We start from the raw sequence: 72,089 nt of genomic DNA on the forward strand, positions 1-72,089 counted from the left end.
CCATGTAGAATGCCATGTAGAATGCCATGTAGAATGTAGAATGCCATGTAGAATGCCATGTAGAATGTAGAATGCCATGTAGAATGCCATGTAGAATGCCATGTAGAATGCAATGTAGAATGCCATGTAGAATGCCATGTAGAATGCAATGTAGAATGCCATGTAGAATGCCATGTAGAATGCAATGTAGAATGCCATGTAGAATGCCATGTAGAATGTAGAATTCCATGTAGAATTCCATGTAGAATGCCATGTAGAATGCCATGTAGAATGTAGAATGCCATGTAGAATGCCATGTAGAATGCCATGTAGAATGCCATGTAGAATTCCATGTAGAATGCCATGTAGAATACCATGTAGAATGCAATGTAGAATGCCATGTAGAATGTAGAATGCCATGTAGAATGCCATGTAGAATGCCATGTAGAATGCCATGTAGAATGCCATGTAGAATGCAATGTAGAATGCCATGTAGAATGCAATGTAGAATACCATGTAGAATGCCATGTAGAATTCCATGTAGAATGCCATGTAGAATGCCATGTAGAATGCCATGTAGAATTCCATGTAGAATGCCATGTAGAATGCCATGTAGAATGCCATGTAGAATGCAATGTAGAATGCCATGTAGAATGCCATGTAGAATGCCATGTAGAATGCCATGTAGAATGCCATGTAGAATGCAATGTAGAATGCCATGTAGAATTCCATGTAGAATGCCATGTAGAATGCCATGTAGAATGCAATGTAGAATGCCATGTAGAATGCCATGTAGAATGCCATGTAGAATGCCATGTAGAATGTAGAATGCCATGTAGAATGCCATGTAGAATTCCATGTAGAATGCAATGTAGAATGCAATGTAGAATGCCATGTAGAATGCCATGTAGAATGCCATGTAGAATTCCATGTAGAATGCAATGTAGAATGCAATGTAGAATGCCATGTAGAATGCCATGTAGAATGCCATGTAGAATTCCATGTAGAATGCCATGTAGAATGCCATGTAGAATGCCATGTAGAATGCCATGTAGAATGTAGAATGCCATGTAGAATTCCATGTAGAATGCCATGTAGAATACCATGTAGAATGCCATGTAGAATGCCATGTAGAATGCCATGTAGAATGTAGAATGCCATGTAGAATGCCATGTAGAATTCCATGTAGAATGCCATGTAGAATGCCATGTAGAATGCCATGTAGAATGCCATGTAGAATGCAATGTAGAATGTAGAATGCCATGTAGAATGCCATGTAGAATGCCATGTAGAATTCCATGTAGAATGCCATGTAGAATGCCATGTAGAATGCCATGTAGAATGCAATGTAGAATGCCATGTAGAATTCCATGTAGAATGCCATGTAGAATGCCATGTAGAATGCAATGTAGAATGCCATGTAGAATGCCATGTAGAATTCCATGTAGAATGCCATGTAGAATGCCATGTAGAATTCCATGTAGAATGCCATGTAGAATGCCATGTAGAATGCCATGTAGAATGCAATGTAGAATGCCATGTAGAATTCCATGTAGAATGCCATGTAGAATGCCATGTAGAATTCCATGTAGAATTCCATGTAGAATGCCATGTAGAATGCAATGTAGAATTCCATGTAGAATGCCATGTAGAATGCCATGTAGAATGCCATGTAGAATGCCATGTAGAATTCCATGTAGAATGCAATGTAGAATGCCATGTAGAATGCCATGTAGAATGCCATGTAGAATGCCATGTAGAATGTAGAATGCCATGTAGAATTCCATGTAGAATGCCATGTAGAATGCCATGTAGAATTCCATGTAGAATGCCATGTAGAATGCAATGTAGAATGCCATGTAGAATGCAATGTAGAATGCCATGTAGAATGCAATGTAGAATGCCATGTAGAATGTAGAATGCCATGTAGAATGCCATGTAGAATGCCATGTAGAATGTAGAATGCCATGTAGAATGCCATGTAGAATGTAGAATGCCATGTAGAATGCCATGTAGAATGCCATGTAGAATGCAATGTAGAATGCCATGTAGAATGCCATGTAGAATGCAATGTAGAATGCCATGTAGAATGCCATGTAGAATGCCATGTAGAATGCCATGTAGAATGCCATGTAGAATTCCATGTAGAATTCCATGTAGAATGCCATGTAGAATGCCATGTAGAATGTAGAATGCCATGTAGAATGCCATGTAGAATGCCATGTAGAATGCCATGTAGAATTCCATGTAGAATGCCATGTAGAATACCATGTAGAATGCAATGTAGAATGCCATGTAGAATGTAGAATGCCATGTAGAATGCCATGTAGAATGCCATGTAGAATGCAATGTAGAATGCCATGTAGAATGCAATGTAGAATACCATGTAGAATGCCATGTAGAATTCCATGTAGAATGCCATGTAGAATGCCATGTAGAATGCCATGTAGAATTCCATGTAGAATGCCATGTAGAATGCCATGTAGAATGCCATGTAGAATTCCATGTAGAATGCAATGTAGAATGCCATGTAGAATGCCATGTAGAATGCAATGTAGAATGCCATGTAGAATGCCATGTAGAATGCCATGTAGAATTCCATGTAGAATGCCATGTAGAATGCAATGTAGAATGCCATGTAGAATGCCATGTAGAATGCCATGTAGAATGCAATGTAGAATGCCATGTAGAATGCCATGTAGAATGCAATGTAGAATGCCATGTAGAATGCCATGTAGAATGCCATGTAGAATGCCATGTAGAATGCCATGTAGAATGTAGAATGCCATGTAGAATGCCATGTAGAATGCCATGTAGAATGCAATGTAGAATGCCATGTAGAATGCCATGTAGAATGCCATGTAGAATGCAATGTAGAATGCCATGTAGAATGCCATGTAGAATGCCATGTAGAATGCCATGTAGAATGCAATGTAGAATGCCATGTAGAATTCCATGTAGAATGCCATGTAGAATGCCATGTAGAATGCCATGTAGAATGCCATGTAGAATGCCATGTAGAATGCCATGTAGAATGCCATGTAGAATTCCATGTAGAATGCCATGTAGAATGCAATGTAGAATGCCATGTAGAATGCCATGTAGAATGCCATGTAGAATTCCATGTAGAATGCCATGTAGAATGCCATGTAGAATTCCATGTAGAATGCCATGTAGAATGCCATGTAGAATTCCATGTAGAATGCCATGTAGAATGCCATGTAGAATGCCATGTAGAATGCAATGTAGAATGCCATGTAGAATTCCATGTAGAATGCCATGTAGAATGCCATGTAGAATGCAATGTAGAATGCCATGTAGAATGCCATGTAGAATTCCATGTAGAATGCCATGTAGAATGCCATGTAGAATTCCATGTAGAATGCCATGTAGAATGCCATGTAGAATGCCATGTAGAATGCAATGTAGAATGCCATGTAGAATTCCATGTAGAATGCCATGTAGAATGCCATGTAGAATTCCATGTAGAATTCCATGTAGAATGCCATGTAGAATGCAATGTAGAATTCCATGTAGAATGCCATGTAGAATGCCATGTAGAATGCCATGTAGAATGCCATGTAGAATTCCATGTAGAATGCAATGTAGAATGCCATGTAGAATGCCATGTAGAATGCCATGTAGAATGTAGAATGCCATGTAGAATTCCATGTAGAATGCCATGTAGAATGCCATGTAGAATGCCATGTAGAATGCCATGTAGAATGCAATGTAGAATGTAGAATGCCATGTAGAATGCCATGTAGAATGCCATGTAGAATTCCATGTAGAATGCCATGTAGAATGCCATGTAGAATGCCATGTAGAATGCAATGTAGAATGCCATGTAGAATTCCATGTAGAATGCCATGTAGAATGCCATGTAGAATGCAATGTAGAATGCCATGTAGAATGCCATGTAGAATTCCATGTAGAATGCCATGTAGAATGCCATGTAGAATGCCATGTAGAATGCAATGTAGAATGCCATGTAGAATTCCATGTAGAATGCCATGTAGAATGCCATGTAGAATGCCATGTAGAATTCCATGTAGAATGCCATGTAGAATGCAATGTAGAATTCCATGTAGAATGCCATGTAGAATGCCATGTAGAATGCCATGTAGAATGCCATGTAGAATTCCATGTAGAATGCAATGTAGAATGCCATGTAGAATGCCATGTAGAATGCCATGTAGAATGCCATGTAGAATGTAGAATGCCATGTAGAATTCCATGTAGAATGCCATGTAGAATGCCATGTAGAATTCCATGTAGAATGCCATGTAGAATGCAATGTAGAATGCCATGTAGAATGCAATGTAGAATGCCATGTAGAATGTAGAATGCCATGTAGAATTCCATGTAGAATGCCATGTAGAATGCCATGTAGAATGCCATGTAGAATGCCATGTAGAATGTAGAATGCCATGTAGAATTCCATGTAGAATGCCATGTAGAATTCCATGTAGAATGCCATGTAGAATGCAATGTAGAATGCCATGTAGAATGCAATGTAGAATGCCATGTAGAATGTAGAATGCCATGTAGAATGCCATGTAGAATGCCATGTAGAATGTAGAATGCCATGTAGAATGCCATGTAGAATGTAGAATGCCATGTAGAATGCCATGTAGAATGCCATGTAGAATGCAATGTAGAATGCCATGTAGAATGCCATGTAGAATGCAATGTAGAATGCCATGTAGAATGCCATGTAGAATGCAATGTAGAATGCCATGTAGAATGCCATGTAGAATGCCATGTAGAATTCCATGTAGAATTCCATGTAGAATGCCATGTAGAATGCCATGTAGAATGTAGAATGCCATGTAGAATGCCATGTAGAATGCCATGTAGAATGCCATGTAGAATTCCATGTAGAATGCCATGTAGAATACCATGTAGAATGCAATGTAGAATGCCATGTAGAATGTAGAATGCCATGTAGAATGCCATGTAGAATGCCATGTAGAATGCCATGTAGAATGCAATGTAGAATGCCATGTAGAATGCAATGTAGAATACCATGTAGAATGCCATGTAGAATTCCATGTAGAATGCCATGTAGAATGCCATGTAGAATGCCATGTAGAATTCCATGTAGAATGCCATGTAGAATGCCATGTAGAATGCCATGTAGAATGCAATGTAGAATGCCATGTAGAATGCCATGTAGAATGCAATGTAGAATGCCATGTAGAATGCCATGTAGAATGCCATGTAGAATGCCATGTAGAATGCCATGTAGAATGTAGAATGCCATGTAGAATGCCATGTAGAATGCCATGTAGAATGCCATGTAGAATGCAATGTAGAATGCCATGTAGAATGCCATGTAGAATGCCATGTAGAATGCCATGTAGAATGCCATGTAGAATGCAATGTAGAATGCCATGTAGAATTCCATGTAGAATGCCATGTAGAATTCCATGTAGAATTCCATGTAGAATGCCATGTAGAATGCCATGTAGAATTCCATGTAGAATGCCATGTAGAATGCCATGTAGAATGCCATGTAGAATGCAGGCCTCTGCAGCTGGGGGTTGGAGATGGAGACCACATCATGTTGCTGCTGACAAGTTATCTGCTGGTCCTCATGTACCATATGTATCTTATAATACTACGTATAGCAGAAAAGGTGCACCAAAGTGCTCCCATCCTATAAGAATCTATCCTATCCACTATAATGTCCGCCATACACATGAGCGATCCACCAGCCGATTAGTCAATCCCACCAGAAGCACCATGGAGTCACTGACGCCCTGAACAGCGGGGAATGATCGCCCCCTGACCATGGCGGGTTTCGCTGACTACATACTTGCCAGCTGCCGCTAATTTTTGGTAACCATTCTGGCAAATTCAGCCATGACCCTATGAAATGTGTAGGGTTTACACCAGGGGTAGGGAACGTACGGCTCTCCAGCTGTTGCAAAACTACAACTCCCAGCATGCATACTGGCTCTGCTGTTCTGGGAACTCCCATGGAAGTGAATGGAGCATGCTGGGAGTTGTAGTTTCACAGCAGCTGGAGAGCTGAAGGTTCCCTATCCCTGGTTTACACAAACCCCAACCCTAAAGTGTGGGATCTGACTATACTCATAGTTGCCAACAAAATTTCAGGAAACTTTAGCCCTTCCCCTGCTCCCCCTCCTCATAACCCAGCTGGGAATGCCCCAGGAACACCCACAACTATGGCAAGAGGGTATATCCAGCAGGTTGGGGCCAGCCTGGGGGTGCGATTTAAACATCCCCTTTTCACAGGATAGTTGGCCACTGCATACAAGTTTTATCACATTTACATTTCTACCAGTGTAAGGGTTAATAGTATAAAGGCTCTGACCATAGGGAAAATTCAGGATTGTCCTTGTGAGTCCAAGACGGACTGATAAGCAGACAACATTCATTCCACACATGGCAGTGGCCTCTGATATAGTCTCAAGACTTTCTACTGGATTCAACTTTGGTGTTTATAAGGGAGGATCAAATAAGGGAGGGGACTCTTCAAGACCAGAACATGGAAATACTCTCACTGTATTGATCTGGATGTTGGCGCACACAACGGGGTCCTCAAGATCAGTCAATTTAAGGCTCCGTTCCCACGGAGTAACGCGCTGCTCTTTTATTTTTATCAAAGGCCTCTAACAGTGCCAACGTAAACACCACAGTGCACGAAAAAAGTGGGAGTGACACTAAAAAAAACGTGCCCGGGATGCTTTCCAAAAACGTACCCTATCCCAAAAGGGAAGGGGATTCCCGACATTACTCTTCCCCACAAGGTCCAAAAGGCACCAAGCGGGGTTGAGTACCAGCGGACAAACTACCGGAGCAGAAAGTCCTAACACGTCCTTTTCCCCTTGGGTTGCCACCACCTAGGGTACTAAGGACTTACCAGTCGTCCAATTTCTCCCTGGGCTGCCACCACCTGGGATACATGGACTCAGATCAGGTACCAGCGTCTGCCCCAGTCGACCCAGGGCAGATCACCAAAGAGACAGGAGGGAAGCCCATTACAGGCCTCACCTCCAAACGACCGTTGGGGGCGTCCCAAAAGGGTACAGCATCCCTTCGTCGACACACAAAAAAAGTGACGAGTGAACAAAAAGGTGAGAAAAACATCTATATAAGTGGTAAAGTGCCATTCAAGGCACGGTTTACTGCCGGATCTATAAAAATTCTCCTGCGCTGGTAAACCAGGCATAAGGAGTGGGGTGCTCAAAAGGTGTGTAACTAGTGCCACGCAATGTGCCAAAAACCAGTGGGTTTTCCACGCCCAGTGGTCTAAGGCACCCCGGGAGCCACTCTTCCCCAGGACACTAGAGGCCTTCGAGCGCTTCCCCGGCCCCCAGGCACCGAAGCACCTGGTGGTCACGTTGCCAGCATCCGCAGTCTTCACCAGTCCCCTACAGTGGCCGGAGCCAAAACCACTGGCGGAACCGGCTACTAGCTGCTTCTCCCAGCAACATGCCCTAAGTGGTTCTCCATTCCCATCTCCACAGAGTTCAGTCTACTCCTCCCGGCAGTTTCACGTACTTTCTGCTTCTGATAAGAACAGATACGACACTTGATCTTATCCATAAGGCTGAGTAACGCGCTGCTCATTCTGAAACGTAAACACAGTGTGGCGCTTCAAAACAGATCCCATTGACTTTAATGGGTATCGGCTTACGCGTGCTACTCATTGAACTCAATGGGAGTCTTTTTTACCTATTGCTTTCAATGTGTAACGCGCATAAGACCGAACCAATTGAACTCAATGGGATTCTGTTTTACTGCGCTCACTTTGACATGTGTTTATGTGTCAGAATGAGCGATGCGCTACTCCGTGTGAATGCAGCCTAAGGTTGTGTTCACATCTGCATTGGAGTCTCTGCTTGGAGCCATCGTCGCAGGGTGCATCAAAAATGACCTGACGATTTTTCTGCTCCATACTAACAGTGTTAGGGCCCGTGCACACGGAGTTAACGCGAGCACATTTTAGCATAATACACGTGTATAGAATACATGTGTAAAAATAACACTCCCATTGGCTTCAATTAAATTTTTTACACATGTAAAAAACGCATCAAAATACGCATCAATATGCGTGCGCGTAACTCCGTGTGCATGGGCCCTTAGTCCGTCAGCATTCTGTAAGTTCTTTTAGTTTAGCAGTTTTAGTTTAACAGACACCCAATGAGTCTAATAATATAGTTCATTTGCATATTAACAAAAACTGGTATCTTGGAAATGGGGGCCACTGATTCACAGGGGAAAAACACTGATTCAGGAGACCCTAACCCATCTATTTGTAAGAGTGGACTAGGGACCCCCAGAACGGAAACCTATTCATATAAAAAAAACAATTACCTTAGGAATCCCCATAGGCAATAAGGAGGTCCGTGTGGTTTCCGCACAAAAAACGCAGAGAAAAGTGCTGCTTGCAGAAGGTTTCGCAGAGAGGGGAATGGAATGGCCTGAACGCAGTTGTGAACCGGGCCTCACTCCCTTTAAAAGTATCACCTTTGTACAGAGATGAATAGATTACATAGATTAGATTGTAAACTTTATTCATAGGTTCAGCAGTGGATCTGACCCGTGACGCCCGTCTAACACTGCAGCCCATTTTTGGGGAACTATAGGTGTCTGATGTTCCTCAATTACTGTTATATCTTAGACATATTACAGGAGAAATTTAAAGAGGACCTTTCACCGATTTGGGCACAGGCAGTTCTATATACTGCTGGAAAGGTGACAGTGCGCTGAGTTCAGTGCGCTGTCGGCTTTCCCGATCTGTGCCCCGGGTGAGGAGCTAGCGGTCCCGTTACCGTAGCTCTTTTCAGTCAGAAGGGCGTTTCTAACAGTCAGCCAGGGACGTCCTTCTGACCAGCAGCGCCTATAGTGCTGTGCTGTGCGAGCGTGGAGGAACGCCCCCCTCCCCTCCTGATAATACTGGTCTATGGATGAGCACCGTGAACAGAGGGAGGGGGGGCGTTCCTCCCCGCTCACACTATACAGTGCTATAGGCACTGCTGGGCAGAAGGACGTACCTGACAGACTGTTAGAAACGCCCTTCTGACTGTACCGGCACCGATAGCTCTTTACCCGGGGCACAGATCGGGAAAGCCGACAGTGCGCTGAATTCAGCAGTATATAGAACTGCCTGTGCCCCGGACCATGAAAGGTCCTCTTTAAGTGGAATCACCAATTAAACGTCATAACAATTGGTAATTGTAGCCAAAGGGTCACTCAATTGATACAAAAGGGAATTCCACTTTATATGTGTGTTTGCTTGTGAATAAAATAATATGTCCAAATTAAAGCTGAGGCCCCACGTTGCAGAAACGCAGCTTTTTTTTGTTGCAGATTTTGCAGCAGTTTTTTGAGCCGATGCGAGGAATGGATTGAGTAGCAGGTTGAAGTATAAAGAACTTCCTAGAAATTTCTCATATATCTTTCAAATGAAGAAAAAACTTTAAAATTTGGAATATGATCCTTGAGATGGGGATACCCCTTTAAGCGTTACTTTTGCACATCTCCTGTTCCCTAGCAACTCTGCTAGAACTGTCTGCTAACTGCAGGGAAATAAAGCATCTTATGGGTTCATTCTGAGTTCACACCTGCATTGTCAATTGCATTTTTCTGCTCTCTCATAGGAGAAAAAAACAGAATGCAAGCTGAGATGGAGAGATCCCGTTAACTTACAATAGGTTTAATTGACCAAAAACATTTCTGCAGCTATAGAATTACTATTGTACAACTCCTGCACTTTCTGGTGACAGGACTGTGTGCAGACCTGTAAAAGTGGCAAGGATGTATTATCCAACCCTGATGTATTATTCATGAAGCAGGTACACATTAGGTAGCACTGTGTCCAGATAAGCCCAGTCTACAAATCTGTAAAAGTATTTTTCCTGTACAGTAAACGCCATGGCGGGAAATAAAGATCAAAAGTGCCAAACCGCCGTTTTTTCAGTTTTGCCTCATAACAATTTAAATTAAAAAAAAGTGCTAAAAGTAAAAGCAATTCCCCAAAATGGTAGAACTAAAAAGTACACCTAGTTCTGCAAAAAAAGACGCCCTATACATTCCCGTACACGGAAGTTTAAAAAAGTTATGGATGTCAAAATATGGCGACTTTTAGAGAAAAATAAATGTGGCCCTCCCTTTTGTCAGTCATCTTTATGGGTTTGGTGGATGTGAGTAGCTACAATGTTCTCAATATATTATATTTACAATATAAATTGACTATTAACAATCACATTGCACATGCTCGATGCATTCCATGACCATCACCATGTATACCAACTATTTAAGGTCCAGCGCAGGCGCGGTGAGGCTGACTAGACGCTGTACAGTGCGAGTCTGCACCACAATAGCAATCTGTAACTCTTCTATTTATTACATCTTCACCTCATTCATGAATATAAGATATTAGTATAGACATTGTAATCTATTGTCTGTATCCAGGGCCGGCTCCAGGTTTTTATGGGCCCTTGGGCGACAGAGCCTCAGTAGGCCCCCTTGTGGAGGAGGCGGGAGTCGGGACACTGCACGCCGCTGTGGGCGGGCGAAGCGAGTGATGTCACGCAGGAGCGTGGCATCACCTACGCCATACCTCCCAACTTCTGAAGAGTAGAAAGAGGGACAATGTGCAGCGCAGCGATATAATTTACCCTCAGTTTTCACTGGATTTCTGGGGTGCTGCACTTCTTTGTATCTTGCTATTGGGTCTAGAGCCTGTACCCTGAGCCCGGCTCACACTCTGTCTATAGAGGTTCCATATCACTAATCCTACCTGTTTTATTTCTAGACTCTGCTGGATGGAGGTACAATATGAGAAGATGGTCCACCGATGTGGCTGACCATAATGATGTCTCTCACCGGAGAAGACGTGGTTGTGATCCATCCCGCCGCAGGCCACAGTCAGGAGCGGTTAGGAGTAGGTCACCATTGCGCCATTCCCCAGAGTGTCCAGAGACCCTGCCAAGACCCCCACACCAGGTCCCACCGAGCCGCTTTCTGTCCAACAGCCATCAATTCTTACTCCTTAGTCATCTGATAGACCAGAGGAACCAGCGCCTGGGCCCAGCCATCCGGTTGCCGACCCAGTGCCAGATACCCCAGCCCCAAGACGTCAGCTAGGCCACAGGGTGAGGCGTCCTGAATGTCTCCCAACGCAGATCTTCACAGGTTCTGAGGATCTCATGTCCTGTGTGATTTGTATGGAGGACTATGTGACGGGAGAAACGCTCACTGTGTTGCCCTCTTCGCACACGTATCACAGACCCTGCATCACTACCTAGATCCGGAGCAACCCTCACTGTCCGCTGCATCACCAGATGGAGACAGAGATGACGAGGGTGATGAGCGCCAAAACCATGCGACACAAAAAATAAAGCTATAATAAAAATGTGCGCAATCTTCTTTTTTACAATCTTTTATGTTTCCTTTTATACATTAGATAAGGTTTTCTCTATCGTCTCCATTATATCGAGATTATTGCTATCACGTGCTGGGATGTATAGAAGTAGCGGCGGCGAATAATGCAGCCCATGGGCACTATGGCGACTTACACTATATACATCGTGCGCCATTGTAATATGAATGTAATAGAGGTTTAATAGCGCCCGCTTGTACTGTTAGTGACCGCCACGTCTGTACAGGGGTCACAGTTTATAAGGGTGCATGGCAATTTACGATATTCACATAGTGCGCCTTACTATTAGTGAACACCACATCTGTATCATGGGTTTGGGTGGCATCTATAAGGGTACATGTCGATTTTCTCAACAACAAAAGCTCTGTTGCTCAGCCAAATACAGCATGTTTACAGCTATATGGCGGCATTATTAAAGGGAAAGCGGGTTTTCTAGAGGGACGGTCGATATTTATAGCAGATACAGCAAATGTGAACGCGACACCCGTGACCAAAGATCTGTCAATAAGCTGAGTTGTATTGTATATGTTCACTTTCATCACGCAGCGATGTAGTGACAAGGCGATATATGACCTCCTTTTTAGACTCCCTAGAGGTCTTGCTTGAATGGCAGGGGGTCTGGTCACTAATGCAATGCATTACAATGCTAATGCATTGCAAAATACCAGCATTTCTATTGCAGGCGACATAGACCAGCCTGCAATAGAAATAAAGCACAGACAGGCCTGGAAGCCCTCACAAGGCTCCCGGTCGTCATGCCAGCATTATGTTCTGAGTGTCGGCAACCACCAGCAAAATGGCGGCACCTGGTAATGGCGCTTCAGTCAACTTTGGCTCTATAAGGGAGCGTTCACACTACCGACATGTAGGTTTTTTAAGAACAGACACTTAAGGACAGGCATGGAGTGTAAAACAACGCACCCAATCTCCATTTAAATGAATGCAGTATGTCACGGACACAGCTAGTGTCCGATTTTGAACGGACATTAACAGCGGACACTACCTGTCGGACACTGACGGTAGTGCGAACACTCCCTTATTTCTTCAAATTGACTTGTACCCAGTGGCCATTTGACCCCTTATTGGACACATCTTACTCTCAGCTTCCCTGGCACTTCTGTGTAACTTGATTGTTATGGTAGAACAGACATATCATCCTCATGGAGTTTTTGAGGACACCCATTTTGACAGGAATTGGCCTCCCATAGGTCTTGTTGCCTAACTCTCCACCATTCTACTTGCAGTCAGGATCTCCGTCCCAGACCCCACTATACCTGGATACTTTCATAGTACCCTGAGACTAGCATGACTAGTTAAGTTGTTGATTATTCCGTATTTGTCATCCTAGTTATTATTAGGTCGGGATCTCTTTCTGGTCCATTTACCTTTTGTTGTCCCTCTTTATTTCACAGGCTCGATTGGATGGCGCAGTTTGTGAGCTTTAGACTCTATTTTCCTTATTGCCTGTTATTATACCCCTTTCGGATCCGTGTAGATCCAGACTTGCCTTTACGTTGTTCTCCATTATCTCCTCTACTTCTTTACTGTATTTATTATGAATATTAATAAAAAAATATATTGACAATAAAGTAATGTTCTTACATTGAAAACTGTGAGGTATGCAGAATGTTCAGTCCTTTGCACAGAGCCAGGCTGGGAGGAGACTTCACCCCACAATGGAAACCTAATACACTTAAAAACGCGGTTACCCGCGGACCTCATAGACTATAATGGGCTCCGCCGGGTTATTGCCCGTCAAAAATTGTAACAGAGAAAAGTCTTGCATGGGGGACTTATTATAGTCTATAGCATTATGGGGTCCGCTGGTGTCCGTGGGTAACTGCTGTTTTAGCTGATAGCTGTCGTTTAGATCCGCCGCTGGACCCCAACAACAAGAGCCCACCGCAGATGTGAACCTAACCCAATACTGTTGCCACCCTGTAATACTTCGTTGCCCATGTACAGAAATGTATGATTGCATGTAATGTTCATTAGCAATAGCAGCTCAGGTAGACTTCGCGATCATCAAAAGAGGATGTCTTAAGAATTTTTTTTTCATCTATAAAACCAGATAGTGGTGAAATCAATGACTTATTTTCTAATTTATTTTTTAATTTCTTCTTGCAGATTTCTTTATTATAGTTTATGTACTTGCTTATGGTGTCTACCATCTTGTCTGAGCTTCTTCTTCACTGCTAACAGTATTTAGTCATATACTTTACAACATACCGTATTTTTCGGACTATAAGACGCACTTTTTTCCCCCCAAATTTGGGGGGAAAAGAAAGGTGCGTCTTATAGTCCGAATGTGGCCGCCTGGCATCCGCTGTAATAGAGAGGCGGATGCCGGCGAGGGATGGATGCTGGCACAGGTGCCAGGGCCTGAGACATCGCTGCGCTCCTCTCCCCTGCATGAAGCCAGCAGCGGCAGGGGCGATGCTATTCCGCTCCTCTGTCCCCCCGCCGCTGGCTTCATGCAGGGGAGAGGAGCGTAGCGATGTCTCAGGCCCTGGCACCTGTGCCGGCGTCTATCCCTCGCCGGCATCCGCCTCTCTAGTATAGCGGATGCCGGGTCAGTATCGGTGGCCCCTTCTCCCCCAGGGCCGGTCCCCACTGGCCCCGTACCTGTAAAGTTGCAGGCTGGCTCCTGCGTGGCGACATCGCAGGAGCCGACCTGTTCGGGTGACAGCCGGGAGCCTAATGAGGCTCCCCGGCCTGTCACTGCTGTATTAGTATTGTGGCTGGGTCTATGACCAGCCGTAATACTAATAGACAGAATGTCCCATAGACGGCAATACAGTTGTATTGCCGTCTATGGGACTTGCAATCAAGTGACCGCAGGTTCAAGCCCCCGGGCGGAATAAAATAGTAAAAAAAAAAAAAAAAAAGCTTTAAAAATATATAATAAAAAAATGAAATAAATAAAAGTTCTAAATCACCTCCTTTCCCTAGAATATATAAAAGTAGAAAATCATATGTCAGACACATACACATGAGGTATCCCTGTGTCTGAAAATGCCCGGTCTACTAATAGTTTTCCTGTACGGTGAACGTCAAAATCACAAGTGCTAAACCGCCGGGTTTTTTTTTTCAGTACAAGGTGATCTAAGCAATAGATGGTATAAAAATGGTTAAGTTGTAAACTAAAAAGTACATCTGGCCCCGCAAAAATAACCACTCTATGCGTCCCCGTACAGCTGCAGGGTCACCTGTCAATGTGCAAAACTACAACTCCCATATATTAAATATTTTACCATTTTTTGCTTCAAAATTTTTTTCCCCTATTTTCCTCCTCTAAAACCTAGGTGAGTCTTATAGTCCAGTGCGTCTTATAGTCCGAAAAATACGGTAGTTCTGGCCAGGCTGGAGCCAGCCATAAGGTCTATGGGAGAGTATCTGAGACATGTTCTGTGCAGGGAGGGTGGAGCAGATGAGCTGTGACATCACCAATAACACTGATAGATAGAATGGGAGTTATGTAATGTTATGTATAAAAGTGATGTTGTAATCCACTCTAATAATACATTTTATTTCTATAGCGCCAACATATTCCGCAGCGCTGTACAATTTGTAGGGTTCAAATACAGACAGAAAGAGACATTACAAAGAAAGTCATTTCACACAATGGGACTGAGGGCCCTGCTCACAAGAGCTTACAATCTATGAGGTAGAGGGGGTGACACAGGAGCTTACAATCTATGAGGTAGAGGGGGTGACACAGGAGCTTACAATCTATGAGGTAGAGGGGGGGACACAAGAGCTTACAATCTATGAGGTAGAGGGGGGGACACAAGAGCTTACACTCTATGAGGTAGAGGGGGGGACACAAGAGCTTACAATCTATGAGGTAGAGGAGGTGACACAGGAGCTTACAATCTATGAGGTAGAGGGGGGGACACAAGAGCTTACAATCTATGAGGTAGAGGGGGTGACACAGGAGCTTACACTCTATGAGGTAGAGGGGGTGACACAAGAGCTTACACTCTATGAGGTAGAGGGGGTGACACAAGAGCTTACAATCTATGAGGTAGAGGGGGGGACACAAGAGCTTACAATCTATGAGGTAGAGGGGGTGACACAGGAGCTTACAGTCTATGAGGTAGAGGGGGGACACAAGAGCTTACAATCTATGAGGTAGAGGGGGGGACACAAGAGCTTACAATCTATGAGGTAGAGGGGGGACACAAGAGCTTACAATCTATGAGGTAGAGGGGGGGACACAAGAGCTTACACTCTATGAGGTAGAGGGGGGGACACAAGAGCTTACACTCTATGAGGTAGAGGGGGGGACACAAGAGCTTACAATCTATGAGGTAGAGGGGGGGACACAAGAGCTTACACTCTATGAGGTAGAGGGGGGACACAAGAGCTTACAATCTATGAGGTAGAGGGGGGGGACACAAGAGCTTACAATCTATGAGGTAGAGGGGGGGACACAAGAGCTTACAGTCTATGAGGTAGAGGGGGTGACACAGGAGCTTACAATCTATGAGGTAGAGGGGGTGACACAAGAGCTTACAATCTATGAGGTAGAGGGAGTGACACAGGAGCTTACAATCTATGAGGTAGAGGAGGTGACACAAGAGCTTACAATCTATGAGGTAGAGGGGGGGACACAAGAGCTTACAATCTATGAGGTAGAGGGGGTGACACAAGAGCTTACAATCTATGAGGTAGAGGGGGTGACACAGGAGCTTACAATCTATGAGGTAGAGGGGGTGACACAAGAGCTTACAGTCTATGAGGTAGAGGGGGGACACAAGAGCTTACAATCTATGAGGTAGAGGGGGGGACACAAGAGCTTACAATCTATGAGGTAGAGGGGGTGACACAAGAGCTTACAATCTATGAGGTAGAGGGGTGACACAAGAGCTTACAATCTATGAGGTAGAGGGGGGGACACAAGAGCTTACAATCTATGAGGTAGAGGGGGGGGACACAAGAGCTTACAATCTATGAGGTAGAGGGGGGACACAAGAGCTTACAATCTATGAGGTAGAGGGGGTGACACAAGAGCTTACAATCTATGAGGTAGAGGGGGTGACACAAGAGCTTACAGTCTATGAGGTAGAGGGGGTGACACAAGAGCTTACAGTCTATGAGGTAGAGGGGGTGACACAAGAGCTTACAATCTATGAGGTAGAGGGAGTGACACAGGAGCTTACAATCTATGAGGTAGAGGGGGTGACACAAGAGCTTACAATCTATGAGGTAGAGGGGTGACACAAGAGCTTACAATCTATGAGGTAGAGGGGGGGACACAAGAGCTTACAATCTATGAGGTAGAGGGGGGGGACACAAGAGCTTACAATCTATGAGGTAGAGGGGGTGACACAGGAGCTTACAATCTATGAGGTAGAGGGGGTGACACAGGAGCTTACACTCTATGAGGTAGAGGAGGTGACACAAGAGCTTACAATCTATGAGGTAGAGGGGGGACACAAGAGCTTACAATCTATGAGGTAGAGGGGGTGACACAAGAGCTTACAATCTATGAGGTAGAAGGGGGGGCACAAGAGCTTACAATCTATGAGGTAGAGGGGGGACACAAGAGCTTACAATCTATGAGGTAGAGGGGGGGGCACAAGAGCTTACAATCTATGAGGTAGAGGGGGGACACAAGAGCTTACAATCTATGAGGTAGAGGGGGTGACACAAGAGCTTACAATCTATGAGGTAGAGGGGGGACACAAGAGCTTACAATCTATGAGGTAGAGGGGGTGACACAAGAGCTTACAGTCTATGAGGTAGAGGGGGTGACACAGGAGCTTACAATCTATGAGGTAGAGGGGGTGACACAAGAGCTTACACTCTATGAGGTAGAGGGGGGGACACAAGAGCTTACAATCTATGAGGTAGAGGGGGGACACAAGAGCTTACAATCTATGAGGTAGAGGGGGTGACACAAGAGCTTACAATCTATGAGGTAGAGGGGGGGGACACAAGAGCTTACAATCTATGAGGTAGAGGGGGTGACACAAGAGCTTACAATCTATGAGGTAGAGGGGGTGACACAGGAGCTTACAATCTATGAGGTAGAGGGGGTGACACAAGAGCTTACAATCTATGAGGTAGAGGGGGGGGACACAAGAGCTTACAATCTATGAGGTAGAGGGGGTGACACAAGAGCTTACAATCTATGAGGTAGAGGGAGTGACACAGGAGCTTACAGTCTATGAGGTAGAGGGGGGGACACAAGAGCTTACAATCTATGAGGTAGAGGGAGTGACACAGGAGCTTACAGTCTATGAGGTAGAGGGGGGGACACAAGAGCTTACAATCTATGAGGTAGAGGGGGGGACACAAGAGCTTACAATCTATGAGGTAGAGGGGGTGACACAGGAGCTTACAATCTATGAGGTAGAGGGGGTGACACAGGAGCTTACAATCTATGAGGTAGAGGGGGGGACACAGGAGCTTACAATCTATGAGATAGAGGGGGTGACACAAGAGCTTACAATCTATGAGGTAGAGGGGGTGACACAAGAGCTTACAATCTATGAGGTAGAGGGGGGGACACAAGAGCTTACAATCTATGAGGTAGAGGGGGTGACACAAGAGCTTACAATCTATGAGGTAGAGGGGGTGACACAAGAGCTTACAGTCTATGAGGTAGAGGGGGTGACACAAGAGCTTACAGTCTATGAGGTAGAGGGGGTGACACAAGAGCTTACAATCTATGAGGTAGAGGGAGTGACACAGGAGCTTACAATCTATGAGGTAGAGGGGGTGACACAAGAGCTTACAATCTATGAGGTAGAGGGGTGACACAAGAGCTTACAATCTATGAGGTAGAGGGGGGGACACAAGAGCTTACAATCTATGAGGTAGAGGGGGGGGACACAAGAGCTTACAATCTATGAGGTAGAGGGGGTGACACAGGAGCTTACAATCTATGAGGTAGAGGGGGTGACACAGGAGCTTACACTCTATGAGGTAGAGGAGGTGACACAAGAGCTTACAATCTATGAGGTAGAGGGGGGACACAAGAGCTTACAATCTATGAGGTAGAGGGGGTGACACAAGAGCTTACAATCTATGAGGTAGAGGGGGGGGCACAAGAGCTTACAATCTATGAGGTAGAGGGGGGACACAAGAGCTTACAATCTATGAGGTAGAGGGGGGGGCACAAGAGCTTACAATCTATGAGGTAGAGGGGGGACACAAGAGCTTACAATCTATGAGGTAGAGGGGGTGACACAAGAGCTTACAATCTATGAGGTAGAGGGGGGACACAAGAGCTTACAATCTATGAGGTAGAGGGGGTGACACAAGAGCTTACAATCTATGAGGTAGAGGGGGTGACACAAGAGCTTACAGTCTATGAGGTAGAGGGGGTGACACAGGAGCTTACAATCTATGAGGTAGAGGGGGGACACAAGAGCTTACAGTCTATGAGGTAGAGGGGGGGACACAAGAGCTTACAATCTATGAGGTAGAGGGGGTGACACAAGAGCTTACAATCTATGAGGTAGAGGGGGTGACACAAGAGCTTACAATCTATGAGGTAGAGGGGGGGGCACAAGAGCTTACAATCTATGAGGTAGAGGGGGGACACAAGAGCTTACAATCTATGAGGTAGAGGGGGTGACACAAGAGCTTACAGTCTATGAGGTAGAGGGGGTGACACAGGAGCTTACAATCTATGAGGTAGAGGGGTGACACAAGAGCTTACAGTCTATGAGGTAGAGGGGGTGACACAAGAGCTTACAATCTATGAGGTAGAGGGGGGGACACAAGAGCTTACAATCTATGAGGTAGAGGGGGGACACAAGAGCTTACAATCTATGAGGTAGAGGGGGTGACACAAGAGCTTACAATCTATGAGGTAGAGGGGGGGACACAAGAGCTTACAATCTATGAGGTAGAGGGGGTGACACAAGAGCTTACAATCTATGAGGTAGAGGGGGTGACACAGGAGCTTACAATCTATGAGGTAGAGGGGGTGACACAAGAGCTTACAATCTATGAGGTAGAGGGGGTGACACAAGAGCTTACAATCTATGAGGTAGAGGGGGTGACACAAGAGCTTACAATCTATGAGGTAGAGGGGGTGACACAAGAGCTTACAGTCTATGAGGTAGAGGGGGTGACACAAGAGCTTACAATCTATGAGGTAGAGGGAGTGACACAAGAGCTTACAATCTATGAGGTAGAGGGGGGGACACAAGAGCTTACAATCTATGAGGTAGAGGGAGTGACACAGGAGCTTACAATCTATGAGGTAGAGGGGGTGACACAAGAGCTTACAATCTATGAGGTAGAGGGAGTGACACAGGAGCTTACAATCTATGAGGTAGAGGGGGTGACACAAGAGCTTACAGTCTATGAGGTAGAGGGGGTGACACAAGAGCTTACAATCTATGAGGTAGAGGGAGTGACACAGGAGCTTACAATCTATGAGGTAGAGGGGGTGACACAGGAGCTTACAATCTATGAGGTAGAGGGGGCACACAGGAGCTTACAATCTATGAGGTAGAGGGGGTGACACAAGAGCTTACAGTCTATGAGGTAGAGGGGGTGACACAAGAGCTTACAATCTATGAGGTAGAGGGAGTGACACAAGAGCTTACAATCTATGAGGTAGAGGGGGGGACACAAGAGCTTACAATCTATGAGGTAGAGGGGGTGACACAAGAGCTTACAATCTATGAGGTAGAGGGGGTGACACAAGAGCTTACAATCTATGAGGTAGAGGGAGTGACACAGGAGCTTACAATCTATGAGGTAGAGGGGGTGACACAAGAGCTTACAGTCTATGAGGTAGAGGGGGTGACACAAGAGCTTACAATCTATGAGGTAGAGGGAGTGACACAGGAGCTTACAATCTATGAGGTAGAGGGGGCACACAGGAGCTTACAATCTATGAGGTAGAGGGGGCACACAGGAGCTTACAATCTATGAGGTAGAGGGGGTGACACAGGAGGTAGCAGGGGCGGTATTGCTTATACAGGGGTCAGACACTTCTGTAATAGAGGTGACTGTCATTACACAAACATAAGACTTTATGAGCCGTCACCAGTCGTGTCCTGTAACATGTGGATGGAGCTCGGACAGATAAAGTTATCCTGAGATGACATCATATCATGTGGGGTAATGTGGGGGCGGGGACAGAGGAGGGGGAAGGGTTTACGTTAGACATTGTGATCGGCCGCTCTGATAAGATGCGTCTTTAGTTTGCGTCTGAAACTGTAGAAATTGGGAGTTCCTCTGATTGTCCGGGGTAGAGCATTCCAGAGAAGTGGTTCAGCTCGGGAGAAGTCTTGTATACGAGCGGGGGAGGTTCTGATAATAGAGGATGGAAGTGTTAGGTCATTGAGTGAGCGGAGAGCATGGGTTGGGCGGTAGACAGAGATGAGGGAGGAAATGTATGGAGGTGCGGCATTATGGAGAGCCTTGTGGGGGAGGGGGAGAACTTTATATTTTATTCTATAATGAGTAGGCAGCCAATGTAGTGACCGGCACAGACCGGAGGCCTCGCTGTAGTGACCGGCACAGACCGGAGGCCTCGCTGTAGTGACCGGCACAGACCGGAGGCCTCGCTGTAGTGACCGGCACAGACCGGAGGCCTCGCTGTAGTGACCGGCACAGACCGGAGGCATCGCTGTAGTGACCGGCACAGACCGGAGGCCTAGCTGTAGTGACCGGCACAGACCGGAGGCATCGCTGTAGTGACCGGCACAGACCGGAGGCCTCGCTGTAGTGACCGGCACAGACCGGAGGCATCGCTGTAGTGACCGGCACAGACCGGAGGCCTCGCTGTAGTGACCGGCACAGACCGGAGGCATCGCTGTAGTGACCGGCACAGACCGGAGGCCTCGCTGTAGTGACCGGCACAGACCGGAGGCCTCGCTGTAGTGACCGGCACAGACCGGAGGCCTCGCTGTAGTGACCGGCACAGACCGGAGGCCTCGCTGTAGTGACCGGCACAGACCGGAGGCCTCGCTGTAGGGACCGGCACAGACCGGAGGCCTCGCTGTAGGGACCGGCACAGGCCGGAGGCCTCGCTGTAGGGACCGGCACAGACCGGAGGCCTCGCTGTAGGGACCGGCACAGGCCGGAGGCCTCGCTGTAGTGACCGGCACAGACCGGAGGCCTCGCTGTAGTGACCGGCACAGACCGGAGGCCTCACTGTAGCGTCTAGCCTGATAGATGAGCCGCTGCATTCAGAATAGATTGTAGAGGGGAGAGTTTAGTGAGGGGAAGACGGATTAGTAAGGAGTTACAGTAGTCAAGGCGAGAATGAATCAGAGAGACAATAAGTGTCTTTAGTGTATCTCTGGTGAGGAAAGGGTGTATTCTGGAGATGTTTTTGAGGTGGAGGTGACATGAACGTGCGAGTGATTCAATATGAGGGGTGAAGGAAAGGTCTGCGTCACACATGACCCCGAGGCAGCGGGCCTACTGTCTAGGAGTTATAGTAAGGCCTGAGACTGCAATGGATATATCAGGGACAGATCTATTAGATGGTGGAAACAGCAGTAGTTCAGTCTTAGAGAGATTTAGTGTCAGATAGAGCGAGGACATGATATTAGAGACAGCAGAGAGACAGTCACTGGTGTTCTGTATGAGTGCAGGGGTGATGTCCCGGGAAGATGTGTATAATTGGGTGTCATCAGCATAAAGATGGTACCTGAAGCCAAATCTGGCGATTGTTTGTCCAATGGGTGCTGTGTAGAGTTTAGAGATGAAGGGGAGGTTAGAGATGGGTCGATAGTTAGCAGCACAGGACGGGTCCAGGGAGGGTTTTTTCAATAGCGGAGTTATAACAGCATGCTATACGTTGCTATACATTGCTCGCTATACATTGATTGCTCGCTATACATTGCCCGCTTTACATTGCTCGCTCTACATTGCTCGCTCTACATTGCTATACATTGCTCGCTCTACATTGCTATACATTGCTCGCCGTACATTGCTATACATTGCTCGCTATACATTGCTATGCATTGCTTGCTGTACATTGCTATACATTGCTCGCTATACATTGCTCTCACTACATTGCTATACATTGATTGCTCGCTACACATTGCTCTCTCTACATTGCTATACATTGATTGCTCGCCGTACATTGCTATACATTGCTCGCTATACATTGCTATACATTGCCCGCTATACATTGTTCGCTATACATTGCTCGCTCTACATTGCTCTCTATACATTGCTCGCTCTACATTGCTATACATTGATTGCTCACTTTACATTGCTATACATTGCTCGCTGTACATTGCTCGCTGTACATTGCTATACATTGCTCGCTATACATTGCTCGCTATACATTGTTCACTGTACATTGCTCGCTATACTGTACATTGCTCGCTATACATTACTCGCTATACATTGCTTTACATTGCTCGCTGTACATTGCTATACATTGCTCGCTATACTGTACATTGCTCGCTATACTATACATTGCTCGCTATACATTGTTCGCTATATATTGCTATACATTGCTCGCTATACATTGCTATACATTGTTCGCTATACATTGCTCGCTATACATTGTTTGCTATACATTGTTCACTGTACATTGCTCGCTATACATTGCTCGCTATACATTGTTCGCTCTACATTGCTCGCTGTACTTTGCTCGATATACTATACATTGCTCGCTATACATTGCCCGCTATATATTGATTTCTCGCTATACATTGCTCTCTCTACATTGCTATACATTGATTGCTCGCTATACATTGCTCTCTCTACATTGCTATACATTGATTGCTCGCTATACATTGCTATACATTTCTCGCTATACATTGCTCGCTATACATTGTTCGCTATACATTGCTCGCTCTACATTGCTATACATTGCTCGCTATACATTGCTCTCTCTACATTGCTATACATTGATTGCTCGCTATACATTGCTCTCTATACATTGCTATACATTGCGCGCTATACATTGATATACATTGCTCGCTATACATTGCTATACATTGATTGCTCGCTATACATTGCCCGCTATACATTGCTGGCTGTACATTGCTATACATTGCTCGCTATACGTTGCCCGCTCTACATTGCTCGCTCTACATTGCTATACATTGCTCGCTATACATTGCTTGCTATACTATACATTGCTCGCTATACATTGCTTTACATTGCCCGCTATACATTGATTGCTCGCTATATATTGTTCGCTATACATAGATTGCTATACATTGCTAGCTGTACATTGCTATACATTGCCCGCTATATATTGTTCGCTATACATTGCTCTCTATACATTGCTCGCTGTACATTGCTATACATTGATTGCTCACTTTACATTGCTATACATTGCCCGCTATACATTGCCCGCTATACATTGCTCTCTATACATTGCTTGTTATACATTGTTCACTGTACATTGTTCGCTATACATTGCTCTCTATACATTGCTTGCTATACATTGTTCACTGTACATTGCTCGCTCTACATTGCTCGCTATACATTGCTCTCTATACATTGCTTGCTGTACTATACATTGCTTGCTATACATTGATTGCTCGCTATACATTGTTCGCTATACATTGCCCGCTTTACATTGTTCACTGTATATTGTTCGCTGCACATTGCTATACATTGCCCGCTCTACATTGCTATACATTGCTCTCTATACATTGCTCGCTATACATTGCTTTACATTGCCCGCTATACATTGATTGCTATACATTGCTAGCTATACATTGCTATACATTGTTCGCTATACATTGCTCTCTATACATTGCTCGCTGTACATTGCTATACATTGATTGCTCACTTTACATTGCTATACATTGCTATACATTGCTTGCTATACATTGTTCGCTATACATTGCTCGCTCTACATTGCTCGCTATACATTGATATACATTGCTCGCTATACATTGCTCTCTATACATTGCTATACATTGCTTGCTTTACATTGTTCGCTATACATTGCTCGCTCTACATTGCTCGCTGTACATTGATTGCTCGCTATACATTGATATACATTGCTCGCTATACATTGCTCGCTCTACATTGCTCGCTCTACATTGATTGCTCGCTGTACATTGCTATACATTGCTCGCTATACATTGCCCGCTATACATTGATTGCTCGCTATACATTGTTCGCTATACATTGATTGCTATACATTGCTAGCTGTACATTGCCTGCTATACATTGTTCGCTATACATTGCTCTCTATACATTGCCCGCTATACATTGCTCTCTATACATTGCTCGCTGTACATTGCTATACATTGATTGCTCACTTTACATTGCTATACATTGCTCTCTATACATTGCTCGCTATACATTGTTCGCTATACATTGCTCGCTGTACATTGCTCGCTGTACATTGATTGCTCGCTATACATTGATATACATTGCTCGCTGTACATTGATTGCTCGCTATACATTGATATACATTGCTCGCTGTACATTGCTATACATTGATTGCTCACTTTACATTGCTATACATTGCTCGCTATACATTGCTCGCTATACATTGCTCGCTATACATTGCTCTCTATACATTGCTCGCTGTACATTGCTATACATTGATTGCTAACTTTACATTGCTATACATTGCTCGCTATACATTGCTCGCTATACATTGCTCGCTATACATTGCTATACATTGCTCGCTGTACATTGCTCGCTATACATTGCTCTCTATACATTGCTATACATTGCTCGCTGTACATTGATTGCTCGCTATACATTGATATACATTGCTCGCTGTACATTGCTATACATTGATTGCTCACTTTACATTGCTATACATTGCTCGCTATACATTGCTCTCTATACATTGCTCGCTGTACATTGCTATACATTGATTGCTAACTTTACATTGCTATACATTGCTCGCTATACATTGCTCTCTATACATTGCCCGCTATACATTGCTCGCTGTACATTGATTGCTCGCTATACATTAATATACATTGCTCGCTATACATTGCTCTCTATACATTGCTCGCTGTACATTGCTCGCTATACATTGTTCGCTATACATTGCTCGCTATACATTGGTCGCTATACATTGCTCTCTATACATTGCTCGCTGTACATTGATTGCTCGCTATACATTGTTCGCTATACATTGCTCGCTCTACATTGCTATACATTGCTCTCTATACATTGCTCGCTGTACATTGCTCGCTATACATTGTTCGCTATACATTGCTCGCTATACATTGCTCGCTGTACATTGATTGCTTGCTATACATTGCTATACATTGCTCGCTATACATTGTTCGCTATACATTGCTCGCTCTACATTGCTATACATTGGTCGCTATACATTGCTCGCTCTACATTGCTATACATTGATTGCTCACTTTACATTGCTATACATTGCTCTCTATACATTTCCCGCTCTACATTGAGTTTTTTATTCTTTAGTCTGATGACATCACGTGACAGGTATGGAGCACGTGATCCGTCTTCTCCGAGGAAAACCGCAAGCAGTGTGCACTTGCCGGAGACTTAGCACGCTGATGAGCTGACGTCACGCGCCTCCACCAATCAGCGGCCCGTCCGACGCAGTGACGTCATCAGCTAAGCCGCGAGCTGCCTGCCAAGTGGCTCCGCCCCCTCCCCGGTCGCCAGTGTCCCCCCCCCCCCCTGTTCTCTCCAAACTCCCCGCCGGGACCAATCAGATCGGCAGCTCGGCGAGGGAAAGGCGACGGATGAGGCCCGCACGGTCGGGCATTATGAAAGACCTCGCCGCCAGCCCTTCCGGTAGGTGAGGAGAGCGGGTTGCTGGTGGTTGTTATGTCACCGGGGGTGGGGGCCCGCCGCCGGTAGTGTCTTTTTAGGCCGCTCTACCCGAGATGCCTTGAGAGAGGAAGTGAGGCCATCTTTGGTGCCTTGTCTTCTGACAATAAACAAGCAGAAAGTGGAGTGTGGAGGCCGCCGTGTCGGTGGAGGAGCCGGGGCTCACGTGTGCCATTGCCGCAGCTCTGCTCTCCTATGTCTGCTGTGTTCATGTTCCCCTCAGGTTTGTCGTCCCCCAACCCTCCCAGCCAGGAGGTCAAGGCAGAGGGAACCAGCAAGAAGAGAAAGCTCGCCAACAACAGCAGTAGCGGCGGCGCTGACAAGGACGCGGACTACGACCCCATCTCTCCTCCAAAGAACCACATCCAGAAGAAGCTCAGGTTTGAGGACTCGCTGGACTTTCTAGGACTCGATGTGAAGATGGCCGAGGAGTCCCCTTCCTCCTCCTCCGCCGCCACCACGTCTACTACCCCCCAGCCCCTGAGGAATAAGAACGCACTCATCTCTCCCGTGGCCGCCGGCCATCACGCCAATGGACTCACCAAAGCCTCTCCTGTCTCCAGTTTTGCCAACAGCAAGCCTGGCTCGGCCAAGAAGTTAGTCATCAAGAACTTTAAAGGTAAAATATGGCGCCCGTGGCCTGGATGCCAGCCTGTTGGTTGTCACCGTAGGGCACCCTTTGGTGGTTTGACACAATTCATGGTTTTTTTTGTTGGGGAGGGTTGGTTTTTAAGGGGGTTTGCCAAGTACGTGACATCTACTGTCTATGGCAGGGATAGCGAACCTTCGGATCTCCAGCTGCTGTGCGACTACAACTCCCAGCATGCTCCATTCACTTCCATGGGAGTTCCAAGAACAGCAGAGCAAGTATGCATGCTGGGAGTTGTAGTCTTGTAACTGCTGGAGAGCCGAAGGTTCCCTCCCCCTGGTCTATCGGGTATGTGTCTATTTGGTGGGGACTATTGAACTGCTTCTGCTCCACTCACCTCTGGGACTGTGAGATATTGGCACGCACTGTTCTCAGCGTCTCTTCATCATTGGTCTTATAGAGGTGAATGGAGCAAGAACACACCTGTACAGCCGCTATGGTCATCGCACCGTGGTACATGGCGTTCCTGTCCTTAGGAAGTGATGTAGGTGTCAGCTGTCAAGTTGTAAACTTGGCACAACCCCTTGTGAGGCTTTCAGAAGAAGGCTTAAAGTAGACCTCTCAGGGCTATTTGGGACACTAAATTCTCACTACATAAGGGCCTATGGGCGGTTTAGGGTTCCAAATTGCCCCGACAGATTCCAATTATAGCTCACTTTTTTTTTTGACACTTGCAATGATGTATACCGCCAGAAAGCTGAGTGTTGAGTTCATCGCAATGTCAGCTTTGCTGTGCCCCAGTTGCAGAGTATAGTACGCGTATATTGTCAAGGGGGCGTTCCTCACAGCCCAGCGATGATGCTGAGCTGGAAGGCCGGCCCATCTGACAGTGCAGTGATATTGATGCTGAAACTTGCAGCACTGATCTCTCTGCAACTGTGGCACTTACTGGCAAAGCTGGCAATGAGCTAATGTCAGGACATGAATGGTCCTCTTTAAACTGCTCATTGCATTTTATTTCTAGATATCATTTATGGAAAACAGAATAAGACAGTTCGGAGCCTCCGGCGCAGAGTCCATCTAAAATTGTGGATGTGCAGCACGGCTCCTATTCAAGCTATAGGATCAGTACTGTAATTCCCTAGAACAAGGGTCAGCAACCTTCAACTCTCCAGCTGCTGTGAAACTACAACTCCCAACATGCTCCCTTCACTTCCATGGGAGATCCAAGAACAGCAGAGCAAGTATGCATGCTGGGAGTTGTAGTTTTACAACAGCTGGAGAGCCGAGGGTTCCCTACCCCTGCCCTAGAAGTATCTTTTATACAGGGTCTAGAGCTGCTATGACGCTCCTATTACTTTTATAGGACTGGTGCTGCACGCTCTCCCTGTCTATTAGCAGCTTCTGCTGCAACTGTGTTTTGGTTTGAGTGTCGGACCCCATAGATCACATATTGAGAACTTAGGATAGGTCATCACTATGAAAATTCAATTTAAGGCCGGAAAACCCCTTTAGGCTAAGGCCTCATGTAGCAAAGCGCAGCATTTTCTGTCCCTATTATACTTATATGGAGAACACCAGCCTTCCTGTAGGTGTAATTGACGCGCTGCGATCTTCACAAATGTGGGTGTTTTTGAAATCACAGCATTTCCACTGAATATTTTTTTGGGATAGGATTAGCCTGAATCCCGTCCACCCTGCAGACACTGTAAAATGCTGCGTTTTTACCAACATGGGCCTTCAACTTTAAGCACTTTGTGTCCTGTCACTCAGGAAAACAGCGGCATCTAAAACTCTTATCTTATGTGTTTCCCTGGAAGAATACTCAGACTTTTTAGGTTGCACACTTTAGATGCCAACAGCAACCTCCTGTCCTACCCCGGGCAATGAATTTGCCATCCCATCTAACCACAGCACAAACTGATCATTGAGTAATTGCAAACTTGTCACCATGAAAATGCAGCTATCTGCAGGCAGCAGGTTCTAGAGGAGATCCGTCATAATTCTGGAGGTGGTTACTGGGAACAGTCAAAAAATCTCATGCGTCCCCTCATAGCTAAACACAGTTCACTGTCAGTGGCTTTTTTTTTTTTTTTTTTTTGCATCATGCTACTATATAATATGTAGAGTAAAGGCTGTTCCAAGAATGCAAATTGCCAAAATAAGCTCCGAGCAGAATCCATTGAGCAAACTAGTTAGCATAGGACAGGGAAGGGGTAGCTGGGCCTGGGACATCAGGTAAGGTACCATGTGCACAATTTGGGGTCGAATTTGCAGCAGAATGCAATTGGAGTAACATCATTCCAATATGCATCCACCTCTATGGAGGCTTTGGATTAATCCTATTCCAATGAATGACTTGATCCAAAGCCCCCATATATGTGATGTCAATCCGCTGAAAACTCAGCCCCACCTTGTATGTGCACTTGGTTGTGTACATGTGGTCTAAGTAAGGGCGGGTTCACAACTGCGCCCGGTCTCCACTTTTGGGTTTCCGTCTTCTGCTCGAGAAACTGAACAGGAGACGGAAACCGGCAGTCAGTTTTCAAACCCATTCACTGGAATGGGTTTGCAAAGTGACTGCCCGTCAGCGTTTTGTGCCTTTCTGTGGCGAAACAGGTTTTGTTTTTTTATCCGGACACAACAAAACTGTTTCGGTGCGGAGACCACGAAACGCTCATGAGCGGTCACTGAATTTGTTTAAAGAGGACCTTTCATCAGATCGGGCACAGGCAGTTCTATATACTGCTGGAAAGCTGACAGTGCGCTGAATTCAGCGCACTGTCGGCTTTCCCGATCTGTGCCCGGTGTAAAGCGCTATCAGTCCCGGTACCGTAGCACTTTAGTGTCAGAAGGGCGTTTCTGACAGTTAGCCAGGGACGCCCTTCTGCCCAGCAGCGCCTATCACACTGCACAGTGTGAACGGGGAGGTACACCCCCTCCCTCTGCTCGCACAGCTCGTCCATAGACCAGTATTATCAGGAGGGGAGGGGGCGTTCCTCCCCGCTCCACAGTACAGCGCGATAGGCGGGGCAGAAGGGCGTCCCTGGCTAAGCGTCAGAAACGTCCTTCTGACACTAAAGCGCTACGGTACCGGGACTGATAGCGCTTTACACCGGGCACAGATCGGGAAAGCCAACAGTGCGCTGAATTCAGCGCACTGTCAGCTTTCCAGCAGTATATAACACTGCCTGTGCCCGATCTGATGAAAGGTCCTTAAATCTCACACGACAACTGTAAATTGTTAGGCCCTGGCCTAAATTTAGTTTGGTCAGAATTGAATGGATCCAAAGAATAACTCGGTACCTTTTTTGTTTTTTTATTCCACATAGTGAATGTCATTTTTTTTATTTGCCCCAAATAGGTGATACAAGTTTATGTGCCCGAAAATGGTGTCATTGAAAAATACTAATCATCCCTGAAACTGTCTGTGGGTAGAATAGGAAAGCTGACATGGTAGTGGGCAGGCGCTGGAGCTGCCCTATACTCTAAAGCAGGGGTAGGGAACGTACGGCTCTCCAGCTGTTGCACAACTACAACTCCCAGCATGCACACTTGCTCTTCTGTTCTTGGAACTCCCATGGAAGTGAATGGAGCATGCTGGGAGTTGTAGTTTCACAGCAGCTGGAGAGCTGAAGGTTTCCTAGACAGATAGGTGGTTGGATCTGAAGCTACAATACATGATCCTGAGGTGACCACATCCCATGGAAAGCCAATATACCGAAGATAAGGGGTTAATGTGATTAGATCATTTTTGAGGTGGGATCACTCCGATCATGGGTCAAGCCCAAAGCATATGGATGAACTGGCATCTTAGTGGATTTGTTAGCAATAAAATGTGTTATGCCGGTGCTTGAAAACCTGCTCGGTGGCCGCGCATCATGTGGGTGAGATTTGTCTAAATCTTATCTATATAGACTTACTAATGCACGTTCTACAAGCCGAATCTGCCTGCCATTGTATTCAGTGAGAGAGACAGATGGTAAAGAAATAAGCATTGTGCTTGATTCTGTGATGGATTCAGGGGCAGAACCTGCGCAGCGACGCGTTCAGATGATTAACCCCCTTCCTGCAACAGAAAACTGGAGGAATGGAAACTGGTGAGGAATCTAAGGTGGAAGGCCGGCACAATAATATAGCCACTGCTGATTTGTGACCTTTATTTAGTGAATTCTCCTCTGGTGTCTATTCTGCATTATAAACTCTCTGGGTAACTTGGGGCAACACAGTGGTTAGCACTGTAGCCTTGCAGGGCTGGAGTCCTGGGTTTGAATCCCACCAGGAACAACATCTGCAAGGTGTTTGTATGTTCTTCTCGTGTTTGCGTGGCTTTCCTCCATTCTACAAAGACATACTGATAGGGAAAAATGTACATTGTGATATATATATATATATATATGTATCCCTATATGGGGCTCACAATCTACATTAAAAGAAAAAAACTCTGGGTAACTTGAATGCTGATCTAGGGAACCACAGCTATGGAGGACGCAGGGGCTCAGTATAGATCCACTTACCTTCATTACCTAAATCTTTGTAACTGTGACAGAATTGCTTTGGTTCTGTCGTCACTGCCATTTTTATACACGTTGCCTCCTTCGTGTGAACTGTTCACTATGGAAGTGACAATCCAGTTCTATTAATGTGACCAGTTTTAAGTGTCTGATGTACCTATGGGAGAGGTGCATGGAGCTGTGGAAACTTTATCTCCACCAAGTCATGTCCAAAACCGCCTGGACGAGTCGCCTGGACTGACAATTGTACAGGTTACCTTTTGGTTCCGGGATTTGACTGCTGGTTAAACGCCCATACATTTATCCCTGCCCCTTATTATGGGGAAGCCATTGTCGCATATGACTTTATATATATATATATTTTTTTTCCTTTTAATTCTTTGTTTTTTGTTTTTTTTGTTTTTTTTTGTTGCAGAAAAACCAAAACTGCCTGAAAACTACACCGATGAAACCTGGCAGAAGCTGAAAGAAGCCGTCGATGCCATTGAAAATAGCACTTCAATAAAATACAACTTAGAAGAATTATACCAGGTAAGTAAGTAAGTTACTATAGTATAAGGGCGGGTTCACATCTGCGCCCGGTCTCTGCTTTGCAGGTTTCGTCTTCTGCCCGAGAAACTGGACAGGAGACGGAAACCCGGAGGTCAGTTTTCGAACCCATTCATTTGAAGTGTCCGCCCGTGAGCATCTTCTGCTCTCTGTGGTGAAACCGTTTTTTTAACTGGACATGCAGGACTTTGTGTCCGGTTAAAAAAAACAAACGTTTTTTCTGCGGCGACCAGAAGACTCTCACGGGCGGTCACTGACTGCCAGTTTTCAGTCTCCTGTTGGCAGAAGACAGAAACCCACAAAGCAGAGTCCGGGGCGCAGATGTGAACCCGCCCTAAGCAGGCGTTTTATACAGAAGACATTAAAGGGGTTTTCCAGGCAAATGCGTTTGCTGACCTCTCCTGAGGTTAGGTGACTAATTTCAGATGGTCGGGGGCTGACACTTGGGTTCCTTCTAGTCGGCTGCTCTCAGCAGAGCTGGAATCAGATATCTGTTTTTCATGTAGACGTCGTGTTGAGTTACTGCGGTTCCGATCCTATACAAGTGAATGGGGGCAGAGCACAAGTAACTCAGCACAACAATTACTGTCTGCTTCCAGCTGTGTTTTCTGCATTGTGGCTACTAAGATCAGCCGGTTTTTGGTGAAACCCCTCCCAATCCAATATTGATGACCTAGCGTGTAGTCTGTTTGGCCCTTGCTCTCTGTAGAGATATTTGCAGCAATTATACTTGTGTACGTATATTTGTAGGTAGTGTCCTGTAATGTATTAATTGTGTTTAATTTGCAGAATATTAATCTATGTTCTACGTCATTTTTTTAGGCTGTTGAAAACCTTTGCTCTTACAAGATTTCTGCAAACCTCTACAAACAATTGAGACAGATTTGCGAGGACCACATCAAAGCACAAATTCACCAATTCAGAGAATATCCTTTTTATTTTTCTATTCTGTGGCAACAATTTGTCATTTTTGCATGGCTGGAGCTATGAAGGAAAAGCAGATGTAGAAGGTCCCGAATATGATTCTGTTTTCTGATCTTCCCCAGTTAGGCCCAAAGTTGTATGTGGCTCCATAGGAAACAAAAGGCACAAAATCTATCCCTCCTATAGATGGTATGAGCCACGTAAACGGGCAGGAATAGGACCTGCCACCCATATTTTGTGGTTTTTCCTATGGCCCTGTTGGTCATTTTTGCCACTTTTATAACGTATTTAGATCACACTTTTGTATTTTTTTTTCCTTAATAGAATATTTACAGATTATTTGGATAGTGTTCTGTTTCTCAAGAAAATCGACAAATGCTGGCAGGATCACTGCAGACAAATGGTGAGATGATCTATTCTATCTCTGAGTGACGTTACATAGGCCAGTAATGCCTATGCATGAAACATTCCAGGGATCAAGTTCTGTGATATTTGGGTGGCTACACCGGCCTCGTATAGCCTAGTTTGGACAGTAGTCTGGACAATACATGAGCAGTTTCCAGCACTGAACTTCCATGTTAAACAGTCAATATTGCTGCCACTAATATAAACGTATCACTTTTTTTATTATATTATAATCTCCTGTAGGGGCCCAACAGATTGGCAGATCGTTTGTTGTGGGACCGCATATATCTAACGTGCTGGGAGCTGCTCTGCTGGCTCAATGTACAATGTGTAGTGATGGGTTTAGGTACAGTGTACTGTCCTATTGAAGTCTATGGTCAGTGAACAGCATGGGAGCCAGTATGCATACATTACCAGGAGCTGTGCTGATCTGCTGGGGTCCCAGCTGTCGGACCTCTTCAAATCTAAAAAATGATAAACCATCAGTATCCGAATGGGACATACCATATATACTCGAGTATAAGCTGAGTTTTTCAGCACAGTTTCTGTGCTGAAAAAGCCCCCCCCCCCCATGGCTCATACTCGAGTCAAGCAAAAAAAAAACCAGCTGCAATAGTAATGTATAGAATCTCCCATAAAATAGTGGGGGGGGGGGAGCTGTAAAAAATAAAGGTTGTAAATCCCTCCTTTCCCTAGAATACATATAGAAGTAGAGAGTGACTGTGAGACACATTATACACATGAGGTCTCCCTGTGTCTACTGAATATAGGGGATCTGCAGTGCTCCTGTGCCGTCAGGAAGGGGTTAATAGGAGCACTGCAGATCTCCTATAGTCAGCCAGTGGGGGGAAAAAAATCCCAGTCCTCAAGCTCAGTGAAGGGGCAGACAGACACCAAAACACCCCCTCCCCTTCCCCAGCATCTACTGCACCCAAAAACTCCAACCATTTTAATTTTTGAAATTTTCCAGTAGCTGCTGCATTCCCCCCCCCCCCCCTCGGCTTATACGCCAGTCAATAAGTTTTCCCAGTTTTTTGTGGTAAAATTAGGAGCCTCGGCTTATATTCAGGCCGGCTTATACTCGAGTATATACAATTAATCTCTTTCACAGCTTTAGGCTGAGGCCACACATGTCTGAGTGTCTGCTGGGACTTGTAGCTGTGTTTTCCATTGCAAAATCATTGCAGCAAAATAACTTGCTGGCTGTCGTTTGCAGCGCACCACTGATTTCAATCTTTTGTGTTGCAAAGGTGACGTAACACAGGTAAAACCTCTGATAAGTCCTGCAAGTTTAGCTCCTGTGCTCCAGGTTTATTATGGCGCACGTGGGTGGGATTTGTTTAAGTATCTTCTACTATGCTGGAAATGTACATTGGTATGGGCTAGTCACCGGCAAATTCACAGAACCGATGAGGATTACGGTGTGTCCCAGGCCTTAGCAATATATACTTTACATTACAACCACCTGGATTGTGGAGAGATGTTCATTGAAGGTTGTGGGAGAGTTTTCTAGACAAACTTTGTGACCTGAGCAGAGCTCATTGTGTTGAAGGGGACAGAATAAAATTTGACCCTCACCTAAACCGCTGCCAAAGAGTCTCCTACAGAATAGGAAGTGTCATCATAGTATTAGGCTTGGTGGTCAGAGTCGTTACATAGAAGTTATAGGATTTATTATTAATAATAATAAAATAATATAGTAATTAACATAATAATATAATAAATATGGAACAGACATGAATAAGTATTAGGAAAAAAAAATGCCAGAAATTCTCTAAAACCATGTTTAATATAACAACTTAAATGGCATTTACCGATAACTTATTCCTTAGCTGTAGTTGGGATGTGACCATTGTAGTCTATGGGGTCTGGCAGTTATCTAAGGTTACGGCTTTTATATGCAGATTAAGTTTCCATTCAGGGGTCCCCAAGCGGGACCCGAACACTCATCTACCTGTGCCATCTAGAAGTGGTCTGCTCAATGCTGTGTAAAGACTTGCTGCAGGACTGTCACTACTGATCCTACTACTGGGGGAATACCGATCCTGTGGTCACATTCACAGACTGTCTATTAGTACAAGTGGCTTGGGCGCTACATTGGCTAGTTTTACGATTTCCCCAGTATTCCCCTTTGCCCCACTGCCTGCTGTTCCTCTCCATGATGCAATGGTGACCAGAGACAGTCGAATCACTTTCTTATTGTATGTCCAAAGACATGGCGGTCAGTGAGAATTTATTTCTTTTTCCTTTTCTTCTTACAGATCATGATTAGAAGTATTTTCCTATTTCTGGATCGTACCTACGTTCTTCAGAATTCCATGCTGCCATCTATATGGTAAGACTCTCCTTTGTCGTGTTTCCTATTAACAAGTGGACTGAATACATAACCCGTCACTATAGAGTTAATCTCCTAGACGTGTGCATGTGTTCCCATGTGGGTGTCAGCTCTTACAGTCCATAACCAGGGTCCCTCCCTTCCTATTACTACTGTGATTTCTGGCCCAGTTATGGCGCAGCTCACATTGTATAGAAGTGACCCAGACATATCACTGCTCGGGGACCTGTTACCCTGGCTGTGTGCCGTATAGTGCCGAGGCTAGTGATTTATTCAGTTCCTTGCCCTGCCCTTGTATAGTTCTATAACTAGAATGGACATCTCATTGGGAGTGTATAGGTCACCTATAGTATTTTCTTCTCCACAGGGACATGGGACTAGAACTGTTTAGAACCCACATCATCAGCGATCAAAAGGTTCAGAACAAGACTATTGATGGCATCCTTCTATTAATCGAGAGAGAAAGAAATGGAGAAGCCATTGACAGGAGTCTCTTGCGGAGTCTTCTCAGTATGCTTTCTGACCTACAAGTAAGTCCGACATGTCACATGCTATTTATTGTCAGTACCTGTACTTATTCTCCTCCATGTTGTCCATTGCGCCACTCACAGCGCAGGTTTTTATTTAATGTGGCGCTCATGAGAAATGACGCCGTGCTGAGAGTGGTTGCTGTCTCATTGTCTTAAGACAGACTGTACTGAAGTGTTCCTTATCTAAATGCTTTGTAGCTTGGACTTTCACATATGTTTAAGCTTTGTTCTACTTTCCCACAGTCCCTGTACATTTATTTCTGCCATTTTTTTGTGTAGATTTACCAAGACTCATTTGAGCACAGATTCTTGGAAGAAACAAATCGACTGTACGCTGCAGAAGGCCAAAGGCTAATGCAGGAAAGAGAGGTAAGTTTTCTGACGACCACCAGTGAAATAGAAATTCCGACACTAATTTAGACACCGCACGTTTCTGTTTCCTGCACAAAACTGACCAGGAGACGAAAACCTGCCGCTATCTTTCAAACCCTTTCATTTGAATGGGTGTCCGGCCGTGAGCACCGGGGAGCGTTTTATGCTCTCCGTGGCGAAATTGGTTTTTTTAAACCGGACACAGATTCGTACATTCAGTACTCTGTGTCTGGTTTTTTTAAAAAAAAAAAAAAAAAAAAAAAAATGGCTTCGCTGTGGAGAGCATAAAACGCTCACCGGCACTCACGGCCGGACTCGGCATGACAGGTTTCAGTCTTCTGTATGCAATAAACGGAAACCTGAGAATGGAGACCAGAACGCTGGTGTGAACCCAGTGTAAGCGGGACCTTAGCCTTTAGTTAGGATTCATTTGTATAGCAGAAAAATTCCAAAGTGGAGGAGATCCTAAGAAGTGACCAGATTCCAGCCCTTCTTTCTTAGAGGCCGGGTACTGGAGCTTTCTTGTAATAGCCCTTTCAATATATTTCTTCCTGTGATACAGGTCCCAGAATATCTTCATCATGTAAACAAGCGCTTAGAAGAAGAAGCTGATCGAGTTATTACATATTTGGATCAAAGCACACAGTAAGTGCCAGCTTGCATCATTTATCCGTTCTTAGTGCAAATTTGTGTAAAGTATTAGAATTTTTGCATCCACACACAAGTCTACCTGTGGACACGCTGCATTTTGTCCATAAACTTATTTGGGGGAGAAAAAAAAATGGAAAAACTCAGTAGAAAAGCATTGCAAATGTAGCAGGTTAACTTTACCTGTCCCTTCAAACAACTGATCGGTCAGGCCCCTGACAATTAGATATTGACTGTCAATCCTTTTAGGCCATCAACATGCTGGTCATAGAAAACGCCTTCAACAATGTCGGACTTTGGGTTAACCCTTTGTGCTTCTTCTTTCTACAGGAAACCTTTGATTGCTACAGTTGAAAAGCAGCTTCTTGGTGAACATTTAACAACAACTCTCCAGAAAGGTACAGGGGGTTTTGTGTTTTATCGGCCACCTTTTTGCAGCCTGGTCCTACTTGTGTTCTTAATGTCTTTTGCACAATTTCTTAAAGGAACACTATATCTACCAAGGAAAAAATAAATAAATGGGAGATGTTACTAAGACAGCCTTGTAGAAATCCAGCAGAGAACACTGGTTAATCTGCTAACCTGCTTCAGGCTAAGTGAAGGAGTGGACCAGGATTAGAAAACATGGCTGCTTTCCTTTAGGCTGAGCTCCACTTCCTTGTCATATCGCTTACACTGCCATGCTGCAGCTCAGTCACATTTAGATGGGCACGATGAAGTCGCAGCATGGTGTGCAACTCATGAACGTGATGTCACTTCCTTTGAAGTGGAGCTCTGTCTGAAAACCAAATATCAGCCATGTTTTCTAATCCCGGATAACCCATTTAACTATCTCTTTGTCCTCCTGCAAACAGGGCACAGCAGTGAGGGCTCCTGCAGCAGCCATAGGTCTGTCAGGAGGGGCATGGCTAAACTACGGGAAGACACAGAAGATTTTTTGTATATATAATTTATGAGGTAAAATAGGATCCAAGGAAATTCGGAAGTGAAGGGAGAAAGTGCAGTGTTTTTTTTTTTTTATATTTTATACGCTTTTTATGCATTTTCTATGTGTAGTGTTCCTTTAATTGTGTATGCGTTGTTACATTAGTTATCTATATATTTCAGCCTCCCCCCACAGATATGGCTAGTTCTGTCACATAGGGTTAAAAAAAATGTACTTTTGTGTTTTTTGTTAAATAGGTTTGAATCACCTTCTGGATGAAAACCGGATCCAAGACCTCTCGTTGCTTTATCAGCTGTTCAGCCGAGTCCGAGGTGGCGTACAAGTCCTTCTGCAGCATTGGATCGAGTACATCAAGGTAGATATTTAGGTCTAAAATGGTTTCTTGCAGTTCTGTATCAGAGCGGGTGACTAAATGCTAAACATTTCTCAGGCCTTTGGAAGCACCATTGTGATTAATCCCGAAAAGGATAAGACCATGGTCCAAGAGCTGCTGGATTTTAAAGACAAAGTCGACCATGTGATTGATGTGTGCTTTATGAAGAATGAGAAGTTTGTCAATGCCATGAAAGAAGCGTTCGAAACCTTCATCAACAAGAGACCAAACAAGCCAGCGGAGCTTATAGGTACGTACCAGAAGAATATTCTTACTTCCAGATCCTCATTCCTTCGCTTTTTTTATTTTTTTGGAGCAAGTATTTAGGAAGAATGGCGGGTTCACACATGTGTCCCATCTCCGCTTTCAGGTTTCTGTCTTCTGCCGACAGGAGATGGAAACCTGGTAGACAGTGTCCGGCCGTGAGTGTTTTGTGGTCTTTGCAGTGAAACCGTTTTTTGGTGTTTTTTTTTTAAACCGGACACAAAGTCCTGCATGTCCGACTTTGTGTCTGGTTAAAAAAAAATGGTTTTGCTGCGGAGACCAGAAGACGCTCACAGGCAGACACTTTGCAAACCCATTCAAATGAACAGGTTTGAAAAGTGACTGCCGGTTTCTGTCTCCTGTCCAGTTTCTTGGGCAGAAGATGGAAACAAAGTGGAGACCGGGCGCCGGTGTGAACCGCCCTAAGGCCGGGGCCCCACAGGATGCCTGCGGCGAAAACTAGCACAACATTTTACAGTACGTGCAAAGTAGATGGGATTCTAGCGAATCACATGCCCACTTTGCGGTAAAAACAGCCATGCAGACACGCTGCAATTTCCAAAACTGGCGCGGTTTTGGAAATCACAGCATGTTAATTATACCAATGTAAATGCCGGCAGTTTTCCCATAGGTATAATTATAACAACGTTAGCAGAGGAAAACTCTGCGGGAAGAACTGCGATGCGTTTTTTCCGCATTATTTTTTTGCTGTGGGACCTTCCGTGGGAAATGCAGCTTATTTTGTTGCAGTTTTTTGAGCCATAGCCAGGAATAGATTGAGAAAAGGATAGAAGTACAAGTATTTTTTATGTATTTGCTTTTCCTTCTGTATCCATTCTTGACGTTGGCTCAAAAAATGCAGCAAAAAAAAAAAAAAGCTGCGTTTCCGCAATGATGTGGGGCCTCAGCCCTAAAGTGTTTCCAAAATCTTACTCAATACCTGATGAGCATTTACTTGCTGAATATTGTGGTGCTGTCCCTATACCATTTGTTGAGGTACAACCTAGGTCAGTGGTTCTTAACCTTGTTTGAGGTCCCGACCCCACCAGTCTCATCTGCACATTCACCGAACCCTTCTTTACTGATAAATCAAATCTGATGTTTTTCCAAATTCAAGACATTGGTGTATGTTTTTTTTTTTTTTTTTACTGGCAGACAAAATGAACCGTGCGTAGGGCCTAGGGTGCGATCGAACTCTGGTTAAGAAGCACTGACCTAGATACACAGGAGAGAAATATTCCTTGTACTGCTGGGGTAGTGTTCTGTCCTTTAGTTTCTCCTTTCTGTCCTAGGAGTTGCCAATGGACCCGATTGACTATAATAGGAGCCCTCTAGCGTTTGCTTTGTACAGTCTGTTATTTTTTTTTAAGGAATTTGCGGTAGATGTTTTTAACTGAGCCTTTGGCCTAGATGTCATCATAGCGGTAGTCTTTGGAAGAGAGGATGGAGGTCTTGTCTTTATTTTTAGAATGTGCTGTAGCATCGTTATGGTAATGCTCCGGTGAAAATCTTTATTTTATTTTAATATTTCAGCAAAATATGTGGATTCTAAACTGCGAACTGGAAACAAAGAAGCGACAGATGAAGAGCTGGAGAAAATGCTGGATAAGATTATGATCATATTTCGGTTTATTTATGGTACGTACAGGGATGCTATAATACACAAGCCATGAGGAACCCGTGACAGAATACCTACTAAACCTCCTGCTAATGATAGAGGGGAAAGAAATGTCAAATCGAGCACTCACCCTTCCCAGCCTTTGGGTCCTTAGAGCCATAGTTGCACCCAGTTACATATTGTAGGGGACCTCTGAACAGATTCTCCGTAGGTATATTTGGAACACTTAACCACCGATCCATCTGATTCTACTCACAAGTGACCGCTGCTTCGATCATAATAGCAGTGGAATTTTCCTAGAATTTATCACTTTCTGCAGAAATATTTTTTAGTTTTCCATTTAATTCTGCTTCGATGTTACAGTTGCATATATATTTATAGACAGAATAAATAAGACGTAGGAAGTAAAAGGCCTGCTCTGGTAACTCTTACAGGGAAAGATGTCTTTGAGGCCTTCTACAAGAAAGACCTAGCCAAGAGGCTCTTGGTGGGCAAAAGTGCTTCCGTGGATGCTGAAAAGTCTATGCTTTCCAAACTTAAACATGGTAAGGGTGCAACGTTCACTGTTTGTCCTTATATTTTTAACCCATTACCGACACTTGATATACATGTGCATTATTGGGGATCCACCTTCCTCCAAAATTCTGCATGGGCACCTCATACAATCCCTATCAGAGCCCAGTTGGGGAATGGCTTGATGAAAGATGGCTAAAAGTGTCCATTTCCCCAGTAGATGGCAATGTGGTTTACAGAGGATGGATAGCCTTGTCACCTTATCAGGATCCCCCAAACCACCCGCACCACCATCATCATCCCCCTGCATTACCGCCCCCTCCTTCCTTGCTGTCTTCTCCTCCTCTTCTTTGCTTCTTTCTCTCGTTGGCACAAACAAAATCTCACGCAACCCCTGTAACTCGCTTGTCTCCTCACTTGCACTCTCTGTGCGACTTCTATTGTACAGCAAGCCGCAGTTATGTTAACCATGCCATGACCTTCACTGGTGGATTTTTTTCTCTTATGTTTTTTAATAATCCCATTGTGTTTTCCCAGAATGTGGCGCTGCCTTTACTAGCAAACTTGAGGGAATGTTTAAAGACATGGAGTTGTCTAAGGATATAATGGTTCACTTTAAACAGGTAGGAATTCTATCTAGTTCTAATACTCTAAGATTTTTGCCTGTTTTTGTTTTTATTTTTTTTTGTTTACCTGTCAAAAAACAAGATCAAAAATATGCGGCGCTGTGTGTTGAGATCTCAGATGGCACCAGAATAATCCCTGCTGCAGTTATTTGACTAAAGCTCCATAGTGTTTATGGCCCGGCGCCCTGCAGTGGGTCTATGTACAGTCTGGTCAGTGCAGGTTCAAGCGAGAAATGTTTGTTTGCTTGAGCCCTGAATTCGACGGCGTGTAAACTAGAATTTTTAGGCTTATTTCAGGCTCCTGTTAATGTCTGTTGTTCTGATCCTGTGACAGATGAGTGCGACACATTAATGACAATAGAATGACATAAAGGAGGAAAGCTTCAGCCATGTCTTACATTAGCGTGACCGCATAGAAGGGCCTCCATCTGTATCAGTCTCTTTCTGTTGTTTTCACCCAATAATAAGAGCGACTGATATTTGTCACAGTAGTGTGAACTTGGCCCTGGTTTTGTCATGGTGTGGGTTGGCTAGCTTCATTGATCTCTCTTGTAATATTTCTTCTTTATATTGTGAACATTTCTCTGTTTCAGTATATGCAGAATCAGAATGTGCCGGGTAACATTGAGCTAACTGTGAATATCCTAACAATGGGTTACTGGCCAACCTATGTGCCTATGGAAGTTCACCTACCTCCTGAGGTAAGTAGTACCTTGTACGGTATGTGAAACTGTCTCCTTACTACATGGTTATAAGTAGAAATAACATACCATATTGATGCTCCAACATGTCTAGATAGTGCGTGCACCATATTGGACACTATGTGGACAAAAGCATTGGCCCGCACCTCTTCACTATTGAGATCGGGCGTTTCATTCAGTCTCATGGCCACCTGTATATAAGTCCAGCACCTAGCCAAGGCCAAAGTATTGGATGGAGTGATGGTAAACTGGTTCTGTCTCATTACACGTGTCTGTATAATACATATATGTGTAATAGGGTTTTGGTTGGACTTGATGAACAAGTATGGTGAACTGAAATTTAATAGCCATCACACCAGAACTAGAATATCCAGGAATCTGAGCCGTCCTCAAAGAAAGTATCAAACCATCAATACATTGTGCTGCCGGCGCGGAACTATAATAACATGAATGCCATCTACACCGCCTCTGAAATCAGACCTTTTCACCTGCTGCTTGTGAAAATGACCTGAACTTTTTTTCTTTTCTTTTTCAAAAACTTTTAGATGGTGAAATTACAAGAAATATTCAAGACCTTTTACCTTGGGAAGCACAGCGGCAGAAAGTTACAGTGGCAGTCTACATTGGGGCAGTGCGTCTTAAAAGCAGAATTCAATGAGGTAACGTCTCTGCTCTTGTTCTTGGTTTCTATTTTCTTCCTCTTTTGTCGTGTTCATACCTGCGGTGTATTAATGTGTGTATATACAACTTGTCTTGTCGCCTGCAGTGCTGATGTGTTGATCACGGTCGCAAACTAGCGTGGCGCATACGAACCCGCTCCCATTGAAATCAATGGGAGCGTGTACGGCCCGCAAAGGGTCCCGCGGCGTACACGTGCCACATCACGCGGCACGTTACACTGTGTGAACTCTCCCTTAGAAAGTCTATTTGTCTCTTACCTTTAGATGTGGTCTCCGCATGTGGTACCAGTTTTTACCAGTATGCAAATGAGTTCTCTTGCAGTGATAGGGGCGGTCCCCAGTGCTCAAAATGCGATGGGGGCGTCCCCACCGCTGCCAGAGAAGTGTCTCCAAGCGCAGCCTCCTTCTTCGTCCACAGTCATCTACAATGTCTTCTTCCGGCGCAGGCTCGTAACTTCTAGGCCTTGGGCAGAGCAGACTGCGCAGGCGCACAGGTCAGGGGAAAATGGCCGCTTGCACAGTATTGTTAGAGGCCATTTTCCCGTGGCCTGTGCGCCTGCACAGTCTGCTCTGCTAGAAGTTACGAGCCTGCGCCGGAAGAAGACATTAAAGATGACGTAGCAGACGAAGAAGGAGGCGGCGCTTGGAGACACTTCTCTGGCAGCAGTGGGGACATACCCATTGCTGTTTGAGCGCTGGGGCCTGCCCCCATCGCTGCAAGAGAACTGATTTGCATACTGGTAAAAACCGGTATTTGTAAGGAATGGCGCGACAGAGACCACGTCTAAAGGTAAGGGACGAATAGCCTTCCTAAAGACTACTCTGACGTCTTATCCACAAAAAAGGGTTTTAATGGTAGAATCCCTTTAAGACTCAGGCCCCACGTTACAGAAACGCAGCTTTTTTTGTTGCAGATTTTGTTGCGGTTTTTTTCACCCAAAGCCAAGAATGGCAACAAAAGAAATGGGAAATATATAGAAAGTTCTAAACTGCAGCAAAATTTGCAACAAAAAAAGCTGTTTCCCCGCAACATTGGGGTCTCAGCCTAAGGGTGCATTCACACTGAGTAAACGCTAGCTTATTCTGAACGTAAAACACGTTCAGAATAAGCGGCGTCTAAAGCAGCTCCATTCATTTCTATGGGAGCGGGGATACGAGCGCTCCCCATAGAAATGAATGGGCTGCTTCTTTCACTCCGTGCAGTCCCATTGAAGTGAATGGGGAGTGCCGGCGTATACGCTCCGGCATGAGCAGAGCTTGCCGTATACGCCGGCACTCCCCATTCACTTCAATGGGACTGCACGGAGTGAAAGAAGCAGACCATTCATTTCTATGGGGAGCGCTCGTATCCCCGCTCCCATAGAAATGAATGGAGCTGCTTTAGACGCCGCTTATTCTGAACGTGTTTTACGTTCAGAATAAGCTAGCGTTTACTCAGTGTGAATTCACCCTAAGGAAGTTTTCAGCATAGGCCATTAAATGAAGATATTTGGGATGGTACAACACCCAGGAACCCCATAGATCAGCCATTTGGTTGGGACTGTTGCAGACAGACCATGTTACTGATGTACATGACGCGTCCTGGAATGTGACGTGGATGTAGCCTCTGCTCTAAGGGCTGAGCAGCTGGAGTCCTAGATGTCGGATCCCCGCTGCTCACCAAATGATGGCCTATCCTTAATAAGCCTGAAAAAACCCTTTCACTACAGCCTGTTCCCCTTGCTCTCCCCGTATTGGTTGTGGGAGATAATTTCATTGTGATGTAGTGACCAATACTAGTTTGTTTCTTTTGGCAGACTGATTCTAAATAGAGGCGCGTTTGGTAACCATTTTTTTTTTTTTTTCCCCTTAATTTCCTATAGGGTAGAAAAGAGTTACAAGTTTCGCTCTTCCAAACTCTTGTTCTTCTCATGTTTAATGAGGGGGAGGAATTTAGTTTTGAAGACATAAGGCAAGCCACTGGTATAGGTGAGTGGTGAATACATATATATATATGGCATTACGTGTCCACGTGGGATGGATACACTCTGGGGGCAGAAAATCTCATTCATCCACTGCAAATAAAGCAGATGGCGAATCACAGTGTGGAATGTAATGGCAATCTGCTGGATCCAGGAGGCAAATAATATGGCTATGTAGGGGCCTCTGATAGGAACATATCCTTGTGACCACCAAGCGATGAAGCAATGCAAAGATTATCTTTTTATGGATATACAAGTGCACCTATCCATAAAAAAAGAGGATCATTGCTGCAATACATCCAGACACGTTGCTACTCCGATTAAGAGACCTCTGCGTGCCATTACTAAACTTATCCTACAGATTTTCACCGTGGATTTCAACCTTTGCAGTACGTGGGTTAAAACCTGCAGCAATTGGACAAGAAATCTGATATATCTGAATATTTGCAGCGTATCTGTCCTTTGTGGACGTACTTTATATATTGAGGTAATTATGTTTTTTCTATGTTTCAGAGGATAGTGAATTAAGAAGAACCCTGCAATCATTGGCCTGTGGCCGAGCCAGAGTCCTTACCAAGAATCCGAAGAGTAAAGACGTAGATGATGGAGACAAGTTCACATTCAATGATGACTTCAAGCACCAGCTGTTTAGGATAAGGATTAATCAGATTCAGATGAAGGAAACGGTACTTTGCTGTTCAGTCTTCAGACGACACACTATTGGTTCACTAGTTGTTTTGTTTTTTTCTAAGGATCTCTAAGGCAAACGGCACAATAGGATCGTTTTTTGTGTCACACAGTATCTGTTCCGTTGTGACATGTGTTTGCTCCTTATAGTATTTGTTCTATTTTCCAGTAATTGGTATCTAAGTCTTTATATTTGATTTTGATAGGTGGAGGAACAAGCCAGCACTACAGAGCGAGTTTTTCAGGACCGGCAGTACCAAATTGATGCAGCCATTGTGCGGATCATGAAGATGAGAAAAACACTTAGCCACAATCTTTTGGTGTCAGAAGTGTACAACCAGCTTAAATTCCCAGTCAAGGTAATCGAAGTGTTAATAAAGCTAGAAATAAAAGCTAGAATAGGCAAGAAATCAAGTTACCCTCACTGTAGTCTGTAGAGCAGGGGTAGGGAACGTACAGCTCTCCAGCTGTTGCAAAACTACAACTCCCAGCATGCACACTGGCTCTGCTGTTCTTGGAACTCCCATGGAAGTGAATGGAGCATGCTGGGAGTTGTAGTTTCACAGCAGCTGGAGAGCCGAAGGTTCCCGACCCCTGCTGTAGAGTGTCCTGCAGAGAACACAAGGGTTAAACATAAACCTGCGCTTCTTGGACGGCCATGATGGGTCTCTTCAATCAGCATTAAAGGGAGTCTGTCAGGTTCAATAATGCTTTCTAAACCTATAGTAGTGCCATGAAGCAATGCAGAGATGATTAACTGGCTATGGAAACCGGCCTGCAAGAGCATCGGGGGCAAGGTCTGGTTTTTGTAGGTTTGCCTAGTGGGAGTCAGATGAAGCTGGAGGACGAAAACGTTAATCACAGGTAATTGGGAGATGCTGGGCACGGATTCCAGAGACTAGACGGAACATTTGCAACCGTCTGTAGGAAGAAAAGGCAAATCAGACCCTCCCCTTGTACTTGCCTTCTGGTTGTCATATTGGATTATCTTTACATTGCTTATTATTTGTGGTCACAGATATCAGTTTCTGCTCCTATTGAACGCTCATGATTGATAACTTAGTATAGCGGCTATGTATCTGTCTGTCTGTCTATCCTTCTGTCTATCTAGAAATAGATAGATAGATAGATAGATAGATAGATAGATAGATAGATAGGAGATTAGATAGAGAGAGAGAGATATAAAATGTTTGTGTATGCATTGCTTTGTGTGCAAACTTCTCAGCCACTGGTCACCTGAATCCAGTTTGGTTTTTGTCCTTTCTCTCTTCCCATTCCTTTAGCCTGCAGATCTGAAGAAAAGAATAGAATCCTTAATAGACAGGGACTACATGGAAAGAGACAAAGAGAACCCCAACCAGTACAATTACGTTGCATAATCAGATAGACGGCAGCCTTTGTCATGGTGGGCACCTAGCGGATAATAAAATAGCTTGATCCCATTCAATTAACTTGTTACACCATTGATAACTGAATCCTGCATAAAGAAGAAAACGTGAGCAGAATTTTTTTTCTTATTTTTCTTTTTCCGGCAATTTTGAAAAACCTCCTTTTTAAGATTACATTTATTAAGAATGCTGTTGAACTCTTTTTGCATGTTGTGTAGAATTAAGTGTCCCGGGTAATCCCGGGGGTTGTAATCTGCTGGACACGCTGAAGATTACATTGCCATATGACATCATAAGAAACCAACATGGTATCAGCCGATCTTTTGATTCTGCATGCAAACCAAGCCGGCAAAAGACGCGTGTGTGCAAAAAGCCCCATTGACTGAAGCCATTCGTTATTCCTGTCCTGGATATATCTTACTTTTTTGTTTCTTTTAACCACTTCCAAAATCCTCTTATCCCAGGAGCCTTTGTGATAGTCAATTGTACGGTATAAGCCCGCTTCTGTTTTGACCACCGCTTTCGCCTACAAATTTGCCTGGAACGTAACCAAATAGCACATTGACTTCCCACCCGTGCAGGACTTCACGGAGACTACAGGTCTGTAACGGTGTGACTAGTGATCTGTCGCAGCTAGTCTACGGTGGCTTCTTACAACATAGGTCCATTGCCATTGATTTGGCTTCTTAATAGGCCTTTGACTGGTTGGCTATTGAGTGAGTGGATTGTATGCAATGTAGAGTCACCCAGGGGTTTTGTGAATTTTGTGCCTTTTTTTTCCTTCTTTCCCCAGAGACTCCAATTGAATTTTCTGCTACACGTGTGTCTGTAGGGAAGGAGAAGAGGAATATATTATTTTTTTAATACAGGATAGTTTTTTTTCCATTCGATGCATTTAGATATTGTGCTTCGGATGCATCTTTTTACATTTTAACTCCTTTTCATAACAAAATCTGATTTGGCCATTGACCTTAAAGGGAACCTGTCTTATGGAAATACTGTTCAATCTGCAAGCAACGTTGTTATACAGCAAATTGATGTACAGGTGAGAAAATTCTCGATAAGCATTTATCTATGAAGATCTGTACTTTGTGTTTGGAGTCAGAGGTGGTCCCATCAGTGACTCTATGTGCATAATTACTGATAGCTCCGCCCCCTTGACTCCTTAGCACAGAGCAGAGTTTTTAATGGGTAAATGATACTGAATCTTTTCCTACAAAGCTATCTATCAATGTGCTCAGCTCCTGCGCTATATCAGCTGCCTGCAGACTGGGCAGCATTTTACACGTGACAGGTTCCCTTTAATCGAATTGCCTCAAACGATCGGCTTGACAGGTCTGAGCCGTTCATGAGATTGATCCTACTCTGTTGTCCGATCACTTTGTACTAGGACATCTGCTGTGGTGCCTGTAAGCCATCCACAACGTCACGTCAAACACCTAGAGCCTACGTCTGATGTTGGCCTTCAGATATTCTCACCCCCCCCCCCCCCCCCCCCCACAGTTTTTGTTAAGGAGACCCTAAATTTGACATGGTATACGTTTGCCGTGCAGTTGAATGTAATGCATTGTTTCCTCTTGACGGTGTAGTGCTCCACAAAAACTGAATTGCAGAACACTTTAGGACGTTTGGATACCAGGGAACCTCCTGAAGCCTTTTACTTGTCCGTAAGAATTTTTTTTTGTTCCCTTTACAAGGGTATGCTTCACTTTTCAACCATTTTATATTAACATGGAGCAATTTAGCAAATCTAGTTCATGAACAAATCTATCATTTTGCAGATCTGTGTTAATGGTAACAACTACAAACAAAACCCTGGGCAGTCTGATCCTGGAATTGTATTGCTGCCATTTTAACCTATGTAATGATGGAGGGGTAATCGGGCTTACCATGGCACAGATTTAGTCACATAGATCTGCATGGGATCTGTAGACACAGCGCTAGAGTTGCTTTTGGTTGAAAAATTTGGTTGTGACTTTGACTTGCCCTTTAAAGGGGTTGTCCAAAAATGTTAAGTTCTGATAGCTCCTAAGTGTCTGGCCGGCGAGAGTCTTGACTTCTGGGACTTCCACAGAGAAGGGCGACTTGGCATCTTCTGTATAAATGGAGGTCTGGAGTCGGCATGCTGGTACTTTATTCATCTTTATAGGACAACCAAAGTGAAGTAGACTATGGCTCCTCGGTATCCCATTCAGTCCCTCAGAGCTGTATTGAGCACAGTGCACATATTCACCTGTCACTGCATTCCTAGGGGAAGAAATGGGACCTCCAACAATTCCCCAAATAATACCTATCCCAAGGAGGTGATCAGCTTACACCTTGGGGCATCCCCCTTTAAAGGGGGTTTCTGGCCCCGAATATGTTTCTTAGTGATGACCTTCCATAGGGTAGGTCATTAGGATCTGATCTGTAGGGGTCTGACACCCAAACCTCAAGCAGATCAGCTGTTCTGATGGTCCCTGCCATTGTATAGCGGTGTCGTTGGGGATCTCCACTCGTAGAGCCTGATCGCTGCCAGAAGAGCTGATCTGTGAGGGGTCTTGATGTCGGCCCCCTGTCTGCTCGCTCCTCTGACATACGCTGTTAAGGTTTTCCAGGGCTTGCTTTCTTTTTAACTTATTACAATAAACAATATTTTTTATGCAGATTGCACAAACGGTGCCAAAAAAAAAGACAAGTGATAATGTTTGTTTTCCAGAGATCTTGTCCTGTCTCCTCCCTCAGGACATTCTGAGCTTTAGGTTTTAAGTTCTTTTAAGTGTGACCTGTATATAAATCACTCGACCTCTTCATTAAAGCTCTCAAGGCAATCATGGCCTTGAAGTGTCCTTGCAGACGTGCACTCCTGCCCAATCTGGGGGGATGGTACAGCCCGGGCAGCCATACAAGGCCCAGTGGGTTATGTGAATGGGTCCTAGTCATTGGGACCTGTGCACATTATTGTTGCATTTGCATCTCCCACATAGTGGGGGTAGAGTATGTTTGTAAGGGTGCTTTAAGCACATCGAAGCTGCAAAATGAATTGTGCAAGAAATCTGCAACAAGTAAGCGGAGCCGACGTGCCGTGGGTGTCTGTACCGCTGTCACATTTTGGGACGAGAAAAAGGATTCCCGTAAAATGTGCAAAGCTCACCTGCCGAAGAGAGCAGCAGCATTCAGAAATGTAATATACCTTTTCATTTGATAGTTTTCTGTATGAGGAGTGAACATGCCTCCTTTTTTTTATTATTATTATTATTTCGAGAGCATATTCACTCACTTGTAGATTTTCGGAGAATTACGTCTGTTCACTGTATTAAAAACTCAATGTGATTTAAAAGGCATGTGACCTCATCGCCTCCTTTTAAGGCAGCGCTCGAAACCTTTTTAATGTTTCATAAAGCAGTATGACAAGGGTACAAGGTCTTTCTAAGTTGATAAATAATGTAAATATGTGTCCCTTCAAAGAAGAGTGAGTCTGTATCTAGGTATTTTGTGTCATTTAATAAATATTAAGCAGTTTTGTGTTGCTAAAATTCTGGTTTTCTGAGTGTCTTCCTCATAGTTATCCTTCCTACTACATGGGAGTTTCAGGAACAGCAGAACCAGTATGCATGCTGGGAGTTGTAGTTTGACAATAGCTGGAGCACCGAAGGTTCCCTAGCCCTGGTCTATCCAGTGCAATTGTGTGACCGGCAATGATTTTACTTCTATGGGGCTGCTGAAGATTACAGTCCTGGTGGCCTCATTGCAGAGAATGGAGCACCAGTCGTGTAGGCACCCTGGGAAACAGTGTCTCCCATTCTTCTGCTCACTGGAAACCCCAGTCAGCAATGTCACATTTATCCCCTATCCAATGAAGATCTGTAGTGAGGCAGCCCCTTTAATTTTATCTATTATAAATGCATTTGCTTATTTGCCAATGCATAGGCAAAGGGCCACTCACTGCTGTTCAAAGGAGTGCATGCATGCTTGGATCACTGCGCCATACTCTGTATATGGAGGACACCCCCGACCAACCCTTCCTTCCTGCATCGCATAGGCCAATAGCTCTGCAGTCATCAAGGAGAACTAGCAGAATGGCCTTTGTCTCTTGTCCTGCCCTTATCTGCTAAGATAAGAATAGGCAGCTGTCTTGCACTTCTGTTATGTTAGAGATGAGCGAGTACTGTTCGGATAAGCCGATCTGAACAGCACCCACGCATTGAAATGAATGGACGTAGCCGGCACGCGGGGGGTTAAGCGGCCGGCGTCAAAGCGGAAGTACCAGGTGCTTCCTTTCATTTCAGTGCCTGCGTGCGTGCAGTTTGGATCAGCCGATCCAAACATTACATGAGCTGATGGTTCCTATTTGCCCTTTCTACTAGGACAGACCCAGCGGGTAGGGACGTGGACGTTTCTAGGATTGTTCATTCCCTATTGCTGCCCACTAGTTTGGTGCCACATCTTTATACTGTATAGGATGGACACCACAAGGATGCGGGAGGTGCTGTCACTGCCCGAGAGTTCACTTAAAGGGGTTGTCCAGGGAGTTTTATTTTATTTCATGCTAGACCTTGGAGCTCAAACTCCATGTTGTGATACAGAAATCGGCCCCTGGGTGTCTTCGCTTCCTTCAACCTTTCCTGTTTTCGCCACTTCTTACATGTGCTATGGTGTCTGCAAGACTATAGTAAAGCCAGCACGCCGTAGCACAGGTGAGGCGGTAAGATCTGGAGGAAGGGTGATGGTATTTATCACATGACCAGCCTGGAACCCCCGAGATCAACCATAAAATAAAGTAAAACTCCCCAGACAACCCTTGTAAGTCAGCTGTAATCTACAAAGACTGGCCGTGCTTTCTTATTCATTAGGTTACTGCTTGGCCAGTTCTAAGGGAGATCTGGTCATCGGTGGCCAACAGACAAATCCGATTGCTTGCATGGTAGGCGATTCTTTGCACATCTGCATGGACCAATTTTCTGGAAGAAGCGTTTGTGCCCAATTATTACCCTAAGAATAGGACTGGTCCAGGATCAGCCAATAGTTAGGTAAACAATTGTCAGCCGCTTCTATCTTTTATGAGGACAATAAAATCATAGTTCATTGTCGTTCTATCTCCGTGTCTAGAGGGATCTGCTGCCAAAAATAACCACCATGTGAACTAATGATCAACCGGTCACATACACAATGTATCCGACAAGCATTAATAGAATTGCTACGGGCCAGTCGAAACTCATTATGGGGAGGAAATGTATCTGTAGAGAGACCTATACACTTCGGAACATCATATATATGTATATACAGGACTATAGGTCAGCGGATATGCTGAGTGGCTTTTGAGGCTATATATTATTTTATCATATTGAATGAGGATGGGAGACTGTCAGACCTGATCACCCCTCCCCCGCAGTCACAAGAAAAGACGTCTACGGGGAGATCGAATAATAATGTACAAATACATGAAAGGACAATACAAAGAACTTTCTAAGGATATTTTTACTCCTAGACCAGTGACAAGGGGACGTCCTCTGCACCTAGACCAGTGACAAGAGGACGTCCTCTACACCTAGACCAGTGACAAGGGGACGTCCTCTACACCTAGACCAGTGACAGTGACAAGGGGACGTCCTCTGCACCTAGACCAGTGACAAGGGGACGTCCTCTACACCTAGACCAGTGACAAGAGGACGTCCTCTACACCTAGACCAGTGACAAGGGGACGTCCTCTACACCTAGACCGGTGACAGTGACAAGGGGACGTCCTCTACACCTAGACCAGTGACAAGGGGACGTCCTCTACACCTAGACCGGTGACAGTGACAAGGGGACGTCCTCTACACCTAGACCAGTGACAAGGGGACGTCCTCTGCACCTAGACCAGTGACAAGGGGACGTCCTCTACACCTAGACCAGTGACAAGAGGACGTCCTCTACACCTAGACCAGTGACAAGGGGACGTCCTCTACACCTAGACCGGTGACAGTGACAAGGGGACGTCCTCTACACCTAGACCAGTGACAAGGGGACGTCCTCTACACCTAGACCGGTGACAGTGACAAGGGGACGTCCTCTACACCTAGACCAGTGACAAGGGGACGTCCTCTACACCTAGACCAGTGACAGTGACAAGGGGACGTCCTCTACACCTAGACCAGTGACAGTAACAAGGGGACGTCCTCTACACCTAGACCAGTGACAAGGGGACGTCCTCTACACCTAGACCGGTGACAGTGACAAGGGGACGTCCTCTACACCTAGACCGGTGACAGTGACAAGGGGACGTCCTCTACACCTAGACCAGTGACAAGGGGGCGTCCTCTACACCTAGACCAGTGACAAGGGGGTGTCCTCTACACCTAGACCAGTGACAGTGACAAGGGGACGTCCTCTACACCTAGACCAGTGACAAGGGGACGTCCTCTACACCTAGACCAGTGACAAAAGGACGTCCTCTACACCTAGACCAGTGACAAGGGGACGTCCTCTACACCTAGACCAGTGACAAGGGGACGTCCTCTACACCTAGACCAGTGACAGTAACAAGGGGAGGTCCTCTATACCTAGACCAGTGACAAGGGGACGTCCTCTACACCTAGACCAGTGACAAGAGGACGTCCTCTACACCTAGACCAGTGACAAGGGGACGTCCTCTACACCTAGACCAGTGACAAGGGGACGTCCTCTACACCTAGACCGGTGACAGTGACAAGGGGACGTCCTCTACACCTAGACCAGTGACAAGGGGACGTCCTCTACACCTAGACCGGTGACAGTGACAAGGGGACGTCCTCTACACCTAGACCAGTGACAAGGGGACGTCCTCTACACCTAGACCGGTGACAGTGACAAGGGGACGTCCTCTACACCTAGACCAGTGACAAGGGGGCGTCCTCTACACCTAGACCAGTGACAAGGGGACGTCCTCTACACCTAGACCGGTGACAGTGACAAGGGGACGTCCTCTACACCTAGACCGGTGACAAGGGGACGTCCTCTACACCTAGACCGGTGACAGTGACAAGGGGACGTCCTCTACACCTAGACCAGTAACAAGGGAACGTCCTCTACACCAGTGACAGTGACAAGGGGACGTCCTCTACACCTAGACCGGTGACAGTGACAAGGGGACGTCCTCTACACCTAGACCGGTGACAGTGACAAGGGGACGTCCTCTGCACCTAGACCAGTGACAAGAGGACGTCCTCTACACCTAGACCGGTGACAGTGACAAGGGGACGTCCTCTACACCTAGACCAGTGACAAGAGGACGTCCTCTACACCTAGACCAGTGACAAGGGGACGTCCTCTACACCTAGACCAGTGACAAGGGGACGTCCTCTACACCTAGACCAGTGACAAGAGGACATCCTCTACACCTAGACCAGTGACAAGGGGACGTCCTCTACACCTAGACCAGTGACAGTGACAAGGGGACGTCCTCTGCACCTAGACCAGTGACAAGGGGACGTCCTCTACACCTAGACCGGTGACAGTGACAAGGGGACGTCCTCTGCACCTAGACCGGTGACAGTGACAAGGGGACGTCCTCTACACCTAGACCAGTGACAAGAGGACGTCCTCTACACCTAGACCAGTGACAAGGGGACGTCCTCTACACCTAGACCAGTGACAAGGGGACGTCCTCTACACCTAGACCAGTGACAAGGGGACGTCCTCTACACCTAAACCGGTGACAGTGACAAGGGGACGTCCTCTACACCTAGACCAGTGACAAGGGGACGTCCTCTACACCTAGACCAGTGACAAGGGGACGTCCTCTACACCTAGACCAGTGACAAGGGGACGTCCTCTACACCTAGACCAGTGACAAGGGGACGTCCTCTACACCTAGACCAGTGACAAGGGGACGTCCTCTACACCTAGACCAGTGACAAGGGGACGTCCTCTACACCTAGACCAGTGACAAGGGGACGTCCTCTACACCTAGACCAGTGACAAGGAGACGTCCTCTACACCTAGACCAGTGACAAGGGGACGTCCTCTACACCTAGACCAGTGACAAGGGGACGTCCTCTACACCTAGACCAGTGACAAGGAGACGTCCTCTACACCTAGACCAGTGACAAGGGGACGTCCTCTACACCTAGACCAGTGACAGTGACAAGGGGACGTCCTCTACACCTAGACCAGTGACAAGGGGACGTCCTCTACACCTAGGCCAGTGACAGTGACAAGGGGACGTCCTCTACACCTAGACCAGTGACAAGGGGGCGTCCTCTACACCTAGACCAGTGACAGTGACAAAGGGACGTCCTCTACACCTAGACCAGTGACAAGGGGACGTCCTCTACACCTAGACCAGTGACAGTGACAAGGGGACGTCCTCTACACCTAGACCAGTGACAAGGGGACGTCCTCTACACCTAGACCAGTGACAAGGGGACGTCCTCTACACCTAGACCAGTGACAAGGAGACGTCCTCTACACCTAGACCAGTGACAAGGGGACGTCCTCTACACCTAGACCAGTGACAGTGACAAAGGGACGTCCTCTACACCTAGACCAGTGACAAGGGGACGTCCTCTACACCTAGACCAGTGACAAGGGGACGTCCTCTACACCTAGACCAGTGACAAGGGGACGTCCTCTACACCTAGACCAGTGACAGTAACAAGGGGACGTCCTCTACACCTAGACCAGTGACAGTGACAAGGGGACGTCCTCTACACCTAGACCAGTGACAAGGGGACGTCCTCTACACCTAGACCAGTGACAGTGACAAGGGGACGTCCTCTACACCTAGACCAGTGACAAGGGGACGTCCTCTACACCTAGGCCAGTGACAGTGACAAGGGGACGTCCTCTACACCTAGACCAGTGACAAGGGGGCGTCCTCTACACCTAGACCAGTAACAAGGGAACGTCCTCTACACCTAGACCAGTGACAAGGGGATGTCCTCTACACCTAGACCAGTGACAAGGGGACGTCCTCTACACCTGTGACAGTGACAAGGGGACGTCCTCTACACCTGTGACAGTGACAAGGGGACGTCCTCTACACCTAGACCAGTGACAGGGGGACGTCCTCTACACCTAGACCAGTGACAAGGGGACGTCCTCTACACCTAGACCAGTGACAAGGGGACGTCCTCTACACCTAGACCAGTGACAAGGGGACGTCCTCTACACCTAGACCAGTGACAGTGACAAGGGGACGTCCTCTACACCTAGACCAGTGACAGTGACAAGGGGAGGTCCTCTACACCTAGACCGGTGACAAGGGGACGTCCTCTACACCTAGACCAGTGACAAGGGGACGTCCTCTACACCTAGACCGGTGACAGTGACAAGGGGACGTCCTCTACACCTAGACCGGTGACAGTGACAAGGGGACGTCCTCTACACCTAGACCAGTGACAAGGGGGCGTCCTCTACACCTAGACCAGTGACAAGGGGGCGTCCTCTACACCTAGACCAGTGACAGTGACAAGGGGACGTCCTCTACACCTAGACCAGTGACAAGGGGACGTCCTCTACACCTAGACCAGTGACAAAAGGACGTCCTCTACACCTAGACCAGTGACAAGGGGACGTCCTCTACACCTAGACCAGTGACAAGGGGACGTCCTCTACACCTAGACCAGTGACAGTAACAAGGGGAGGTCCTCTATACCTAGACCAGTGACAAGGGGACGTCCTCTACACCTAGACCAGTGACAAGAGGACGTCCTCTACACCTAGACCAGTGACAAGGGGACGTCCTCTACACCTAGACCAGTGACAAGGGGACGTCCTCTACACCTAGACCGGTGACAGTGACAAGGGGACGTCCTCTACACCTAGACCAGTGACAAGGGGACGTCCTCTACACCTAGACCGGTGACAGTGACAAGGGGACGTCCTCTACACCTAGACCAGTGACAAGGGGACGTCCTCTACACCTAGACCGGTGACAGTGACAAGGGGACGTCCTCTACACCTAGACCAGTGACAAGGGGGCGTCCTCTACACCTAGACCAGTGACAAGGGGACGTCCTCTACACCTAGACCGGTGACAGTGACAAGGGGACGTCCTCTACACCTAGACCGGTGACAAGGGGACGTCCTCTACACCTAGACCGGTGACAGTGACAAGGGGACGTCCTCTACACCTAGACCAGTAACAAGGGAACGTCCTCTACACCAGTGACAGTGACAAGGGGACGTCCTCTACACCTAGACCGGTGACAGTGACAAGGGGACGTCCTCTACACCTAGACCGGTGACAGTGACAAGGGGACGTCCTCTGCACCTAGACCAGTGACAAGAGGACGTCCTCTACACCTAGACCGGTGACAGTGACAAGAGGACGTCCTCTACACCTAGACCGGTGACAGTGACAAGGGGACGTCCTCTACACCTAGACCAGTGACAAGAGGACGTCCTCTACACCTAGACCAGTGACAAGGGGACGTCCTCTACACCTAGACCAGTGACAAGGGGACGTCCTCTACACCTAGACCAGTGACAAGAGGACATCCTCTACACCTAGACCAGTGACAAGGGGACGTCCTCTACACCTAGACCAGTGACAGTGACAAGGGGACGTCCTCTGCACCTAGACCAGTGACAAGGGGACGTCCTCTACACCTAGACCGGTGACAGTGACAAGGGGACGTCCTCTGCACCTAGACCGGTGACAGTGACAAGGGGACGTCCTCTACACCTAGACCAGTGACAAGAGGACGTCCTCTACACCTAGACCAGTGACAAGGGGACGTCCTCTACACCTAGACCAGTGACAAGGGGACGTCCTCTACACCTAGACCAGTGACAAGGGGACGTCCTCTACACCTAAACCGGTGACAGTGACAAGGGGACGTCCTCTACACCTAGACCAGTGACAAGGGGACGTCCTCTACACCTAGACCAGTGACAAGGGGACGTCCTCTACACCTAGACCAGTGACAAGGGGACGTCCTCTACACCTAGACCAGTGACAAGGGGACGTCCTCTACACCTAGACCAGTGACAAGGGGACGTCCTCTACACCTAGACCAGTGACAAGGGGACGTCCTCTACACCTAGACCAGTGACAAGGGGACGTCCTCTACACCTAGACCAGTGACAAGGAGACGTCCTCTACACCTAGACCAGTGACAAGGGGACGTCCTCTACACCTAGACCAGTGACAAGGGGACGTCCTCTACACCTAGACCAGTGACAAGGAGACGTCCTCTACACCTAGACCAGTGACAAGGGGACGTCCTCTACACCTAGACCAGTGACAGTGACAAGGGGACGTCCTCTACACCTAGACCAGTGACAAGGGGACGTCCTCTACACCTAGACCAGTGACAGTGACAAAGGGACGTCCTCTACACCTAGACCAGTGACAAGGGGACGTCCTCTACACCTAGACCAGTGACAGTGACAAGGGGACGTCCTCTACACCTAGACCAGTGACAAGGGGACGTCCTCTACACCTAGACCAGTGACAAGGGGACGTCCTCTACACCTAGACCAGTGACAAGGAGACGTCCTCTACACCTAGACCAGTGACAAGGGGACGTCCTCTACACCTAGACCAGTGACAGTGACAAAGGGACGTCCTCTACACCTAGACCAGTGACAAGGGGACGTCCTCTACACCTAGACCAGTGACAAGGGGACGTCCTCTACACCTAGACCAGTGACAAGGGGACGTCCTCTACACCTAGACCAGTGACAGTAACAAGGGGACGTCCTCTACACCTAGACCAGTGACAGTGACAAGGGGACGTCCTCTACACCTAGACCAGTGACAAGGGGACGTCCTCTACACCTAGACCAGTGACAGTGACAAGGGGACGTCCTCTACACCTAGACCAGTGACAAGGGGACGTCCTCTACACCTAGGCCAGTGACAGTGACAAGGGGACGTCCTCTACACCTAGACCAGTGACAAGGGGGCGTCCTCTACACCTAGACCAGTAACAAGGGAACGTCCTCTACACCTAGACCAGTGACAAGGGGATGTCCTCTACACCTAGACCAGTGACAAGGGGACGTCCTCTACACCTGTGACAGTGACAAGGGGACGTCCTCTACACCTGTGACAGTGACAAGGGGACGTCCTCTACACCTAGACCAGTGACAGGGGGACGTCCTCTACACCTAGACCAGTGACAAGGGGACGTCCTCTACACCTAGACCAGTGACAAGGCGACGTCCTCTACACCTAGACCAGTGACAAGGGGACGTCCTCTACACCTAGACCAGTGACAGTGACAAGGGGACGTCCTCTACACCTAGACCAGTGACAGTGACAAGGGGAGGTCCTCTACACCTAGACCGGTGACAAGGGGACGTCCTCTACACCTAGACCAGTGACAAGGGGACGTCCTCTACACCTAGACCAGTGACAAGGGGACGTCCTCTACACCTAGACCAGTGACAAGGGGACGTCCTCTACACCTAGACCAGTAACAAGGGAACGTCCTCTACACCTGTGACAGTGACAAGGGGACGTCCTCTACACCTAGACCAGTGACAGTGACAAGGGGACGTCCTCTGCACCTAGACCGGTGACAGTGACAAGGGGACGTCCTCTACACCTAGACCAGTGACAAGAGGACGTCCTCTACACCTAGACCAGTGACAAGGGGACGTCCTCTACAACTAGACCAGTGACAAGGGGACGTCCTCTACACCTAGACCAGTGACAAGGGGACGTCCTCTACACCTAAACCGGTGACAGTGACAAGGGGACGTCCTCTACACCTAGACCAGTGACAAGGGGACGTCCTCTACACCTAGACCAGTGACAAGGGGACGTCCTCTACACCTAGACCAGTGACAAGGGGACGTCCTCTACACCTAGACCAGTGACAAGGGGACGTCCTCTACACCTAGACCAGTGACAAGGGGACGTCCTCTACACCTAGACCAGTGACAAGGGGACGTCCTCTACACCTAGACCAGTGACAAGGGGACGTCCTCTACACCTAGACCAGTGACAAGAGGACGTCCTCTACACCTAGACCAGTGACAAGGGGACGTCCTCTACACCTAGACCAGTGACAAGGAGACGTCCTCTACACCTAGACCAGTGACAAGGGGACGTCCTCTACACCTAGACCAGTGACAAGGGGACGTCCTCTACACCTAGACCAGTGACAAGGAGACGTCCTCTACACCTAGACCAGTGACAAGGGGACGTCCTCTACACCTAGACCAGTGACAGTGACAAGGGGACGTCCTCTACACCTAGACCAGTGACAAGGGGACGTCCTCTACACCTAGGCCAGTGACAGTGACAAGGGGACGTCCTCTACACCTAGACCAGTGACAAGGGGGCGTCCTCTACACCTAGACCAGTGACAGTGACAAAGGGACGTCCTCTACACCTAGACCAGTGACAAGGGGACGTCCTCTACACCTAGACCAGTGACAGTGACAAGGGGACGTCCTCTACACCTAGACCAGTGACAAGGGGACGTCCTCTACACCTAGACCAGTGACAAGGGGACGTCCTCTACACCTAGACCAGTGACAAGGAGACGTCCTCTACACCTAGACCAGTGACAAGGGGACGTCCTCTACACCTAGACCAGTGACAGTGACAAAGGGACGTCCTCTACACCTAGACCAGTGACAAGGGGACGTCCTCTACACCTAGACCAGTGACAAGGGGACGTCCTCTACACCTAGACCAGTGACAAGGGGACGTCCTCTACACCTAGACCAGTGACAGTAACAAGGGGACGTCCTCTACACCTAGACCAGTGACAGTGACAAGGGGACGTCCTCTACACCTAGACCAGTGACAGTGACAAGGGGACGTCCTCTACACCTAGACCAGTGACAAGGGGACGTCCTCTACACCTAGACCAGTGACAGTGACAAGGGGACGTCCTCTACACCTAGACCAGTGACAAGGGGACGTCCTCTACACCTAGGCCAGTGACAGTGACAAGGGGACGTCCTCTACACCTAGACCAGTGACAAGGGGGCGTCCTCTACACCTAGACCAGTAACAAGGGAACGTCCTCTACACCTAGACCAGTGACAAGGGGACGTCCTCTACACCTAGACCAGTGACAAGGGGACGTCCTCTACACCTGTGACAGTGACAAGGGGACGTCCTCTACACCTGTGACAGTGACAAGGGGACGTCCTCTACACCTAGACCAGTGACAGGGGGACGTCCTCTACACCTAGACCAGTGACAAGGGGACGTCCTCTACACCTAGACCAGTGACAAGGCGACGTCCTCTACACCTAGACCAGTGACAAGGGGACGTCCTCTACACCTAGACCAGTGACAGTGACAAGGGGACGTCCTCTACACCTAGACCAGTGACAGTGACAAGGGGAGGTCCTCTACACCTAGACCGGTGACAAGGGGACGTCCTCTACACCTAGACCAGTGACAAGGGGACGTCCTCTACACCTAGACCAGTGACAAGGGGACGTCCTCTACACCTAGACCAGTGACAAGGGGACGTCCTCTACACCTAGACCAGTAACAAGGGAACGTCCTCTACACCTGTGACAGTGACAAGGGGACGTCCTCTACACCTAGACCAGTGACAGTGACAAGGGGGCGTCCTCTACACCTAGACCAGTGACAAGGGGACGTCCTCTACACCTAGGCCAGTGACAGTGACAAGGGGACGTCCTCTACACCTAGACCAGTGACAAGGGGACGTCCTCTACACCTAGACCAGTGACAGTGACAAGGGGACGTCCTCTACACCTGTGACAGTGACAAGGGAACGTCCTCTACACCTGTGACAGTGACAAGGGGACGTCCTCTACACCTAGACCAGTGACAAGGAGACGTCCTCTACACCTAGACCAGTGACAAGGGGACGTCCTCTACACCTAGACCAGTGACAGTGACAAGGGGACGTCCTCTACACCTAGACCAGTGACAAGGGGACGTCCTCTACACCTAGGCCAGTGACAGTGACAAGGGGACGTCCTCTACACCTAGACCAGTGACAAGGGGGCGTCCTCTACACCTAGACCAGTGACAGTGACAAAGGGACGTCCTCTACACCTAGACCAGTGACAAGGGGACGTCCTCTACACCTAGACCAGTGACAGTGACAAGGGGACGTCCTCTACACCTAGACCAGTGACAAGGGGACGTCCTCTACACCTAGACCAGTGACAAGGGGACGTCCTCTACACCTAGACCAGTGACAAGGAGACGTCCTCTACACCTAGACCAGTGACAAGGGGACGTCCTCTACACCTAGACCAGTGACAGTGACAAAGGGACGTCCTCTACACCTAGACCAGTGACAAGGGGACGTCCTCTACACCTAGACCAGTGACAAGGGGACGTCCTCTACACCTAGACCAGTGACAAGGGGACGTCCTCTACACCTAGACCAGTGACAGTAACAAGGGGACGTCCTCTACACCTAGACCAGTGACAGTGACAAGGGGACGTCCTCTACACCTAGACCAGTGACAGTGACAAGGGGACGTCCTCTACACCTAGACCAGTGACAGTGACAAGGGGACGTCCTCTACACCTAGACCAGTGACAAGGGGACGTCCTCTACACCTAGACCAGTGACAGTGACAAGGGGACGTCCTCTACACCTAGACCAGTGACAAGGGGACGTCCTCTACACCTAGGCCAGTGACAGTGACAAGGGGACGTCCTCTACACCTAGACCAGTGACAAGGGGGCGTCCTCTACACCTAGACCAGTAACAAGGGAACGTCCTCTACACCTAGACCAGTGACAAGGGGACGTCCTCTACACCTAGACCAGTGACAAGGGGACGTCCTCTACACCTGTGACAGTGACAAGGGGACGTCCTCTACACCTGTGACAGTGACAAGGGGACGTCCTCTACACCTAGACCAGTGACAGGGGGACGTCCTCTACACCTAGACCAGTGACAAGGGGACGTCCTCTACACCTAGACCAGTGACAAGGCGACGTCCTCTACACCTAGACCAGTGACAAGGGGACGTCCTCTACACCTAGACCAGTGACAGTGACAAGGGGACGTCCTCTACACCTAGACCAGTGACAGTGACAAGGGGAGGTCCTCTACACCTAGACCGGTGACAAGGGGACGTCCTCTACACCTAGACCAGTGACAAGGGGACGTCCTCTACACCTAGACCAGTGACAAGGGGACGTCCTCTACACCTAGACCAGTGACAAGGGGACGTCCTCTACACCTAGACCAGTAACAAGGGAACGTCCTCTACACCTGTGACAGTGACAAGGGGACGTCCTCTACACCTAGACCAGTGACAGTGACAAGGGGGCGTCCTCTACACCTAGGCCAGTGACAGTGACAAGGGGACGTCCTCTACACCTAGACCAGTGACAAGGGGACGTCCTCTACACCTAGACCAGTAACAAGGGAACGTCCTCTACACCTAGACCAGTGACAAGGGGACGTCCTCTACACCTAGACCAGTGACAGTGACAAGGGGACGTCCTCTACACCTGTGACAGTGACAAGGGAACGTCCTCTACACCTGTGACAGTGACAAGGGGACGTCCTCTACACCTAAACCAGTGACAGGGGGACGTCCTCTACACCTAGACCAGTGACAAGGGGACGTCCTCTACACCTAGACCAGTGACAAGGCGACGTCCTCTACACCTAGACCAGTGACAAGGGGACGTCCTCTACACCTAGACCAGTGACAGTGACAAGGGGACGTCCTCTACACCTAGACCAGTAACAAGGGGACGTCCTCTACACCTAGACCAGTGACAAGGGGACGTCCTCTACACCTAGACCAGTGACAGGGGGACGTCCTCTACACCTAGACCAGTGACAAGGGGACGTCCTCTACCCCTAGACCAGTGACAAGGGGACGTCCTCCACACCTAGACCAGTGACAGGGGGACGTCCTCTACACCTAGACCGGTGACAGTGACAAGAGGACGTCCTCTACACCTAGACCAGTGACAAGGGGACGTCCTCTACACCTAGACCAGTGACAGTGACAAGGGGACGTCCTCTACACCTAGACCAGTGACAAGGGGACGTCCCCTACACCTACACCAGTGACAGGGGGACGTCCTCTACACCTAGACCGGTGACAGTGACCAGGAGACGTCCTCTACACCTAGACCGGTGACAGTGACCAGGAGACGTCCTCTACACCTACACCAGTGACAAGGGGACGTCCTCTACACCAGTGACAGTGACAAGGGGACGTCCTCTACACCTAGACCAGTGACAGTGACAAGGGGACGTCCTCTACACCTAGACCAGTGACAAGGGGACGTCCCCTACACCTACACCAGTGACAGGGGGACGTCCTCTACACCTACACCAGTGACAAGGGGACGTCCTCTACACCAGTGACAGTGACAAGGGGACGTCCTCTACACCTAGACCAGTGACAAGGGGACGTCCTCTACACCTAGACCAGTGACAGTGACCAGGAGACGTCCTCTACACCTACACCAGTGACAAGGGGACGTCCTCTACAGCAGTGACAGTGACAAGGGGATGTCCTCTACACCTAGACCAGTGACAAGGGGACGTCCTCTACACCTAGACCAGTGACAGTGACAAGGGGACGTCCTCTACACCTAGACCAGTGACAAGGGGACGTCCTCTACACCTAGACCAGTGACAGTGACAAGGGGAGGTCCTCTACACCTAGACCAGTGACAAGGAGACATCCTCTACATCTCGAGGAGATTTTTCACCAGAAACACAGAAGGAGATTCTTCACAGTAAGAACAGCGAGGCTTTGGAACTCTCTGCCCCGGGACGTGGTGATGGCGGATTCATTACACAAGTTCATAGAGGGCCTGGATGCCTTTCTTGAAGAGAAAAATATAACAGGTTATGGATTCTAGATTTTAAGGACACATTGATCCAGGGTTTTATACTGACTGACAGATTTGGAGTCGGAAAGGAATTTTTTCCCCTGAAATAGGGCAATTGGCTGGGTTTTTTGCCTTCCCCTGGATCAACACTGTAGGGATTGTAGGGTTATAGGTTGGACTTGATGGACTGATGTCTTCATCCAACCTCATCTACTATGTAACTATGTTGAATGTCTGCCCACTATTTAGGAAGTACAAAGTAGTCACATAAGGAAACAACCAGGTTAAAGTGGTTTGGAAATTTGTACAATATGTCGATTTAGGTCACCATGAGACCACCTGGTCTAGCTGCAGCATGGTAATCACAGGGAGATATTGAGCCATGTGATAACTAGGTTTATGTAATATGAGGAAGGAAAAAATCTAGCAGGGGTCAGAAGAGATGGAGAGAGTCCTGTATACCTTCCTTTCCCACAGGATTGACAACGTTCCCTCTTGGTGTGTGTACACACAAGCTGCCAATCTCTGTGCAGGCACCACTTATACCAGAGGACCCTGCACTGAGCCTTGGGGTACACCATTTATACCAGAGGACCCTGCACTGAGCCCTGGGGTACACCATTTATACCAGAGGACCCCGACACTGAGCCCTGGGGTACACCACATATACCAGAGGACCTTGCACTGAGCCCTGGGGTGCACCACTTATACCAGAGGACCCTGCACTGAGCCCTGGGGTGCACCACTTATACCAGAGGACCCTGCACTGAGCCTTGGGGTACACCATTTATACCAGAGGACCCTGCACTGAGCCCTGGGGTACACCACATATACCAGAGGACCTTGCACTGAGCCCTGGGGTGCACCACTTATAACAGAGGACCCTGCACTGAGCCCTGGGGTACACCACTTATACCAGAGGACCCGACACTGAGCCCTGGGGTACACCAATTATAACAGAGGACCCTGCACTGAGCCCTGGGGTACACCACTTATACCAGAGGACCCTGCACTGACCCCTGGGGTACACCACTTATACCAGAGGACCCTGCACTGAGCCCTGGGGTACACCACTTATACCAGAGGACCCTGCACTGACCCCTGGGGTGCACCACTTATACCAGAGGACCCTGCACTGACCCCTGGGGTACACCACTTATAGCAGAGGACTCAGCACTGAGCCTTGGGGTACACCACTTATACCAGAGGACCCTACACTGAGCCTTGGGGTACACCACTTATACCAGAGGACCCTGCACTGACCCCTGGGGTACACCATTTATACCAGAGGACCCTGCACTGACCCCTGGGGTACACCACTTATACCAGAGGACCCTGCACTGACCCCTGGGGTACACCACTTATACCAGAGGACTCAGCACTGAGCCTTGGGGTACACCACTTATACCAGAGGACCCTACACTGAGCCTTGGGGTACACCACTTATACCAGAGGACCCTGCACTGACCCCTGGGGTATACCACTTATACCAGAGGACCCTGCACTGAGCCCTGGGGTACACCACTTATAGCAGAGGACTCAGCACTGAGCCTTGGGGTACACCACTTATACCAGAGGACCCTGCACTGAGCCCTGAGGTACATCACTTATAGCAGAGGACTCAGCACTGAGCCCTGGGGTACACCACTTATACCAGAGGACCCTACACTGAGCCCTGGGGTACACCAATTATAACAGAGGACCCTGCACTGAGCCCTGGGGTACACCACTTATAGCAGAGGACTCAGCGCTGACCCCTGGGGTGCACCACTTATACCAGAGGACCCTGCACTGAGCCCTGGGGTACACCACTTATAGCAGAGGACTCAGCACTGAGCCTTGGGGTACACCACTTATACCAGAGGACCCTGCACTGAGCCCTGAGGTACATCACTTATAGCAGAGGACTCAGCACTGAGCCCTGGGGTACACCACTTATACCAGAGGACCCTACACTGAGCCCTGGGGTACACCAATTATAACAGAGGACCCTGCACTGAGCCCTGGGGTACACCACTTATAGCAGAGGACTCAGCACTGACCCCTGGGGTACACCACTTATACCAGAGGACCCTACACTGACCCCTGAGGTACACCACTTATAACAGAGAACTCATTTGCATAACGGTAAAAACTGGTATTTCTACCGAATGGCGGGCCGGAGGCGACTGATAAAGGTAGGAGATGAATAACCTTTCTTAAGGCCATTCCGACATGTCAGCCAGAAAAAAAAGGGTTTAAATGATAGGATCCCTTTAACAGTCACATTAAAATTGCAAAAACCCTCCGGAAATTGTCACTTTATTTTATTGCAAACTTTGAATTTATGTGTGAAATAAATATTAGACTTCTGTATGTTTTAACCCTTTAGTGATGTAACACTGGTGATCACTCTGACTAGCCAATAGTGACTCCCCCCAGGGTCCTGCCTCCCTGGGCCCCATTTTCTTAATCACACTTCAGGGGCCCCAATCCCCCACAATGTCTTCTGCTGCGTGGGTACATATCTATGGCTAAGGGGGCCCTAGCGGAAGACAAGGTGCAGGCTGCAGGACCCCAGGACAGAAACAATCAGAGGAAGGGGCAGCAAGATGCAAGTGCCAGGTAATAGCTGTATGGTGGGCACAAGGTCTGACCTGGATGACAGACTCCCCTCCGGCTAGGAGACTGGTGTATATGATGATATATCTGCACATCTTCACCTCATGCCATAAACCCCGCCATTGTGCAAGACGCGCTGAAGAAGTCACCTGGCTAAGGGACACAACCTCTCTAGGCGAGATTTCTGGTGTAGAGACGTTACATGTCCTCCATTGACCAGCAGAGAAGCTGGACCCCGACCAGGCCACGCCACACGTGGGACTGCAGTGAATGTGGCCGAGGAGAATACCGCAGCGTGTGAACAGAGACTGAGGCTATGCCAATCTATCATGGCCGCCATTTGTACGGAGTGTGCCCATAACTGCCAAGCTCAGTGCCTACTTGTGACTGGAGCCACCAAGCTACGGCCGGGTTTACATCTGAGTCTCGGTCACAGTGACCGACAACCTGGATGAGAAAGTCCAATTGTTGGTTTCAGTCTAAAACACCGGACGGACCCCATGACAGGCGATGGAGTCCATGGGTTACCGTTGTTCTGATCCCCTGATGGACCACCTGGCTACAGATGTGAACTTGGCCTAAGGGCACTGTATTGTAATGGGCAAGTACTGCGCCCCCTGTTGGAGTAAGGTTGAAGTACACTGTGTCTGCCACCCAAACACGAGAGGAGGAAGGTGATGGCCGCCAGTATTATAAGCAGACAGGACTGTGTCCCTACAAAGCCTCCAGTCCACCCCACAGAGGCCGCCATATAATATCTATAGGTTCTCCATGGCCAGGTCTATTGTTACACAACGTGCTGCCCTCCTGCCCCGCTCATCACAAGCTCACCTGACTCAGCATTTAGCGCACAGCGCTGCACTTTTTGTTTGCCGTCTCCTCCCGCACGTCCTTTCCATGTTGGTCTGTACAGATATCACAGGCACCTAGGAGTAATGTCTAGCTCTTTATCACTTCCGTAGAATACATTTGGGAAATGTCTGACTAAACTGCGAGGTTTCACTAAGTGACGGATAAATAATTTGTATTCCCACCCGCGCAGCTTTTCCGGACGTGAACCATTAGAACAACTCGGACGCCGGCGCGGTGGGCGCGGCCGGGGCTGTCATGTGACGGCGCTGTGTTCTTCCAGTCAGTGTGACAGTGGTCGCTGAGGTGAGCGGGTCTCTGCTGCTGCTCTAGGACGGACATGGAGCGGTACCTGTGCGGTGTGATGGTCTGCCTGCTCGGCCTAGGTATGGACTATGGCGGGCACAGTCCTGGAGGGGGCTCGGGGCTACTAGAGAAGGGTTATGGCTGCCGTGTGGGCCGAGGCCTTGTGCAGCCCGACTCCCCCTTTAAGGCTTGCTCTCTTATTGTAATGGAGCAGACACGTTCTGCTAGTGTAAGAGAGAGGTAAAGGGGCAGTGGGGCAGAAAGGTGACTGACTTGTCCTCTAGCAGGTACTGAGAGAGCTGGGTGACATCTAATATGGCTGCCATTACAGGGGTCGTGTCACCCAGCTTTCTATAGGAGGGCCCCTGGCCTGAAGGGCCCCACCTGGAGACCCCACAATCCTGCTAGTGACTATGGGGGTATTGCTTATTTCGGCACCTGTGGTTTGGCAGTACTGTGACCTGGGTAAGGTTGCAGAGTCTTTCTGTGTCTTACCTGTTTGCAGTAGAAGGGTTGGCACCTGTGCACATCTGCAATACACATGGCAGCCAGTCCACCAAGTCATTAGGAGTTTGCAGAGGATTCACTTTCTCTGTGTGAACATACCCATAAATGCACACAAATCTAAGCTGCAGTGAGTCTGTGGGAAACGGGAAGGCCGGATCGTGCATATATGTGCTGGTCGTGCCCACACAGATCCCCTTGATTTTCTGCAGTGATCCTAGGCTGCTAAGTGGACAGGAATAGGACTTGTACTGAATCTGCCCCCCCTGAATGGACTAGGTGTCCCGATTCTCCCTGGACCACTGATGTCAATGGAATAAAGAGTTGGCCATGTTGGTTTTCATCTGCCCGATCCTCTTATAACTCGTCCTAAATCTCCCAATGCTTGCATTGTGGTCTGCATGAGACAACCTAGACCTTGTCACATTTATCAGGTATTTTTAACCCAAGATATTACACAATGTGGCAGAATGACTTTCTTTTCTGGTGTAACCTAAGGCTGCATGTAAGGTTGTCGCAGACTAGACGGATATTGTGCCGCATCTATCGCACTCTGATAAATCTGCACTTTACAACTGTCGGGTCTAACAAGATCACTCTAGTAGATCAGACCCACATTTGTGACCAATACACAGAATGAGGCAATAAATCAATTAGGCAGCTGGCAGGAGAATGTTACTCCACCCTCCCTCTCCATAGACCTCTATGTGAGGCTGAATATGGAGACGGATGTCACATCAATAAGACCAGCTTAGGAAGTAGAGAAGGAAACGGATCTCCTTAAGATACATTACAAAGTTTCTTATATTAATCTATACTATGTATTTGTAAAAAGATGTTTATAACTGGAGGTTCCCTTTAAGTCTCCACAAGGACACAGTATGCGCCTCACACCTGTATTTTAGGTATTAACCCCTGCTAGGGGTGTCTGAAAGCAGCAGATTCCACTCGTCATGTGCTACAAACAAGGCTGAGAAAGTGATGGCGTCTAATGTGTGTCCAGCCTTTGGGAAGTGGTGTCAGCACTGGAGATATATATATATATATATATATATATATATATATATATATATATATATATATATATATATATATATATATATATATATATATAATTATTATTATTTTTTTTCCTATCAGTATGTCTTTGTACAGTGGGGGGGGATCCACACAAACATGGGGAGAACATACAAACTCCTTACAGATGTCGCTCCTGGCGGGATTTGACCCTAGGACTCCAGCTCTGCAAGGCCACAGTACTAACCACTGAGCCACTGTTGCCATTGAATAACATTACATGTGTTTTCTTTTCCCACTGTCCCCCTCGTCTGTGCCCCTCGCCTGCGCCCTGTTTTCTCCTATTTCTTTGTCTTGCCTTCTTCTAATGAAAGGCAACATGGGATCCCTGTAGGGATTGTACAGCTTATGAAGATGTCTGCCGTACTCGAACTATGAACCGAGCCTGGCAGACATGTGCGCCGCGACTCTTTAAAAAAATAAACTCTGCCCAAAACTGAAGTGTCCCCCCCTCCCATCTCTCTGTGTCATTTAGTAGCACAGTATAAGAAGTGAGGCAGGGGGAGACCTTCTAAAACCATGTGGTCTATTCAGAAGCAATAGAAGGGGCTGGGAGGGAGTTCAGTGTGTTTGTGTGTGTGTGTGTATATATATATATATATATATATATATATATATATATATATATATATATATATATATATATATATATATTTGGGTAGGGGGCATGAAGAACACTTCTGGTCTGTCCTAAAGAAGCCCTGCAGCAACTCTGTCCTATAAGGGCCTAGGTAGGGGAATGTTTGTTTTCCTGACACATTTCCTTTTGGGCACTTTCCATTTAGTTTGTGGTTGAGTCAGCATATGGCAGATCCACGGCATCCTGTGCAGGGGAACCAAACCCTCTACTCGGGGTCAGCTGAGAGACCTGCCGTGTTCGGTCATGTTTGTCTCCTGGAGATGAGAACCAACCTGTCACTGTTTCCCACTGACCTTGGGTCCTAAGACATGAGATTGCTCATAGACCTGTCACTGCGAGTCCTCCAGATCTGAGTATTCACCATTACGTATTAATATCCCATGGTTGTCACCTGATTGTGCAAACCCTGCTGTAACATGAGAGCCTTGAGATACTACAGTAAAGTGTAACATTGCTGTGATACCATATCGGCATGTTCCTGGGTTTATTCCTCTTATTGTGGGGATCTGATCCATATAATGGAGTAAACAAGGTTAACAAAAGGGTGAGCTGCTATCTAGGGGGTGGCGAGGGGATAAGATTTCATTTACCACAGGTCTAATGTAACCTAATAGCGCCTAATGGAGATGATTAGAAGTGTGCGGTGTTATGGGATGCCGTATAAATAAACCATAATTCTAGGAATGCTTGTTGTCCCGCTGGTGGGCGAGGTGTGTGCGTACTCTAAACTCTTATAGGGTTTATCACAGTGGTTCCCCATAGACTATTGTAATGTTCAGTCTTGGATTCTGTGAAAAGCGAAGCCTTTCCCTATCCAATCCCTGCCTGTACCTGTAATCTAATCCACCTGTCCTTTATCTACATGTGCTGCCACTTATCAATGTTAAAGGACTCTGAACACAAGCGGCTAATAAAAGTGCAGCTTGTGTGGAAATGAGATGAGCGAGAATCCATATGTACATATATGTGCCCAGACGATATATATAAAGGAATATACGGCCGCTGTGGGGGAACCGACTCTGCATTGTGACTTAGGGGAATGGGAACGATGCTAAAGCTCATACAATAGCAAAAACTGACACAAATACAACAATGTTCCACCAAACACGTACAGTTGTGTAGGCTCAGGTTCTTATGGTATTAAGTGACTCGTCATTCACCCCGTTTGTCTGTTCCAGGGCTGATGAGGTCGGAAGCTTTTGAAGTAGAGGTACAAGATGAATCCAAGAAAACCTGTATATCTGCCAGGATGAATGTGAACTTCACAATACAATATGAAATCAGCAATGGCACACTTGTAAGTATCAGATCTTATGATATCCTTGCAACAGATCAGTAGTAATGCAAACCTAGCCTTCTAATACTCTGCAGTTATGGGCTTGGCAGTCATGTCAAAGGTGGATTGGAAGATTTGGTAACGAAAATGGGTGGTAAAAATAAAAACTTCCTCCGCTCTGGACAGATTGTGCGGCTTGGGACATAGTGGCGCTGTCCTGCACAGCAGACCTTCCAGCAGGGTCTAGGGTTGTGCATCATGTGCCTTGTATGATCCCAAAAAGCCTGCTTGTAAACCCTCATGGGCAATGTCACTTGGCTACTAACAATCCCTAGGATGGCACAAGTGGATTAGACACTTTGG

At 47.0% G+C, this 72,089-nt stretch overlaps 2 protein-coding genes across 2 annotated transcripts in view; both read left to right on the forward strand.

The window, feature by feature from the left end:
• The first annotated feature begins 25,983 nt into the window (after positions 1 to 25,983).
• CUL4B (cullin 4B) lies at positions 25,984 to 50,272 on the forward strand. The gene is made up of 21 exons (XM_075259901.1): positions 25,984 to 26,098; positions 26,358 to 26,753; positions 31,653 to 31,768; positions 32,609 to 32,712; positions 33,044 to 33,113; positions 35,377 to 35,450; positions 35,818 to 35,980; positions 36,260 to 36,349; positions 36,915 to 36,997; positions 37,331 to 37,398; positions 38,183 to 38,301; positions 38,377 to 38,569; positions 40,117 to 40,221; positions 40,636 to 40,746; positions 41,252 to 41,337; positions 41,934 to 42,041; positions 42,587 to 42,700; positions 44,584 to 44,689; positions 45,196 to 45,368; positions 45,576 to 45,728; positions 46,653 to 50,272. Exons 1-21 carry the CDS (start codon positions 26,047 to 26,049, stop codon positions 46,746 to 46,748), a joined length of 2,580 nt encoding a protein of 859 aa, XP_075116002.1. The 5' UTR covers positions 25,984 to 26,046; the 3' UTR covers positions 46,749 to 50,272.
• A 17,896-nt stretch (positions 50,273 to 68,168) lies between these two features.
• LAMP2 (lysosomal associated membrane protein 2) overlaps positions 68,169 to 72,089 on the forward strand; it is a gene marked incomplete at its 3' end in the record, with an annotated part of 5,842 nt that continues 1,921 nt past the window's right edge. The window contains exons 1-2 of the mRNA XM_075259774.1: positions 68,169 to 68,309; positions 71,629 to 71,747. Coding sequence (XP_075115875.1) covers positions 68,264 to 68,309; positions 71,629 to 71,747 — 165 coding nt within the window. The remainder of the gene's footprint in view (positions 68,310 to 71,628; positions 71,748 to 72,089) is intronic.

The sequence above is a fragment of the Leptodactylus fuscus genome, chromosome 11 (genome assembly GCF_031893055.1).
Source record: "Leptodactylus fuscus isolate aLepFus1 chromosome 11, aLepFus1.hap2, whole genome shotgun sequence".
Lineage (NCBI taxonomy): Eukaryota > Metazoa > Chordata > Amphibia > Anura > Leptodactylidae > Leptodactylus > Leptodactylus fuscus.

What these genes read in the sequence shown, in the direction of transcription:
- CUL4B (XM_075259901.1), top strand. Translation starts at nt 26,047, where the DNA reads ATGAGGCCCGCACGGTCGGGCATTATGAAAGACCTCGCCGCCAGCCCT. An exon ending in ACTTAGAAGAATTATACCAG is followed by an intron (nt 31,769 to 32,608) that starts GTAAGTAAGTAA and finishes TCATTTTTTTAG; the next exon opens with GCTGTTGAAAACCTTTGCTC. An exon ending in AACAACAACTCTCCAGAAAG is followed by an intron (nt 37,399 to 38,182) that starts GTACAGGGGGTT and finishes TTTGTTAAATAG; the next exon opens with GTTTGAATCACCTTCTGGAT.